Genomic DNA, 72,089 nt, shown 5'->3' with positions numbered 1-72,089 from the left:
TTCCCTACCGGTATGGGGTTGGGGTTGAACACTTTTTCAGAAATTAGGGGCGCAATTTTCGCGCTTTCCCCGGGCGCCGTTTTCCCTAGATACGCCACTGGCCACTCCATACGTTCGATGCCATTTCCCTCAACAAACTGATCAACAACTTGAGTGCATGATGCAAAAGGGCCATAGGCACATTCATGTGATCAACCCAGATTGGAAATACGAATCACATGGCTTCTACCAACATTTTCATATTGAAAAGGCTATTGTGTAAAAAGTATGCATAACATCTGTTTCATAGGGAAACACATTGTACCTTAAGAAATTCCTGAGAATTGCACAGTTTAAAAAGGACATTTGCTAACTTACTTAGGAAATGTATACAATATGCTTTATATATAAAGCCTGAAGTGCAACTTTTTTTCCATACTTTTTGACATAAAATGCGTTTTTTTTTTTACACCAATAATGATATCTGGTGGCGATGATATGCCATTCGTGTTATGAGTAATGAAATTCCCTATCCATTCTCGTTTGAATTATGAAAATCCGTAAAATACTTTTTGAGATATATGCAAAAATGTTAGGGGGAACTTACTTTTTTTTTTTTGCTGAGTGTACATATATATATATATATATATATATATATATATATACATATTATATATACATATTATGCACTTGTTGCAGCCACCTCCGCAACAAGTCACTTAGGAAAATCTTAAACTTGGAAAAGCGTATTCTATACAAACGTGAATGATGTCTATCCCTTTTTAAGGCATAGTTTACCATTGCAGATGAAGCAAAACCTAGCATTAACCAGTGCTTTAGAATAATTCTAAAATGTGAGTTTAGAATAGAGACAACCACTGTGTGAAAATAAACGAAATGTGAACAATAGGTATAATAACCTGTTTCCAAACTAAACCGTTTAGAGTTATGGTTTAATGGGAAAAATACTGGTATCTCCTTATATGTTAGGCGTTATTGAGAAAATTTTATATGGAGATGTTTTGTGATACAACAGACCTGCACATATACATGAAATGTAATATCTTGACTATTTTTAAAATCACTTTTCCCTAAAGGTAAGGACCTTTAACGCTCGATTTAAAGAGGCTATTTTCTGAAAGGAATACTTAGTACAATCACCGGGAATGACGGAGCATCGATATCAAAACCAGCTGTTGTCTCATTAAACGCATATTTCAGTAAGCACTCACTTTCATGAATACTCGACCTGGCAAAGATTGTATGCGTTTCTTTTCAGACGCTTGCTTATCCTAGGAGTATAACCGAGTTTGCTATGGGCCATTAATCCAGGGGTAGGTTAATTATTTCGTAATGGGCAAAGTGATTGACAGATGTATACAATGAAGACAATAGAATACAAGTACTTTGCTTCTTTTCTTTTTGCACAAGAGCAGCGTGGTATGCTACTTTCTCCTCCCTTGTCTGCAAAAAAGTCATTTACAAGTTACATCACTAAGCGAAGAAGTTCTGAGTTGAAGTGCAATTAAGACTGGCTGCGGTATCTTATGTGGCCCTGCATCTCAAAACAAACAAAAAGTCGCCAGACATGAATTTTTAGTTAAGACAATATTCTGAACGAGCAGACTTTAAGCTTTAAAATGATGTATAACTCAAATCAAATGGACTCTCCTAACCTATCCAAATATTGGAAAGAAAGCACAAAGTCAGGAAAAGTGTGAACTGAGAAAAGAGGCTCTGAAGTACAGTGTCTATTCAAACTATTATGTGTTCGATTTACGTCCAGTGATATGCGTGACAGGAGAAATTACATAAATTATATATACATGTATGATGTATACATATGTATATATATATATATATATATATATAGAGAGAGAGAGAGAGAGAGAGAGAGAGACAGACAGACAGGGAGAGACAGAGAGAGAGACAGAGAGACAGATAGACAGACAGACAGACAAAGGGGACTAGAGTAGGGATATTTTGTTTGATGTCGCTGCACTACACCATGAAGTATCTCTGCCATTTGAAATTAATAAATCATAACTGCTTGACGTGAAAATGAAACTTGTAGGCTGAAAATCAGAATTTCAAAGAAAATATATCATTACAATTGACGACGATTTGTACACAGCCTGTTTAGCTAGATTGTTTTGAATACTAACCTTTTGTGTGCTTTGAGTGCCAATTGGCTCAGAAAACCCAATAACACTGTATACACTGTCCAAAGTCCCTGGCATAGAAAGGGTTCAGAAATGATAGTGTGCAGGCTTTCGAGTAAGGTTCGTCCATGTCAGTTTGGTTTTGAGGTTGTGAGATTTGCATCCAACCTTTTAGACGATTAAAAACAAACAAAACTAGTTAAAAATGTAATGGGTCTCTCACTTTTTGCTTAGAATATATATATATATATATATATATATATATATATATATATATATATATATATATATATATATTGTAATCCTCCAGTATGGAAGCCTGATGTTGTCTGCAAAAGAATATCATATGAATCCATTTTCCACATTCGATTTAAAGAGGTTTCTTTCTGAAAAGAAAACTGAGTACAATCGCAAGTCCACCATCAGCATCAGCATTTCCAACCCTCACTCCATTTCCATCGACTCCTGACATCATCGAGGAAAGCCATTCATCTGGAGAGTGTTTTTGTGTGATTGCAATTACTGCGGTCGTAATCTCATCGCAGTCTAACCCATGCGATTTTTTGCTGGTGTATTGTGCAGGATCAAGAACCACGAACACTTTTGCAAGATCAGACAGCACAAAGCCTTGACATGGAAACTATTATGACAACAGAAAAACCAGAGGGTATCTACCAGCACTGGTACAACACAAAGATCGACAAATAACGTAAATTGATTAAGCGAATAGAAAAAGCAATACAACAAAACCTTATGTCACAAAGATCTACATGATCCTAGGATACAAATACCCAGACAGTACATGGAGATGGATTCGTTGCATGGTGCAGAGGAACTTAGGGTATCTATTTAGCGTCATTAGGTCCCTAGAATCGCAGACAATCAGCTGGAAGAGCAGTGACGGGTGACGGTGCAAAATCAGATTATAATTACCTACTTTTATAGGCCTTAATATAACACGTGGATGGTCAAATAACATCAATTCTTCAGCAATTGCAAAAAGAACATTTAAGCGAAAACTTATGTCACAAAAAGTAATGTGTTCCTAAAGTATTCAATATCCCAGACGGGGCTCAGGTGAAAGTCTATTGGATGTGGCCATGTCGAACTTGATTAGAGTTAAAGTCATTAGTTATAAATACTTGTAAGTATATCATATCATAGACAGCTGTAGGCCTTTTAGAAAAGCAGTAAGCAATTGAAGATGGACGAAAACAACAGATGATATCCACCATTGGAAACTTGCAAACGTGGATGATGTGTATCCCCTTTTAAAGGCATAGTTTTACCATTTGCAGATGAAGCAAAACCCAGCATTAGTGCTTTAGAATTAGTCTAAAATGTGAGTTTGGAATAGAAACATCCACTGTTAAAATCTAAATCTGTATAATCAATGTCAAGTATTGTTAAATACGCAAAATGTGAACACTAGGTATGATAAAACCGTTTCCAAACTAAACCGCATACAGTTATGGTTAAATGAGAAAAATTCTGGTACAGTACTCTGCGCGTAATCGGGTATCGCTTAAACGGGTACTCCGTTTATTTGGGTAGTAATGTCAAAATCAGTTCCAATGCACATTAAAATTACCTGATAATTGGGTTGCCTCTCCGCATAAATGGGTAAATAATTTTCTTCTAATCTAATTTCTGTCCACATTTTATCGCAGATAAAACACTTTAAGAAATCATGAATGTCAAAAATTTCCACGACTAATGTATTCTCTGCTTAATTTGCAAAGACGACCGATCATTTGGGGGTGCTTAAATATGAAAACACATGAACCAGTATACCGATTTACCACATGTAAACGAACATTACACATGTAGCTGGCACTCACAATTGCATAGACAGACAGGAGTTGAACACACAAGTTTTGCGCTCCTCCCTTTACTTGCTCCTCATTTTACTTGCTCCGCAACAACATTCATAATACGAGAAGTTTGCAACGAAAACCAGGCCATACACCAGCTCCCTAATTTTGCTTTTCCCAAGTCACCTCTCGAAAAGTACCCGCCTACCCGACGTTCTATGAGACTAATGCACGCAAAGAGACGTATTCATTTCGGAAAACGCCTGCGTGTTAACAAGGAGACCATAGTCAAACGACAATTTTTCTGAAGACATATTTGACCATAAAAATAGTGTAAATTATTGCTCGTGATCGAGCAAGTATAAGGTATGCAATGTGCCTTTCAAGTAAGCTACAGTGTAGGTGTTCGGTGCAGTGTACAATATACATGCATATTGTATTGTGTGTGTTAATTCTGAATGAGACATGTTCTTCTGTTAATCGGGTACTATCGGGTAAGAAACGCTCTGCTCGAGCCTACCCGATTATGCGGAGAGTACTGTATATCCTTATATGTTAGGCGTTATTGAGAACATTAATGGAGATGTTTTGTGATACAACAGACCTGCACATATGCATTAGATGTGATATCTTGAAGATTTTGAAATCACTTTTCCCCAAAGGTAAGAACCTTTAACGTTCAATTTAAAGAGGCTACTTTCTGAAAGGAATACTGAGTACAATCCCCGGGAATGACGGAGCCTCGATATCAAAACCTGCTGTTGTCTCCTTAAACGCATATTTCAGAAAGCACTCACGTTCATGAATACCCGACCTGGCAAAGATTTTATGCGTTTCTTTTCAGTCGCTTCTTTATCCTAGAAGTATAACCGAGTTTGCTATGGGGCATTAATTGAGGGGTAGGACATTTCGTAATGTGCAAAGTAATTGACAGATATATAGAATGAAGACAATAGAATAAAAGTACTTTGCTCCCTTTTTTCGCACAAGAGCAGCGTGGTTTGCTACTTTCTCTTCCCTTTCCTGCAAACAAATCATACACAAGTTACAGCATGGAGCGAAGAAGTTTTGAGTTGAAGCGCAATTAAGATTGGCTGCGGTATCTTATGACTTTCGAGCACAATTCATGTTAGCTAATGCGTTTCCCGTTACGTCTATTCGAAGTTACTCTACACGAGGAAACGAAAAGGAAGCGGTCTGTATCATATTCTCTTACTCAGAATTATAGCACAGCGATGACGTGTTTGCCTATTAAAATGTTCTGTACATTTATTTGATGAGACTGCTGATATGGAGTGAGGTAACGTCTCTGGAATACTACGCCATTTCATGTTGTATGGTCGCGAAGAAGCTGAACAGTGCTGATCTTGTTGTATCAATCGAAGAGAGATGAAACGGCACGATGAAGTTCGTTCATGTTATTTGCAAATTAAATTTGACTATTTTTCTTCTTGTATTGTTTTCTGTGGTGTTCGCCGAGGTCTGCACGTTGTGCAATGGAGAGGACGTTGTCAATATACCTGTCAACGCAGGCAGTAACTTGACGTTGGAATGCAATGGTCAAAACGGAACGGACAGTTTTCGCTTTTCAAAAAAGGGACAAGAAACTGACCTTGACTATTTTGCCTTTTACTCTAAATTAGAGGAAAATATGCCGAAATGGGAACACATAAATAACCATACCAACAGCTTATATGCCGAAGATGTGAACGGAACTGGTTCCTTGCACCTTTCTTTCACTACTATCTCCTATAGCGACTCCAGCAACTATACATGTTCAATAGCACGCCATGACAAAAGTTATAAAAAGACGTCAACGTTTCATGTTCGAGTGTTTGGATGCACTTGTTTCTTTAATGCACGCCCATCAGGCCACAAACACCTAAAAGTCAACATCTTAAGCTGTAACATCAATGGGCTACGTAGTGACGAGTATGCTTGGGAAGTTCAACGCATCCCAAAGTCAAAGTGAAAATGTCTCGTGGTTCATTTACGTACCAACTGAAACAACATTTGGCCATATTTCGATCATTGAACGTGGCACTTGGACCCTTTTCGAATGTCACGCCAATCTTGTGTGGTATACTTTCGTCACCATCAGTAAAGCCGTTTCCATCTACTTCGGCATTCCCACCTCATTCTACATTTACGGATGTTATGCCATCTACCCCTAATTCGTCACCAACTGTCATCATCATTGGCACCGTGGTATTCGTTCTCGTGATCGTTCTTTGTCTAATTAGCAGGGACAAGATCGTGACACACATTTGCAAAACGAAGCGTGAAAGGAATCAGCAGGATACCGCGGATTCATTGGGCGGTGGAGCGACAGGCGGATCTCTTCAGCAAGGTCACCTCTACGAAACGGTCGCCGGTCATTCACCGGGAGCAGCACTCCGGAATGACGCAGGGAAGGGGACATCTCTTCAGTATCCTCACGACGTCTATCAAACGATCCCTGCTCATTCATCCGGGGCAGCTGCACTCCAAGATTGCGCAGAGAAGGGTGCATCTCTGCAGCACCCTGAGGTCTACGAAACAATCCCAGATCGATCAAAGCAGACATCACTTGGAGATGAGGATAGAAATAAGGATGACATCGATTCTCAGCTATACGATTACGACTTCTTTGCCGAGGACGACATAGTGGTTGTCAACGCTCTTTACGAATTTAGCGATGTAAAAAACACACAACGTGATTCGAACAAGGATTATTAATCGAATAAGAAGCACCAGTCATTGGTAGCTTAGCTCAAACTAATGTAATCCGCTGAAATAGATATAGAAATGGCTAAATATGTTTTCACTCTAAATAATGCCAGGTTGTAGCTAAACACGAAAGTCTGCTTCTCATGAAAACCTTTACCTCACAACTCTCAAATTTCTATTTCACAGATGACAACGCTGGAATGACAACACATTGCTGAAATTACCTCATAATACTGATTTCCATTTTTGGATTACTGATTAAACAAATCGGATATGAAGCCTTTTGATATACATTGCCCCTTTTATTGAAATAAATTATCAAAAATTGATAGTGTAGCTCGGCCACAAGTATGACATCTTCCTTTTATGCCAACACACACATCAAAACTATCCACGCAAGGACTATGACGCCTTTCTAGTGATCAAGAGGTCGTGGGTTCGAATTCCATCTGGGTATATGTGCAGATGAGAGGAGAAATATTCATAGCCTAAAAATGGGTAGTAATTATTTGTTGATAATCAAACGATGTACTGATGACACTTTAGTATGATTTTTTAAAGTACCAACTGCATTTAGTTAGCATCTACCAATTAAGGTAAATTAAAGTTTAACTTCACTTGCATAACAAAATACTCTAGTAAACGTGGAGATATCACTCTTTCTGGCCATTCTTAATCATTTGATTTGCATTATTTTCATTATTTTTATGAAAAATTATGTCTGGGAACATTGTAAAGTGTATTGCATTGAATGTTGTTTTATTAAAGCAAATAATGTCTGTTATCCTTGAAAGGACAGTTGGTTCATATCCTCACATATATCTTTGTTATGTAATGAAATGAACCCAAAGAAAATGATTTTTAGTATGACAATGTAAGGTATCAAACCAATGCCTTTATAGTGACATCACAAATCTATCATTCTATGAGCATTGGCATGAAAATGAAAACAAAAATAAGGGGTAGGCTTTATACTCATAATATTGCAGACATCTGTATGCCACATAATTTCTAGCGTCCCTGTTACCACATGGTTACTATAAAATTGATAAACACGGAATAATCGATGTTTACTTCCGTCGATAAAGAGAAATGTCTCAACCAATTGCAATAAAAACAAATCAATGCAAGATTTATTACTCTGAAAATTTTTGAACTGTTTAAATGCATCCTGAATGTGTCATCCTCCATAAACAATTACTGTTTTATGGAAATGAAGAGATCAGATAGTTAAGCGAAATGATAGTACGGCACAATCTTCTCCTCCATTTTACGCTCTTCATTAATATTTAATATTAATATTTGATTGTCTGATTTTGCAGGGTTTAGCTTTTCAATGATCTATAACATGTCTTATTCTTGATACTTGAGGTGGAAGACCTACTTTTAATAAGTGACGGTTAGAACCACGACATCCAATAGAGGGCAAAGAAGTTTGATGTATACCAACATAAAAAAGGGTCCCGTAAGCATGTAAAGTAGCAACAGTATTTCGTGAACTAAAGCACGCCTATGAAAGTGTCATAAAAATGAATTAAGCGCACCTTTTCTCCAATCCTGTGCTTTCGAATATCATTAAACGATTGCGGTGAATATGCTCAATTTATACTATAGTGATTAAATAAAAGGAATCAGATTGCAAAGGTGTATGAACGATTTGCACAATAAGGTAAACTGTCGTGAAGCATACACTAATGCAAACAATACTAAAACAAACGTACACACTTGCACAATGCTACAAGCACATGCTCACAGATATACGTAATGTACATATTTCTAATTTAATCATCATGAATTCACTATGAGTTGATATCGCCCTCTGCGTCCTAGTAAGAAATATGGGGGAATGGAGGGAACTTGCAAAAGGAGAGGCGACGTTTGAAGGAAAATGATACCTGATAAGTGCCACGGAGTTGATTAGTACACTACCTCTATTTAGTTTGGTGTTGTGAGTAAAAGATAATCAATAGTGTAAACTTTCGGGCCAAGTTTATACAATGATTTAAAGTTCCTGTTTGCCTTTGGGAATAGTAATTTTAAAAAAAATGTCAAGATATGACATTTAATGCATATGTGTAGGTCTGTTGTATCACAAAACATCCTACCATATAAAATTTTCGCAATATAGCCTAAAATATTAGGAGATATCAGTGTTTTTCTCAATAAACCATAACTGTAGATGGTTTAGTCTGAACACATTCTTATTATAAATATTATTCACATTAATTGCATTTAACAACACCTAACATGGATTATACGGATTAGAATGTTTACAGTGGTTGTTTCTATCCCTCACTCACATTTTAAAACTAGTTTCAAGCACGACTGCTGGGTTTTTGTTTCATCTGGAAATGGTAAATTATGCCTTTAATTTGATATTGAAAGTAGGCCTACTTGAGGCTGGCATCCAGGGCAAATTATCCCTTTTGAAACCGTCGTCATCTCGGATGGCAAGTAGAAGAGGTGTCCAGGGGCGGATCCAGGATTCTGTAAAGGGGCTCATGCTCTTCCTCCATTTTTCTATTTTTATTCTCTTGTTTAAACAAAATAATTTATTATAAAGTGGCTCGCACCCGGTGCTTCCCCTCTGGATTGACCACTGGTATCTCACTTGTTTGTAGTAAAAACTGTTTATTTTGGCATCCTTCTAACATCATAAGTGGAGTTGTTTAGAAATAAAACTGACATGTAGAATTAGACTGGATTGACACTATGTTATCATTAGCGTTTTTCTTTATTGAAATGTGGATATGACAATTTGTCCACACTACTAATGTGCTACATCATCATAATAATTATATACTATTTTTGAAGAATCATAATTCATATGCCTTTTTTTTCTGTGGAATTTATTTTATTTAATTGACAACAAAATGCACTTATTGATGCAATAACCCCGGAAACGAATTACTGAAACAAACTCTGATGGGGAAAACCTTGCTGTGTATTGTATCTCTATCTAATAGTAATAATAATCTTGTATTCAATTTTTACGTTCGAGTCAAGAGTTTAATTCTGAAAAGAATGCATAGTACGAACAGTGACCAGTACGGAAGGAGCATAATAATCAAAACGAACCATCATCTCCGCTAAAGTAAACTCTGGTAAGGACTCATGTTTATGAATGCTCTACATGGGGAAGTTTTTCCTTTCCTTTCCCTTTCAGCCTCCTTTCGATCAATGAAATATACAACTGATATTTCTATTGGACATGAAACTGGGACTTTGATTGACATCTGCAATTGCTTTTTGCTTCGCGCATGTTGAAAGTGACCGATAGTCGTACAGAATGCATGGAGATTTGAAATATACAATAATTGCAGCCTTCGTCGCACAACAGAAGCGTGGAATGCCACTTCCCTTTCCTTCTCTGGAGACAACTATTTCACAAGTTGCAGCAGTGCGCAAAGGACATGCCAGCTGATATATATATATATATATTTTTTCAAATACGTTTCTTCGAACCTGTGCTTACATTGGAACGGAGAGAAAATGCTTTCATTTCCTTTCTCGTGCTCTGAATAGTGACATTGTGATGAATATTGTTCATCCTACAACTCTCTTCATTCATTTGACGAGGCTGATATAGAGTGAGCTAACGTCTCCTAAATATACGTCAGAAACATCGCGACCTAACTGAACACTGTTGATCCGGACTGGATCTGGTTTAATTGAAATGAGCAGGACGTCATGATGGAATCCCGTAATGTTATTTGCAATTTGCATTGGATCATTTGTCTACTTATATTTTCGCTGGTGTTCTCTGAGTTCTGCATGATATGCAAAGGAGAGGACTTTGTCAATTTACCTGTTAACGCAGGCGACAACTTGACGCTGGAGTGCGATGGCAATAAAGAAACAGACAGTTTTTGGTTTTCCAAGAAAGGAGACCAAACTAGAGATTCAAAGAAAGACGACAACATCTTCGCATTTTATTCCAAATTACAGAGAAACGTGCCAAAACGTACAATCATTAATGACCACACCATCAGCACATATGTAGAAGATGTGAACGGAACTGGTTCCCTGCACCTGTCTTTCACTAACATCTCCTACAGTGACTCCAGTAATTACACGTGTTTAATAGCAGCGAATAGCAAGGGATATACAAAGACGAAAACGTTTCATGTTCGCGTGTTTGGATGCACTTGTTTCTTTGATGCACGCCCATCAGGCCACCAACACCTGGAAATCAACACCATAAATTGTAGCATTACTGGGCTACGAAGTGAAGAGTATGACTGGACAGTTAATCTGCATCAGGCAGTAAACATGAATTTGTCTGCTGGATCATTTACGGTTTTAATGAAACAAGAGTTTTCGACATATAGTCCATTAGAAATTACACTTCATCCCTTTTCGAATGTCACTCCAATCTGCTGTGATATACTTCAATTACCACTACCACCATCGCCGTTTCCATCTACTTCCCCAATTTCAGGTACTTCGCAATTTCCCGCTACTTCAATAGGAATCATCATCGGCAGCGTGATATTCTTCCCAGTGGTCCTTGTTTTCCTGATTACCAGACACAAGATCGTGAAACACGCGTGCCCAGTCAAAGGTGGTAGGAATCAGCGGGATCCAGAGGGCGATGGAGGCGCGGCGAGTGGATCACTTCAGCAAGGTGGCGTCTACGAAACGATCCCTGAGCATTTGCCACGAGCAGCACTCTGGGATGACGTAGGAAAGGGTTCATCTCTTCAATATCCTCACGGCGTCTACGAAACAATTCCAGATCGATCAACGGGAAGAGCAGTTTGGGATGAGGCCAGAAAACCAGGTGACATCGCTATTCACCTTTACGATCACGACTTTTTCGTCGAGGACGACAAAGTGGTCGTCAACGCCCTCTATGAATTCAGCGATGTAACAAACCATAAATGTGATCCCAACAAGGAATAGTAATCTATAGAGTAGCGTTAAAATTAAGTATAACACAAAATAAGGTAACCCGCGATACATAGATATTGAACGACGGAATAATTGTCTGTAGTCTATATTGTTCGGTTGTAGCAAAGCATGGTTGTAGATTTCCACGAAAATGTTTCACCCTCACAACTCTCTCTCTCCCAAAGTAAAAAGAAACGACGGAATTATGACACTCTGCTTAAATATCCTCTTGTTACTGACTCTAATGATAATAATAATAATAATAGTATTGTTATTAATAATAATAAAGGTAATGATAATAGTATAAATAATAACAATAACAATTATAATAATATTGTTGCAGTAATAATGATAATGATGATATAAATAGGTTATTTTCATTTTACACATTTCAGACTTGTTAAAGAGATGGATGATATTGGTTGAGCAGGAGATTCAGATTGTAACTTTTAGCGAGATAATTAGAAACTACTTCTTAAATGTTTAAAAGCATACAATTCTCTAATGATTCAAAGTTCGGTTTCGGTTTTGAAATGAATGAGCTTTCCATAAATTGTCATCTTTGTGGTCGAGATTGAAAGCCATGAACACGTTCATCGTACTAATGAACAGTTATTGCTGTTAAAATTTCGCAGTCTTAATGTTGATATAGTTTTCTTCGAATCAAAGGACAAACATCTTTAATGCCCCCGCCCCCGATGCTACGATTGATTCATTATAATATCTCAAAAGATATGTTCAAGATAAGATTTTATCCAAGCAGCTTTAGGCCCATATCATATCACAAAAAACGTGTCGATCTTTTCTGCGAATTCTCTGATTTTTAATAAGTTTATGTAATAGTTTTTGATTTCTTTGTCTCCGTGAATTAAATGAAAGTGTATAAAATTTACAACTAACTTATTAATTGCATACAATGTAGTTATATGTTTCAGAATAATTATGTATGTACGTGTGTATGTGAATCTATTATGATCCACATTGTCCATCTCTCTCTCTCTCTCTCTCTCTCATGTATTCATATCTTAAGGAAGTTTCCAATCACATCCAACACGTTGTAAATGATATCAAATTCCATGCCTGTACTTTCTTAACTGATCCTTTTTGCAATATCATCGCATTTACAATCCATAACCTGTTATGTATCAATTGAGGGTGTGCTCATTTTCCATCACGTGATATAATTATGTGACAAGAGGGATTGTGTAAAAAAAAAAAAAAAAAAAAAAAATATATATATATATATATATATATACATATCAAAGGGACATTTTTCATTTGACATTGCTGTACAACATTAGTAGATATGACATTGTGCTGTCATGGTCATATTAAGTAATGCAGAACTAATATTAGTCACTATATACCTGTTGACATGAAAGTGAAAGATATTTGGCTGTAATAGAGGAGAAATGTGAAGGAAAAGTGCCAATGATGTCGATTGGTACACAACCTGTTTGGTTTCATAAGATGTGATGAATTAAAAAGAATAGAAATGTAAGCCTTAGGAATCACCTTACAAAATGTTAATTTGACAGTGATGGCACTTGAGACTTGAATCTATAGAAGATCATTTATATCCTCTAGAGACCACTGACATGTCAAAATCGGATCGAAGTTTAATAGAAAAGATGTATCACTTCTTTGTTTTAAAATGTTTAATTTCGGCATCCTTCGATTTCCTCGTCAAACAATCAAGGAGTAATGTATAGAAATGAATGTAACATTATTTAAGAATATTTAATAGAAGTCATTCGTATTATTCCACTGTTGAAAGATATTTAAAAGAATGGGCCTCACTACCAATATGCTACACCTGAAACGTGTAAAGAATATCATTACTGAATTTTCCCACTGGTATGTGTTCTGTTTAAGTGAAGATAAATGCCCTTTTTTACAGCAAACCCGGAGATAAGTCACAATATTTACTGTGGTGGATTATGTGAATGTGACACACTGTGACATTTTCAGATATGTGGTGATAACACCCGTTAACACAGTATCAATGCACCATGTGATTTTCCACTTTGAAATAATAACACAGCATTACCACATGCCCCAATTTCACAGGTAACCATAGTATGACACTTTGTGAATAACAGGGTGTTTTACTATATGTGGCAACACTATGAATGTTCCATAAGGGATGTCCTTGGAGAGAGGCTTATGTGAAAGTTAATTGGACTAGCGAGGTCACATGCTTGGTAATTAAAGTCAGAGGGTAGTTATATTCCCGTAAGCATATCAGATATACAGCAGTAGGCCTGTCAAAGAAGCAATGAACAACTCAAGATTTAAAAAAAAAAATGACCCCCAAAAAAAATTGTAAGACGAGAACATTGTTAAGTACATGGACCTTGTTTAATGTATCCAATCAATCAGGAAGAGGAACAAAACAAAAGCATACATCAAAATGAATCTCCAATTCTCCAATCTCCAATGAAAAGTACTGAATTGTCCCCGAAGACGGTCACGTGAATTTTTATTCGAGTGACTATTAAAGTCAGTGGCGGATCCAGAGGGGGATGCAACCGGCGCATCCCCCCTTTATTTTTCGTAAAAAACAAATGAAATAAAAAGAAAAAAAAATAATGAAATGAAACCCGGAAGTGACACCAGAAATTATATTAGTCACGCCCCCCCCCCCCCTTTAAAGAATTCCTGGATCCGCCCCTGTAAGTACTGAAGTCAAGTTTGATTAGTCATAGTATACACACTCGGAAAATAAAAATATCATCCTAACAGTAGGCCTGCCAGAAAAGAAATTAACTTCTTCTATATGAAGACCAGAATATAAAAACGACCCAAGTCCAATTTTTGGCCAAATTCAGTTTGACATGGGAAATTGTAGCTTGTGCATGGACTCATCTTGTGTATAACAATGATAAATCCTAATTACCCCCGGAAGTGCCTGAAATGAATGAGTGAAATCTTATATGAATGTAAGAATGAAGGACTTGGGTCATTCTTACATTCATATTATAGCGCCCTCTCTCATCTTTCTCTCATCTCTATAGCAGAATATCATGTATATGATTCAAAGAACGACCCAAGTCCATATGATTCAAATAACGACCCAAGTCCATCACACAAAATGGCCTCTCCACAATTAATGTAAATGTTAATTGTCATAATAATATATGTTGTAATTTGTATATAAAATGCTGCCTTCCCATCACAGTAGAATAGAATATTATTGGACAAATACAAAAGATATCAAGTTTTTTAAAGTTTACTCGAAATGGTCTTCCATGGACTTGGGTCGTTCTTATATTCAGATACTCATATGAAAATATAGGATTTATGGAGTTGGTATGTTAGGTTCGCATCTTTTACTCTTCCTTCATAAGCAATAAGATCGAAATGTACTTTAGTATATTGATATATGCTTGTTTGTGCGTTTAATATTGCCTTTTGTGAGCATGTTTGTTATTTAAATCTATGTTCCAGTTTCTCCACGGTTAATCTCTTGGTGTCCTTCTACAGCATATAAAGGAACCTTTCAGTTTGCATAGATTTTGTTTATGTATTTGACTTTACTATCACGTGTGGCTTTTTCTGAATGGTTCATAATGTACTATATCGTGCTTAGAATCTCTTTGAAATAGGTGATTTGATAATTCTTCATACTGTTATCATACCGTCATTATTATTTCCTTCGTTATTCACAAGACTTTAATGATCAATACAGCAGCATTCTGTTTTCTCAATTCGTATGATAAATTTCGTCAGAAAAGAAGCCTGGCCTTCTTCTTCTTCTTCTTCTTCTTCTTCTCTCTCTCTCTCTCTCTCTCTCTCTGTGTCTTGTGATGAGACAGGGACGGTTAAACAAAACCAATCAAACAAACAAAAACAAACACTCAAACACAAAATGATTACAAAACGATATTAAGAAAATATTGGAGGTATAATTACATTAGGTTCTCGATGTACTCAACATTGTCTTTCTGATAAACATGCCTTGCCTGGCCTAGAGGTGTAGGTCCTGCACGTTAGGGCAAACTAATTATCTGTTATGCATTGTCACAATTCGTGAGTCGTTCGAGGAAAAAAAATGTGTTGTTTATTTTGTTTGTTCCTGTTTATTTGTTTGTTTCGTGATAAAAGAATAGCGACAATAGAAAAGAAAAAATCGTCGTATTTCTTTTTGCTATATACGTACGTAATCAAAGCAAATCGTCGTAATGCTAGCTTTATGTAAATATGTTTATAAATCAGACAAAAGGCTGAATTTGTGTTTAATTTGATAACTCTTGCGTCTGTATGTTTGTGTGTGTGTGTTTGGTGTCTAAATGTCAAAAACGAATTACTGGATAGAGAGAAGTAAAGATAAATGCTTTTTCCCTTTTAAGGATAATGTTGTGCATTTCTAATCAAATTGTTTATCTTGTATTTGTTTGTTTGATTCATTTGCCACCTGTACATGGTGGCAGGATAGCCCATTCACCTGCATTGATTATGATATGTTCTCTTATACAGTCTGGTTGAGTACATAGGGTGGATCACTTCACTGGTGTATGCTCCCTGCTCTTTGCAATGTATCTAACATGTTGAAGCTGGATCTTTTACGTGCGTGCATGACGTGTGAATCTCTCAAATACGAGACTTCCATTTTATATCTTATCAAAAGGATAGAGATTTATTCTTACTAAGAAGGACATGATAACACACGTCATTACTCAGAAAGACTCAAGGGGAGTTAAGCACGCGCTCCATGTTCTTCGATTGGAAGCTGTAGAAACTATGACTATACTATACTGAGCCGCGTAATGATTGGTTAGAGGGATTTGAATACGACCAACAAGAACAAAGGTTCTGAGCTCGGGGCATTGGGCATGATATAGATAATGATTATGTTAAGTGATTGACATCTTGTGCCGTTTTTTTTTTTTTTTTACTTTTTCTATGGTAAGATGATTCATCCATTCTGATTGGCCATGTGTGGTCACTAGTTTTCCCATTTCCTTCAGTAAGAATGATACAACTTCCGCCGACTGAATTCTGCTCAGGCTTCACGAGACTCGCATTGATTCGCCGTAGATGGAGTATTACCAGTCTTGGCATGATTATGGTATTGGAATGGTCTTTGCATATAACGTTGAAAAATCACCGAAGTGTATTCTTTTTTTTTAACCATACTCATTGTTATTTCAACCATACTGCCTGGAAGCAGCCAATATTGATTTCTTTACAAACAAAAGCGGTGAGTTGACTCGGTCACGCGATCACGCGGCCAGCGTTCGAACCCGAGTCTGGACTGAGCAATGTTGTGTGTAAGCATACCGTCCCCTCTAGCAAGAGGAAACACACTCTGTCCCTCGGATAGGATATAAAATGGAGGTCACGTGTGTGAGAGAGTAGCAACTCATGCTAGTAAAAGATCCCGCTTCATTCATTCATCGCAAAGAGCAGGGTGTTAACCGGGTGAAGTGGTCCCAACTCACATCCAACTGGACCCCATGGAAGACCAGCTAAACGTAGCTGAATATGGGCTGTCCAACCGTCTTCTCAGATGTAAATGAACAAACAAACAAACACAAATTAGCATGATTAGGTTGTGAGCTTTACTGATTTGTAGACATGCATAATTAAGTGGGAAATTTATTCACAGGGTTTTTTTTGGACAAAACATTAAATATACATTTCATATTACAAGCGGCAAATTAATAAAGGAACTGTATAAAACAATAGTGAGAAACTTTGATACATTATTGACATGACAAAACATTGTAATAAATCACATAGGATAACAAATACGTACTGTATGAAAAAAGGATCGACCTAACTGAATAGACAGCTCTTGTCATAATGCTGGCCATTCTAATAAAATAAAAAAAAAATCAGTACAACATATTTTGATTTCGGAAGCTCCATTCAGAGAGAAAACAAAATGATATTTAAATAGGACTATAAGAGACAACACTGACATACAAAGACAACAGAGAGAGAGAGAGAGAGAGAGAGAGGTAAATACATGGAGACAGTGACCTGCAAATGTTTATCAGACAATCCAGCTGTAGCTTTGCAGTGTGTTTTGGGGTGTGCAGAAGAAAAGAATATGATGAAATTTCGGAATACATTGAAGAGAGACAACACCACATTAAGGAATACGATTGTTTCCAAAAAAATAAAAAAATAAGAAATAAATAAATGAATAAATAACAGACACTGTAAATTTGGCTTGTGATAAAAGTCCTATACAGGCTATCTCGATTACACGGAGTTGTAATATCACAAACATAAACACGAAAAAAAAAACATCTACATTAATATTCATTTCCTATACACTTTTTACAAACAACGCACTATTAATAGCAACGCTAAATTCCAGAACTATCGACGTCCCAATCATTAGAAACAGGTTATCCAAAAGCTTAATTCAACAACGCATAATGACTCAGAATGTGTTACAGCATTTTCATCGGAATGGTGTATTGTAACCGCGATACTGCAAAAATAAAAGATTGTGTGTTCTATTTTTCATGATTGAATGGGTATCAAAATTGATTTTGACAAGAAGAATAGTATTATCCCGATATTCGATGATGCAAGTTGGCGACCCTAGTCGGATATGACTCGAATTGTAATGAAATATAGATTCGCTGATTCGAATCATTATTATACCCAAGTTCACTTTTCAGCCACATTGCAAATCCAATCTTACTTCCCGGCAGAAATGCAAACAAGTCCACTGCTCGAGCAGGATCCAAGTCTAATTTCACTTGTCAAGCAAGGCTCAAACCAAACTCCATTTCTCGAGCAGGGTGAAAACCTAATTTCATTAATCGAGAGAAGGCCAAACTCTATTCATTGAGCGAAAAAAATTACTAATCTAATATCATTTTTCGATTACGATGTAATTCCTATCCCACTGCTCAAGCAGACTGCACGATACATGATATTACTCTCCTATACCTGAGTGTACAGTTCCCGGAATCATGAAGATTTGATTTGGTTCATTCGATTTGAGTCAAATTCACTGTCTCATTATAGGAATGTTTATCCAGTCACAAAATAACAAGTCTAATCCCGAAGCAGGACAAGAAACTCGTCCTAAAGAAAGCAATATAGATGACATTTCAAAACGCAATGAGGCTCCATCAAAATAATACATAGCGAGGAAGAAGAAAAAAGGTGATAACATCTTATGAGCTATACAATGACAATTAAGAGTCCCCTTGCAAGACATCTTGTATGCAATTTCAAAGAACTACGAGGGAATATACTTAAAAGAACATTCTTAAATACATACTGTACACACAGTATTCGTGGTCTTTAAACAACACCTTTCTCTCTATTGGCCTACATGCATTATAGGCAGCTCAATTACAAAGACATCAGCGTGTCAAACCGTCTAGACATGAAATATATATCGTAAATGAATTACTAATTATAATTACCATAATTCACATGTCAATGGGATCATTTATGAGAGTGACAATTGTTTTATTTGTCCGGTTATAAAGAAATATCGATATGACGGGAGAAAACTGCCTGTCCCAAGGATTTCGTTATAACAGGGGTCGACTGCATTTCAGCTCAGCTCACTGAGGCTCTCTGAATTTTGGTTGTGGCGTCGTCCAACACGTGGATTCCTCACTAGAATGATTTTCCCCCGGTGTTTCAGTACACAGTGTTATACGTCCCGTCCTCCTTGGTACTGATTCTTGTTCCTTCTCGCTTTCTTTCTCGATTCGAATGTTGCTTCAATGCTTTATGTTACTTCCTTTCGTCCAGGTCCATGTTCTCATCCTCTTCCTTCCTTCACTTCCTTTTTTCACTTCTTCCCCACCCCCATCGGCTCTTGGGTATCAATGTCTAAGAACATTGTGACTCTTCTTTATGACGTTTTAATAGCATTTTACTTTATAGTTTTCCTCTCCAGCATTGAAATCGCTCTCTAGGTTGGCTCTTTTCTTCCTCGTGCATTTGTCCTTCGTTTTTTCTGGTCCTCCCAAGAAATCAACTCCGCGACTAGTAAACTGCTTCCTTAGCTGTTTGTTTCAGATTCATCGGGAGAGTGCATGTTTTCTTCCCAAGAACTCTGGCCAGTTTCGCGGCTGCTGCCGCCTTCTGAGCCGTTTCCGTCACTGAGTGTCTATTGGAAAGTGAGAGGAGATTGAATAGAATGACCAAGTTTTGTCAGATAGTTATAGGTGACTTGTAAATTTACGTCTGATCCAAATGAGGTATGTATACCTCGTTTACGTGAACTTTCATCGTCAGCATTGCTTGTATTAATTCGCAACTTGCGTGATATCATCTTTAAAGAGATCGTACAGATCTGGCTGAAACCTAATTACAGGTTTGAAATGATTGACATATCCAAAAAAAGAGCGATTTTAATAAACGTGGGACCCACACTTTATTACGATCGCTTTGTTTTACTTTGTTTTACGATGTTTCAGTCATTTCAAACCCGATTTTCATCAAATAAACTTTGAATTCCTCTTAAAATGGTATGCTCTGTATCATATTATAAGTGTTTTCTTGGGGGCATCCCACGAGACTGACACCCACGAGTCATACGCTTCACGAGACCGACATCAATAATAGGTCCATGAGTCATACAGCCCACGAGTTATACGGCTCAGGAGTCATACAGCCCATGAGTTCGACACTACGCACAAAAGGCTCATGAGACCGACACTAAGCAAACATAGCCCACGAGACCGACACTAAGCAATACAGGCTCATGAGACCGACACTAAGCAAAGAAAGCCCACGAGACCGACAGTAGGCAAACAAGGCCCACGAGACCGACAATAAGCTAAAAAGGCTCACGAGACCGACACTAAGCAAAGAAAGCCCACGAGACCGACAGTAGGCAAAGAAGGCCCACGAGACCGGCAGGATAAACAGCGCCATCTACATGTCAATCACCTGTACAGGGTGTTCCATGAACGGAAAAATAACATACTGGCCGGTGTAATTTCGTAACGCTATCAATTGAAAGATGGTGACCATCTACATAATTATGAACGTCATCAAATATGTATTCTACATACTTCTTGGGGGGGGGGGGGGGGGCAAGTGTGTCAGGGAGCGACATTGTTATCAAGTAAAAAAATTGAATTGTATTCTTCATGCCCCCGCTGCCCCCCCCCCCCAAAAAAAAACAACAACAAACAAACAAGAATTAGTATTCTTCATCCCCCCCCCAAAAAAAGAGACAAAGGCACAAATGAATTTAACAGAGGGCAATAACGATGTATGAATTAATTTTAGAGCATTGATAATGCTATCGTGCTATTCTTAATAGGCTTTCCCAGTTTTTAGCTAGAAAATGGACAAGATATAAATTTTACCTTTGCTCTTTCCCTATTCACTAGTTACTTATTCTATTTTAGATGTTCTACCCTCCTGCTTTGACGTTTTTTCTCTGTAACTATGATGGAATTCTACTGATTAAAACGTTTTATGTCGCAGGGATTCACCTCAATTTTTTGGCTTGTGTTATTCTCCTCCGAACAGTACATTTTATCGTGAAATACAATAGCTGTTTTCATGGACGCATCTGGTTTTTTCCGAATCCCTAACGCTACATTAATAGACGATTGCGTTATTTTTTTATTTTTTATTGATAATAAATCAACACCCTCGCAGGTTTATTGTAGAAAGATCTGTTACACACTTTTACTGTACTTTGTTCATTTTTTTTTCACACACACCCATGCAAACACAATTAAAGTTCCTGATCATTTCGGGGGGGGGGGGGGGGGGGGGGGCAATTAATGGGGTAACACCCTGCCGGAGATGGCAACTCTTCTTTTCCATCTCTCATATCTTCCTATGCCATTATCAGGACACCCTTTACAATTTATTGGTCTATAGGTGGCGCTGTTCATCCTGTCGGTCTCGTGGGCCTTCTTTGCTTAGTGTCGGTCTCGTGAGCCTTGTATGCGTAGCGTCGGTCTCGTGGACCTTTTAAGTGTAGTGTCGGTCTCGTGGGCTTTGTTTGCTTACTGTCGGTCTCATGAGCCTTTTGTGCGTAGTGTCGGTCTCGTGAGCCGTATAACTTCTGGGCTTATTTTACTTGATGTCGAACTCGTGGGCTTTATTTACTCAGTGTCGAACTCGTGGGCTGTATAACTGGTGGGCTGTATGACTTGTGAGCTGTATGACTCGTGGGCTATATGACTTGTGAGCTGTATAACTTGTGGGCTGTATGACTCGTGGGTGTCGGTCTCGTGACGTGCACCCGTTTTCTTGGTATCTCGCAAAAATTTAAAAGCCCAATTCTCATCTCCGCCAATACTGTATCATCCCTTTAAAACTTCAGCCAATTTTTTTGCCCATGGAACTTCGCACTGCACATTTCACGCAAATATGCGGTGTTGCATGTCGCTGCTCAAAATAACTTACCTTTTACTGTTTACACTGTCTATAATATCTGAAACTGAAGTTAGCACCTACTTTTTGGCAAATATTAAAGCAGCAAAATAAGAAGGCTAATTCCATTTACATTTTGCGCAAGCAGCAGCGCACGTCGCGAAGATCTCGAAAACTGAATGTTTTCAGCAACAACATTCGAGTTGACGACATCGCCTTTGGGTAGGTAACCCACGTCATTTCCGAAATTAGACATTGCTAGAGATAAATGTTTCTAAACCATCATGATACACTACTGATTGAAATATTTTATGCACACCCCGTTCTATATTGTTTAATACATCACTTCCAATTCATACCAAGAATTTAGGCATACAAGTACTCTGTACTGTTAGAATGGAACAAATTTCTTTAACTGAAGTGTATTATGTCCTCATGTCATCTGTTTTTTTTTTTTCTTCTGAAGTTACTGACATTACGTCGTTAAAAGAAAATGTAGGCCTATGTATCATAGTAGACTTTAATATTGTAATGAGACGGATATATCTAATGTGTAAGTATAAAACGCAACGTTAATGTATTTCTACCTTTTACTCAATATTTTCTCACATTTACTTTCTCTAGGAGTTTCACTTCACTGTTACCATTACGCTATTAATAATTATAATATATGAAATAGAAATAATCAATTGTGCAGCGCTAAGGCTGTAAATCGAAATGGGATTTCTGAAATTATCCTGAACAAAATAAAAATGGAAAGTACGCTCCTGAATATTATTATACTGTCTGAGTCGATTGCCAAACATACTATACTAGTATGCAGTTGAATATAATTATCTTCTTTGGCCAACTATCGCTTCATTACGTGTTTGGTAACGATTTGCAGTAATTCACTTTTTAAGTCGCCCGTATTTCCTAATGTCATGTTCGTACCCATTGTTACTTAAGGACGAAACATTTTCAAAGTTGGCTCTACAGTATAAGCAAGGTGTGCCCTGACATGAAAATCTCAAAGGTGCGTAACAAGCCAGGGGCCAAATCTTGATGCTGTCTTCGTGCAATCTGGCATACAAACAATGTCAAAAAATTAGGTTGTGAATAAAAATGGGATTTATGATCGACAACAATGCAATAATAGATCTATTTATTAGACGGGATCTTCAAGACATATACTAGTGCCAAACATGATGTCGTCATCACAGCATGACACAGCAAAAAGTCTTTACTGAGAAAAAAAAAAGAGAAAAAAGTTCTAGATAATAATTAACAAGTTATAATAATTGATGATATAAAGACACAATATGTATACCTCTGTGTCTGCTTGATAGTCATTCAGCAACTCGCTTAACGGCTTGCCATCGATGAAGATGCATCCCATCTATAGCATGATGACCAGTATGAAAAAGGTACATATTCTATATCAATATATAACTTATTTTATGATACATAATTATATATCAAATGGGTTAGTCAAATACCGGTTAGTGATTGGCTAAACAGAGTCACGTGATGGAGATACATGTTCTCCCGTGGGAAAATTTTTTCACGTAACAAATGACAGAAGGCCTAGGACCGCGCGCGCACAGTGAATTTGGCTCTGCGCGAGTGAGCGATCGAGTGCGTTGTGCTAGCTACGCTGCATGCTGGTGGTTGCAAAGATCGTCCACTGAATCTTTTCGATCTTTGGTGGTTGACGTTTTCGTATTTGACTAACCCGTATAATAAAACATGTGACACATATAACACATGTACCAAACGTTCCACCCTCAGGGTTTGAAATGCTATTTTGGGACGCTATAAGTCCCTCGACTTTGTCTCGGGACTTATAACCTCCCTATATTTACATATATATACACACATGTAGAGAGAGACAGAGAGAGAAACAAAGAGAGGGGAGAGGGGAGAGGGAGTGTGTGTGAGAGAGAGAGAGAGAGAGAGAGAGAGCTTGAGCTTCCAAAAGGAACTAAACCCATCATTTTTCAATGGATTTAGGGCTTCATATGCCAGATTTTGATATTTTCTAAAGGATGGCAGCATTCTGAATATTTGAATAACGTGTACTTACCAATACGGAATGACACATTCTTCTTCGTTGCAGAAAGAAGTGTTTATTTTGATAAATTTATTTTTATAGATACAAAAATTTCATTTATCGAGCGTCGGTACGGATCGAGATTACACTTGAATAAAATGACAATGCTTGAGACGTTTCTTAAAAAAAAAAACAAACAAACAAACAAAAAACCAAAAAAAAAAAAAAACCTTTACAGCATCTTACATTGGAAAAAGGGAAGTATAAGATCTGTTTTTATCTATGGGATTGGCAGATTTCGCAAATCAATTCCAACTGACAGACATAACTGCATGGTGCAATGAATCGGAATATCGCGCTCAATGTAATTGATGCCCCCCCCCCCCCATTTTGAACACGAAAGTGTTGGACAGATTACAATGACTAATTCTTACAGCACAGTGTGAAGCTTGAGAGGCAATCGTCTTGAAGAATGTCCCTGGCAGGTCGAACCGTCTGATACTGGCACATGTAAGATTAGGCAGACGACACAGAAATTCAGCCAAGTTTGCTGCTGCTGATTCTGACACGAACACTGCCATGGTATGCAGATTAGATATGGAAAATTTGCTGATCTGTAACAGAAAGAGGAAAAAAGTCAGTAATAATTTTTAAAACTCTACCGACAAATTTTCCTCCGTCCGTTTCTGATTCTCTCTCACTCACTCTCTCTCTCTCTCTCTCTCTCTCTCTTTCGGAATTTTCCGAGAATTTGTAACGTATACAGTAATACAAGTTATTTGTTACAAATTAGTTAACTCTTTATGTGCTATGGTGGAAACCCCCTGTGTGCCACGTTATTCTGAGACACGAAGGTTGTCATGCTTTGAGAAAGATTCTGTTTTTCCAATTTGTATAACTTATACAAATTTCCGTTTAATAAGCTGGACATACTAGTGAGCAAAGTTAAAGAGGAATGCCAAACTTTGCTTCCATATACAATGTATGACAATTCTATTTTCAATTTTTCTTTTGAATCACCAGTGGCTACATTACTGTAAATGCATGACTTTTGCACATAAAATAATTACAGAAACTTAGAATATACACGCAAATTCAGTTTGGAACACCGCTTGATAGTCAATCACCACATAGAATGCAAGCCGTATGTGAGAGGAACAAAAACGCGAGAAACGCTTTGATTGTACCGCGGGATTAGCGATTTATCGATCGGTTTTGGCGGCTTTGTTTGTTGAGCAGAATATGCGAAGTTGGCACGCCGTCGACTGAGTCGGACGTGCGAACGTGGCACATAAAGAGTTAAGTTATAATTATTCTGTGAAGCAGATAACGAAATTGAATCCACTAAATAGTGTATTTGTTACGATCTTCACGATGGAACACATCGCAATAGTAGTAATCAGTCTCTCGCGTTAATGAAAAGGATTCATCACTCAAAAAAAAAAACGAACAAAAGAACAAACAAACAAAAATCACAACGTCTAGTATAGACTTACATTATTGAGCAATGCTATGCGACATGGGATACCAAAGGTAACATTCTCTATGAATAATGGTCAATGACAGCAGCATGATACTATGTAAAGCCTGGAGAGAATAAACCGTTTGACAGATGATAGGAAGGCGTATATCATTGTTACTGAATGACTCGACGTCCTCGTAGAGTCATATACACATGAGTATACCTTAGCGTTATAACACTGTGTATTTTTCCGTCTAGATTCAAATAATGAGTTGTAACTTACGAATGCAAATTACTGCTCCATAGCTTGCTTTAGGGGGTCTTTGTGAGCAAGGAAGTGATCACAAATACCTATCACATTTTCGCACATAGAGTCGTCCAGTGTCATTCCCCGTCAGAATATCTTTTAGTATCTTCACTCTATTCCATTTTATCGTAAAAGAATGATTCATTATGCCGCATTAGTATTGTGAAGTCGCACAAGTAGTGTGCAGTGTTTTCGGATTCCAAGATTTCAATATAAACTCTACTGTATGAGAGAAAAAAACCCCTCATGATCCCGAGCATCTTATCAAAAATAGTTCTATAAAAATAGGTCTATTATCTATTATGATTTAAGTATTTCGGCCTTATATGCTCCTTTAAGACGTAAAATAGCTACAGCCAGTGACGTCGTTAGTTGTTTTCAAAACTAATTTGCTGTAAAGATCAAAGCTCCTGACATAAGCTATGTATTCGCATCATATTGGCACAGTGAACGTATATATATATATATATATATATATATACACACACACACACACACACACATATATATATATATATATATATATACACAAACACACACACACTCACACATTTTGTGAACGAATGGTACATTGAAAAAAAAAACCGAGGTCCGTGCACTCTCGTACGTCAACTGCATGCAAACATTTCAATCACTCAAAACATATCTACCTGTTTATCTATTTAATCATAACGTCATTTATTTATACTTAACAAAACGATTACTTTTCTATTCGAGTTAAAGAAAAATACATTTGCTTATCTGAGGCCAAAATTAACATAAATCATTAGTTTTGTTTTCATAGTTCTTTCATTTATTATAAATGAAATGAAATAAATTGAATTGTATTTGCTAAAGTCTTTGTTTGTTAACCCGACACATGTATGTTTGTCTGTGTGTCTGTGTTTTAGTAACGATATTATCATTTTTCTTCTCCCTTCCTGTTAAAAGAAAAAAAACTTCCTGGGAATAGCACAGCGCCACCTGCACAACGTTACCGCATTAAGGGAGCCCTCACTGACCTCACTTTCAATCTCCCTCTCCCTCCCTCCCTTTCTCTCTCCCTCCCCCCCCCCCCCCCTTCCTTCCCCCTCCCTCTGCTTATGCAATGCTTGTTTCATGGCAAAAATTCCACAGTGAAACTTGTCTGAGAGAAACATTGTATCATTAGTGAAGAAAAGAATGTGTAAAGCACAACCGGATAACGAAAAAAAAAAAAAAAAAAACGCATTGCACTTGATGCCAAGGTGGAGACTGTTGAGAGGAAACTATCGGGCAAGTAGGCGCATTCCAGTCTGAACTTGAACGATATCATTTGCCTTATCTCTTCCTATTAAAAGAAAAAAAAAATATTGTGTACAATGTTTACTTCCTGTGAATAGTACAGCGCCATCCACCTGCACAAGTTACCGCATTTAGGGATCTCCCACTGACCTCTCTTTCAACCTCTCTCTCCTCTCTCTCTCTCTCTCTCTCTCTCTCTCTCTATATATATATATATATATATCCCTCCCCTTCTCTCCCTTTTTATCTTTCTCTCTCTCTCTCTCCCTTTCTCTCCAACCTCTCTCACCCCTCTCTGCCTGTTTGTGCAATGTTTGTTTCATGGTAAAAATTCAATAATCACACTTATCAGAGAGAAAGATTGTATCGTCAGTAAAGAAAAGACTGTGTAAAGCTCAACCGAATAACGGAAGAAACGCATTGCACTCGATTTCCATACATTTGAGTATATGAATATAAGAACGACCCAAGTCCATGGAAGACCATTTCGAGTAAACTAAAAAAAAACTTCATATCTTTTTTGTTTGTCCAATAATATTCTATTTAACTGTGATGGGAAGGCAACATTGTATATACAAATTAGAACATATATTATTATGACAATTAACATTAACCCGTTCCATACGGGAACCTGGTGGCCTGTGTATTAAGTCTATGGAGATATCAGGATTTAGAATGGAACAGGTTAACATTAATTGTGGAGAGGCCATTTTGTGTGATGGACTTGGGTCGTTCTTTGATTCATATGGACTTGGGTCGTTCTTTGATTCATATACATGATATTCTGCTATACAGATGAGAGAAGGACGAGAGAGGGCGTTATAATATGAATGTAAGAATGACCCAAGTCCTTCATTCTTACATTCATATAAGATTTAACTCATTTATTTCAGGCACTTCCGGAGTAATTAGGATTTGTCATTTATACACAAGATGAGTCCATGCATAAGCTACAATTTCCCATGTCAAACTGAATTTGGCCAAAAATTGGACTTGGGTCGTTCTCATATTCATATACTCATTTGTCAGTGCATGAAAAGTGTTCATACCTATGCTTTCGTTCATGCATTGAATGTCATAATGCTGAGGAGGATTGAAGTTACATATCATGTTATGTCAATATCATCAAGTAAAATAGGATTGATTTGCTAAGGAGTCTCTTTACTACCCTACTATACAGGTTCTTTTTTTTTTATTTCTCGAAAAAAAAAATGCAGTCCTCTCCCAACATTACATGACTCATATCAATTATAGTCAAATACTACATACCTGGCATGATGATGCTAAGATGGCTGCTGTTGAGAAGAAACTACCGGGCAAGTAGGGGTACACCAGGGTGAACTTGGAAAGACGTGGCATAGCACACACCCATTGGGCCAAGTCTTCTCCCACCGAGGACTGATTTAGGATATCATCACTGCTGCTAAGATCGAATTCCAGATCTTCAATCTGAAAAGAATAACGGATTCGAAATGTGAAACTAAAAAAGAGAGATTAATGGAGTGGTGTGAAAATGGGAAGAAGGAATAATTGAACGCGAAGAAAAGAGACCATTGCAGAGGTGGATCGAAGACCATCATTATGATGTAATGTGCGGACATTTTCAAGCTATGGACGTAAGATCAAGCCATATTATTTTTTTTTTTACTTAATCAACACGCCATATGATTATGTTTCGATAAGAATAAATAAAAAATTTATTGGAAGCAGTATAATGTACTCTCCTTTTACACATAGGAGTGTACAAACCCTACCAGCTGAGTCATTGGATGAAAGATGGCTTCGTCATTGCCTACAGTCCGTGATCCTCATACTTAATGGCAGTTAACATCACTTGCTTTTCTACCGTTCCTGGTCAGGTTCGGATAAATGCATGTATTGCCAGTCATAACGATCCACATGTACACCGAGTGAATCAAAGTAAAAATGATATCATAAAACATAATGAATAATGGGTGAAATTGTTAAAAAGATATGAATCAATCTGATGACCCGTGTGCACAAAAAAGGCGGGACGAAATAGTCTCAAAGTCTTCTTGAACAGTAACAAGACATGTAAGAGGAGTAAAGTCGCCCCATATTTTATGAAGGCAATCTCCAAAGGAAAGAACATTTGTTGAACATTATTATTGAACATTATTGTTGCCTAATCAAGAGGAATATATCGTTAGTGGACAATTTAACATTGTAATGTACAGTCCTGTAGCTATAAATTGCAAGCAGGATACAACGTACTGTCTGATTTATTACATGTCGTTATTCAAAGCATCATATTATACCGAATTAACCAGGCTCCCCGACTTTAACTGAAAAAAGGTGTGATGTATACAATAGAATGAGAACATCAAAATTGTTTTTCAAGAAAAATAAAACTTTCGAGCAAATAGCCAGTGAATTAAAAATGAAGAGAACAATGAAGCAACATTTCTAATTTCCTTCCTTCTACTACATCTACATTGTTTGTCTCCACATGAAGTAACTCCCACATAATAGCGCCCTCACGCTGTATATTGATCCCTTCTGTCTGTCTGTGAATGCAGTCAAACTCGTACAGTGCGCTGCTCCCTGGCAAGCTTCGATATGGGTGCCTGCTTTATAAATCTAATAAACTATCATTGTTATTCAAGCAGTTCATCATGCCAGGTCAAATTCTTTAAAAAAAAGTATATTATGTCGATATGGCTGCCTTGCGTATCTTCCTAAAAGTGACTTCCGAAAACTCATGCTGTTGTGATGACATACAAATCAACTTCCAAGTCTGCTTCCTGAAAAAGAATAATTGTCATGGTGACATAAAATTTATCTTGCTATACAAAAATCGTTTCCAAATGCATGCACAGGTGTATACCTGCAGATGCACTTACACTCTTTCAACATGTACCCTTCACAAAAATGTGAATGTCGTCTGTACATGAATCCTACAGTCAAGTCGACCTCACGAAATAGTATATGTCGTTATGGCGAGATGAATTATCTTGCTGAGTATGATATGTAGTTACAGATGCAGTCAAACCCGTATTCAGGGGCCATCCAAGGGAAACAAAAGTGGCCGCTATAGACAGGTCTGTGGCCATTTTTAATGTCAACACTTGCATTGTATTATAGCATAAGATACCGCGGGTTATTCAAACAAAAACCACAAGCAAATTAGTTTGCATGTGCAGCTATTATATGGATTGTGTGTGTGTGTGTGTGTGTGTGTGTGTGTGTCTGTGTGTGTGTGTATGTGTGTGTGTGTGTGTGTACAATTTGATTCATTTTATTGTTTTCTGGTTGTTGTTGTTGTTGTTGGTTTTTTTTTTTTTTTTTGGCCTATTTCTGTTCTTTTGATTTCTAAAACAACATTTCGGGCCTGAGAAACCGCATTGGTTCGAGCCGGTTTACATAAATGGGGTTCATGAATGAATGTGAGGGATTGATGATGTGCGAAACTGACATAAGCAACACGCAATACCCAGACAAGTGACCTATTTATTCAAAGGTATTTTAATCTTGTTCAAATTCTACGATGTTATTAGGAGCTGTCTTTGTCCTTGTAGCCTTTGTTTAGAGCGACATTACTAGAGCCTAGTTCTAGTCAAACGTGTCAAATTAGCGGTATTCAAAAGACGGCTTTTCACGGCAAAGAGCTGTATTAATTTTGTCAATCATGTCTGTGTGGTTAAGTGACTGAGATAGGACTCGGTAGAATTCACGCAATGAAAAAGAAAGCCAACGTATATTCATGGCTGACTCAACGGTTTAGCTAGTTTTTCAGTGGCAACTGGCCGCGTTAGGCAGGTGACCGCTATATAAAGGCTCTGATAAAGATATTTCGTGCGGGGGATTTTTCAGTGGCCGCTATAAAGCAGGTGGTCGCCATAAATAGTTGACCGCTAAGACAGGTTTGAATGTAGTTAATTATAACTTAAAATACCATTGTACTTGATGGCGAGATACTTGACCTGCAAATGACTATCAAAACAAGAGATTAGAAATACTACGAATAAAAGATATCACACTTTTATCGACCTTTGCATAAAGACGCTTACTTACTTGTAACTTGCTCTTCTTTTGCATAATTGAAAAACGTGTGGAACATCGACGATGTATTTTACGATGAGATAAAAAGAAAAATGTTTTTCCCCGCTCTCATCTTTCTGTTGTGCTATGGTATCGAGTTGCTGCTGACAGTGTTTGTTGTTCTCTAAAAATGAGGTTTTTCACATTGATATCCCAAGAGCATCAATTTTTTCCAAATTTGATTTTGCAGTCAGAGAATCCGCTTAACATGTTATGTTTTTATTTCTTTTTTCCTGATATTACACGTTCTTATAATGATAATGCTACCATGTAAACGCACAAGCTATCGTTCCTAAAGCATCAGAAAAGAATGCATATAATGTTTTATTTTTTCAAACACTTCACATCTTGCACAATGCATCACTGCAATTTGTCCCCTCATTTTTCTCTTTCTTTCTCTTTATCGCCACTCAGTAAGTTGTAATGTATATGTTATATTCTTAATGTTGTATTCTACATAGACAATAATTTCTGAGGCTATTGTCCTCGTCAAGCGTTTGCTTATGATAATGGTATCCTGAATTCTGTGCATCAAGATTGCATAATTTGCTTTTGAGCAATAAATATACTGTAACGTATGTTTGCATAAATGTATGCACAAAAGAGTTTGTTTAGTTCTATTTTGCATCGTGTAAGGGGAAAAAGTAACATATTTGAATTAGTCATTTGTTTTAAATGTAAGATTCAAATTACACTGTATTCAATTAATTTGTTCAATTGACTTTGTATTTCATTTATATATGACAAAGAAATTTAGAAATAAAATCAATCAATCAACCCCATTCAGTAGAAAATGACCAAACTCATTCCTGTATTCAAGTCAGGTGATAAATCTTGTCCTACAAATTATCGCCCCATTGCAATTTTACCCTGTGTTTCAAAAGATCTTGAACATATAGTACAAAAGCAGCTTACAAGTTATTTAAAAACAAACGATCTGCTATCTACAGCACAGTCAGGCTTTCGAGAGAAACATTCTACCACCACTGCTTTGCTAAAAGTCACGGATGACTTTTTGGTCGCCATCGACAGAGGTCTTTACTCAGGGTCAATCTTCATTGATTTGAAGAAAGCGTTCGATACGGTGGATCCTTTCATTATGATGCAAAAGCTAAAGCGAATGGGGTTTTTCTGACGCTTGTCTTGCTTGGTTTAGAAGCTATTTAACAAATCGAAAAGTCGGAACACTTCTTCTAAATTCTTCTATGTAAAATTGTTCAGATATATTCCATGGTGTCCCACAGTGCTCTATCCTGGGGCCAGTTCTTTTTGTGATTTATATTAATGACATTGTCAGTCAAGTAAAGAATTGTCGCATTCACTTGTCACATAATGACCCTATCCATATTGAAAACGTTCTAAACAACGATCTTGAAAGAATATCATGATTGGATGTGCGTTAACAAACTTAGTCTAAATCTCCAAAAGACTGAGGGTTTTTTATTGGTTCTCGCTCTTTATTATCACGCCGCAATGCCCTTCGCATAAAGTTATGCGGGTAGGCGATCAAACACAAAGAAACAGTTAAGTACCTTGGAGTTACACTTGACCAGCAATTAAAGTGGGATGTTCACATCAATACATCACTTGGTGAAGCTGGTAAACTTCGTCATATTGTTAATGAAACATGCTTAAAACTATCATATAATTCTCTTATACTCCCTCTGTTTGATTATGCCGATTTAATTTATGACTTGGCCTCGCTGAAATTATACTTCGCAAACAGAAAAGTTACAAAGTAGGGCGGGTAGGATAATTCTTGGGATAAATCCATATAAGCACGTATCAAACCATGAAATTTTGGTTTCCAAATGACTCCATGACTACAGTGCCCCATATCTTAAAGAATCATTTAACCTTATGTCCCGAAATTACTCTCTCCGCTCAAATGGTACCCACTCACTGCCAAAACCCAGGACCGAATATTGTCGGAGAATGTCTTCATACAGAGGTGCTTTCAGTTATAATGAATTACCTTCAGAGCCCAAGGGCTGTTTGAGTGTAACCGGTTTTAATAAAATGATTAATGTTATTCTGAAATACCTTTGATTTAAATGTGGCATAAAATACACTGTACCTGTAATTTGTATTCCCTTTTCATAATGTTCATATTAAGATAAATATCAAGCTTACAAAATAGGGTGGGAGGTTGGGGAGGTACTTAGGCCTAATTCTTGCTCCCTTCTTTTTAGAAATTGTTGTAAAGTTATACTAATGTTTGTTTTTTGATTTGGGGTTTTTGTTTTTCGCATTCAATGTTTTCTATTGCATTTATAATTTTAACTCTGTTCCTGGACCCCTCGGTAGAACAGCTGTATCGTGTAGGCACAGCTGAGTAGGGCAATCCAGCCGTATTTAAAAAAAAAAAAAATCATTCTGTTGACTGTACGATTATTGTTTTGATGTTGTTTTTATACGGAAAATAAATAAAACAAAAAAAAACAAATGATAAAATGTGATTGCTTTTACATTTCTTTTTTTTTTGTTTTGATCAAAGTCCCCCATACGAAAGTCATTTCTATTTCTATTTGCCAAATGACTTAGTTCCAAAACGGACACTTTGTGCATATCATTGTCTTATCACTGGATTGCCTTATAAACGCCCATTGGTTTAATATTTACTTTATCGTTCGCCATTAACGTCAGGCTTTGAACTCTGCCTTTCATTTGGGGTAAGTGGGGGTGGGGGAATTATTTTTCACTCATTCACTTCTACACGGACACAGTGGCGAGGCTAGGATTTAGTTTCCATTTCGACAAGAGGTATTTACCCATGCATGCTTGCCGCAAGAAATACTCACTGCACGTCATAATCCATTCGGTTTCTGATATGACTTCCCATTGTAGTAGAACATCCATTGTCCTAATCATGATAGTAAACAAACGCCTATATAATTATGTGCACAATCATCATGGGGTTCATTCGTCGCTATGTAGTGTTATACCTGAAGTATATATGCTTTAAGGCGGAATATATGTCAGGCGTTTCGAATGTAATTGTCAACTTTTTGTGGTACTCTTAGATGGAGAGGTACCTTCGCCTACATGTCACCGGACGCCGATCTCGCAGAAGCCTCCCTTTCTCCCCATCTTTGTAGCAGCTTTATACTGAGTGAAGACCCCTGTAAAGGCTCCTCTACAACCCTGCATATAATTACCTGGTTTGCATTGACTTTGCGGGGTGATTGTCATTCGTTACGCAAATGAATAAAGGAGATTTAATCTTATAGTATCCACTTCGTGTATGTCTTGGCAAAGATATTCAGCAGAATAGCGAGGACAAACATATGTTGAGGGCTTATTGCTGTTGGTCACAAAGAAGATGGGAAAACAACATATCACTCAATTAATGCTAATAACAAGCTTAGTTGACGATAAAGACGATGGCATTGAAAACATGACGCAAATCTCTCGTTTGAAGAGGCTACACCCCCGTAAATAATGCCAGTGTATATCTTTGCAATCAATGACTTAAAAACCAAAGATATAAAACACCTGTTTCTTGGCCCTTGCCTAATCTAAGCATCAGTCATCGCCACAGCGCCACGGGGGGGGGGGGGGGGGGGCACCGCGAGAGGAGGAGATTGTTTTGGTTTTGGCATGGACTATGTAGCTCCTTCTTATTCCTGTATTTTCGTTATTTACGGGTCAATTTTTTTTTCGTTCGAAATGTAAAATGGATGATCATAGAATTTCTCAATAGAATATAAAATTGAAAACTTTAGAAAGGATAGAGAAAATTGAGTTCACTTTGAATGGTCTGCCACAGGCAGATATCCTTATCATGCTCTTACGTAATACGACAGCTGCTGTAGTCATTAAACCCTGGCTTGGCCTCCAGGTTTGTCACGCCTGAGCAGAAAGTTAATTTGCAATGGACAAATACTTCGACTACCAACGATCAAACGAAGAATCGTTAGGGGGGTATAGCACCCCATCAGCTTCGTTAAAGTGGGGTCTCGCCTCAAACGAGGGATTGACGGCATGGGATGCCAGGTGCGCCTTTCTATTGACCATAATATCATTGCAGACTTGTTTCTGTGTTGCCTTTTGCGTCTACAGGAAGTGACTACATAGTCATAGTTTACCGCGATGCTTCGAGCGCATTTTTTTTTGGGGGGGGGGGGGGGGAGGGGAGGGGGGGGGGGGGAGAGTTGAAGAGCTGCAGCCAAAAATAGGGATAATCATTTACCTTGCCCCTGAAATCTAAATGCATGTCGATTTGTGTTGATTTATGATACCTTCAACATCATTTTTGCGGTGAAATGCATATCTAGAAACATTCCATATATTTTTAACGATGTTTTTATTCTATACAAGTTGAACTTGATTTCACTCAAACTTACATACTAAAATTTAGATCGCATTATGTTCTTCGTGACTGGTTAAGGATTTTCCCTCTTAATCAGTGATGATGGTCACAAAAAAAAAGTTATATATATATTTTTTTTGAAACACTTACTTTAACATGATCAGTATATGTTTTCAGATGTAACTTGGATTTTTCGTTCGAGAAGATTTTTTTTTTCTGCAAGGAAACATTGTTTGCACCTAAGATTGTTTTCTTTACATTTCTTGTTATCATCCATTTAATGTATTTCCTCTTTGAAATATCTTAGTAACACTTCATCTGTAGTCTGTACATAAAGACATGTGTTGTAGATTATCATAACACATGAAAGTTCTTACCAGACAGTTTGAAGCCTCTGCCCCGAGGATCTTGTAGAATTCCACGTGAAATTGTAAGTTCCATAGTTGTACCTTACGGAGTAAACTGCTGGAGCACATGCCCTCCGCCAATTCACGTGACACAGTTCTTCCGCACTTCACTTCTTCCATAGCCATTGCTGATAGAACGAACATGAATGTTGATAAAGTACTCGCAGTTGACTGGAGGTTTGAAACTCACAGAGGAAAAAAAAGATCATTCTATACAGGTTCTATTCATATCGTCATTTCACTAATCACAACTCAGGAAGGAAAGAATGCATTTTCAGTTTGATGAGAAAGGTAGAGGGGCGATGAATATGATTGCATTACATCAATACTCGTGTTAGGTGCCCTAAGTAGCTGTATGTTCAAAACACTATAGACGATACTCAGTTTGACATGTCCCTTTAATATACACGGCGTCTTTATTATAGCCAAGGTTGGGTGATTACTACAAAGGGCAGTTTGACAACTGCAACTCTCGCAAAGGGTCTCATTTTAGAAGACGTTGAAACTCCGTGGGGTCCAATCATTTTGCAATAAGAACATTTTGCTTGACTCCTCATAACATTTTTTTTTTTCTAAAAGCCACGACGTAAAACGTTTCATACAATTTACGACCAAACGTTCAGAATAACAACAAGACATGAAATAAGTGGCATGGCAATTTAGATTAAACTTACACATTAAGTCATCATAATGTATCATGCGAGGAGGGCAACTATTTTACATAACAATAATCCTTAGAACGTTAATACAATTGCACAGAATGTTATATTTAAAAACGATTTCCCTAAATAATAGGGCCTGTTCCAGGTCTAAAAAAATGTTAATAAAGCTGCTGAGGTTGTAGATTATCCACTCAAATTCACAAAGGGGAAACACACAGACAAACACACACCCCCACATACAAGGAATGTTATTTTCGTTCGCCATTATATTTTCTGACATATTTCATATCAATATTCAAGTTGTGTCACTCACCACTTGGTTATAGCGCACCATGAACACTACTCCTGACACTAAGTGTTCTGGTGGATAGGACTCTAGTGTGTATTCATTCCATTGTTCTCCCACTGCCCTTGCTGCCTCCTCAGTGTGACATTCAAACGCAACGTCAACGCAGAGCTGCCAGTAATGATAAGACTTCACTAGGCCCTTAATGATATCCAGGCCGATTTCATTCCCTGAAGCTGAGGTGAAGTAGACTACGTAGCGGAACTCCTCGGGTCGACTAAGAAGTTTGTTTTTCACCTTATCGTACTTAATACGGTCATTGTCTAATAAATACTCAACATATACCCCTGCAATGTATTCTTGAAACAATTTGTGGGGAAAAGAAACAGTTGATGTAACCAAGGATGAAATGTTGACATCGCGCCGACGTTCCCTTGTGATGACATCTTTTTCTATAGTCAAAACTCCCACTCTGCAGCATGTGACCATGGCATCATGACACTCTCTGAATTGTTCTTCAGGAAATGAGAGATTCCTGTGAAATAGACCCTCTAACGCTATCTCACTTATTTCTTGAATTGCCTTTCCAGCTTCCTTTAAATGTTCAACAATGTTCTGATTCTGTAGATTTACACAAATCTTTGATGCGTAGTGTTGTTTTAGGAAAGAGATCATTTCTCCAAAAATCTGGGAGAAAGTGTGCAATTTTTGCAGTTCTCTTCGTCTTTCTTCACTGAAGTCGTTCCACATGAGGCAAAGCATGGCACAGTAAATAGGAAACGGGGCCATGTTTGACTGGATGACATCATTTTCCTGCATAAAACTGATTAAGCTTTCTGCAAGATTGTCCTTCTCTCTAATCCGAAAGTACCTCCTAATATAAGTTGATAAATTCTCCTTGTTAAATCCTTCGACGTCTAGAAAAGTGTAAGTTTCGGCAAGACTTTTATCCATCATGAATTCATTTGTCCTCCAAGGACGTGTTGTCACAATTACTTTGCATGAATTATTTGGCTCTTTTACTATAATGTCAATGACCTCACTGCTGCTCGTTCGACTTAATTTTTTGTCAAACTCGTCGAAACCGTCAAATATAATGAGAATCTTACTCAGATTTGTTGAAACATAGTCATCTATATTTTTCTTTGTTGCCGTATTTGAATGAGAGAGGTACGTTTTGACAATACCACCAATACTTGTTGCGTTCTTGATATCTCGAAGAGGTATTAGGAGCACCATGTCCAGATCCTGGAGAATCCTTCCTTGGCACCAGTCCCAGGCAATCTTAGCGCAAAGTGTTGTTTTGCCAACACCTCCCTCACCCTGGATCAGAAGGCGCTTTGAAAGATTTCCTTTGTCATTGTTTAACAGAAGATCGTCGTATGTTATTAGTGTCTTACGCTTGCTATTTCGATCTATTATACTTAAATTCGTATAAATATCATCCAATTCAACACGTTCCATAAAGTTGAGTGGATCCACCGTGACCTTGCGTCGTGACACACGGTAATACTCCTTCAGATCTTCCTTGCATTGCTGTACCTCTTCCTTTGTAAGCGATGGTGGTTCTTAGAAGAGAAACCAAAATGACAGAAAAAAAAAGACATAAAATCAATATTACAAATATATGAGGGTACGTATACCCGCAGACACGTAGGAATAGCCTGTATACAGAGAGGGAGAGAAAGAGAGAGAGAGAGAGAGAGAGAGAGAGAGGGAGAGAGATGGATAGAGGGTGAATAGAGAGAGGGGGGGGGGGGGGGAGAGTGCTTGAAATATGACTAATCATTCTTTCTACTAGGGCCTAACTGTGTAACATAATACAGCTGTATCATCGTACAAATAATGTAGTTCAAAGTCATGAGATTTCATAATGTTGAAGGTCTAAAAGTCACTGTTCATAATCAAATAGTGCACTTTTTTAAGACAAGAAATAAGACTGTGGTTATCTACATATTTATCTTACCCAGCATCAATTCTTCTTCCTCATGAACTCTCTCTGGTATGTTTAGTCCTCTCAAGCATTCACTTTCCTCGTGACATTGGTCTGGTGTGTTTGGTCTTCTCAAGCATTCACTTTCCTCATGACATTGCTCTGGTATGTTTGGTCCTCTCAAGCATTCACTTTCCTCATGACATTGCTGTGGTTTGTTTGGTCTTCGCCAGCAGGGGTTCCAGCCACATCCTGAAATATTATCATAAATAACAAGAGGGTCACTATAAATGAACATATTTTTATACAGTATATCAGGGGTACAATTCATTTTCAACACCTTTCTTGTTTCCTCTCTTTTCACTACCACATTCTGATGCCAACATCATTTCAAGCATGTATGCTTTCGATGTGTGGTCTGATGCATTTGCTTCATATATATATATATATATATATATATATATATATATATTATATGTATATATATATATATATATATATATATACATTTTTGACATAGAGTAATCATCGTTGATCATGGATTTGTAAGTTCTGCTTACATGGGACAATTTGTCGGTCTCCATAAGGTTAACAAAAACTAGTTATAATTTTATTTTTTGTATCAAAATTATTAGAAATTTATATATAGAATCAAAGAAGTAAACACCTATACGTACACACACACACATGCGCGCGCACACACACAGACCCACACGCGCATGTGGGTTAATGATTATTAACGCAATGAATGCAAATATCTAACCATAAAGAAAATAAACCAATACCTTTTCGCGGTAGGTAATCCGGATGTTTGCTTTGCAGATATTTCCCAACAGAGAGAAATAAGACGACTATGACAACAGGCACACCAATGATGAGTCCAATAATGAGAGCCGAATTAACACGTTTACCTGAAACTTGATAGAGACACATATATTATGAAACTCGTTTTCATTCATTTCTCCATTTAGAAGACAGTAACATAAAACATATAAATGTTTATATATACAATACAATGCTAACATTTCAGCATATGTGTTTGAGAGTGTGTGAGAGAGAAAAAATGAAATTATGTTTGGTAGTGAAATGAAGTGGTTAATTGCATGAATGGGGCCTACATGTTATCTGACCCTGCATCACAAAACCAACAAAAAGTCGCCTGACATGGACTTTTAGTTAAGGGCACATTCGGAAAGATCAGACTCTAAGATTCAACATGTTGTATAACTCAATTTAAATGAACTCCCCTAACTAATCTAAATATCGGAAAGAAAATACACATTCTGGAAAAGTGTGAAATAAGAAAAGAGGCTTTGAAGTACCGGGTCTATTCAAGCCCTTAATCCTTACCAAGCCATGCTAGTTGTGCGATGAAAAGGACAAAACACAGGATGTAAACCACCGTAGCAACAACAATAAAGAGAATATCAGATTGCACTGATATTGAGTATGTTATATTAACACATTCTGCGCATGATTAATGCCAACTTTCAAAGCAGTACCATTATCTTTTCAAAAGTTATTCGAGTTGAAAGACCAGTGAAGAGTGTGCAAAGGATTTTCAAAAAATGAAAAGGGACCTAAAAGACGTACCTGATAATACTACTCTACAAGAAATGGTTGCAGAAAAACTGAAGGAAAACCCTTTCCCATTCATAAATTATGATCCCAAACTTAAGAATAAGAAGAAGATGGAAACTAGCTCTTACAGTAAGTATAAACGCTTAAAGTCGACTTGGTTGACCTGTGTCACATTTTTTTTTTCTTGAATCCCTGACTTCTAAAATCAAGGGGTGCAACTTTTTGTTGGCTTTGTGATGCACAGTCACATTATCATCAATGTAATGGCAAAGCAAATCATTCAAAGGACATATTTCTAATTTAGTCATCCTACGAGACGACTCATATACGGTCAACGAGCTCTATAGATAAAAGGTCCAGTTCATGAGTCACATCGCTGGCTAGTCATAGAGCCTGTCAGTTTGACATAAGGTAAAAAAAAAAAGTTACGAGTCCGACACTAGGCAAACAAGGCCTGCGAGTTCGACCCTCCATAGGCAAAAAAAAAACAAAAAACAAAACAAAAGCAAAAAAAAAATGGGTTCATGAGACCAACACTTCACACCTCCCTGATAATTATGATAGCACTAGGTGTCGGACTCGTGGACCTTTTATTTTAATACCTAAACTCATTGGCCTTTATATACTTGCGTAGTATAAGTGTCGACATCACGGACTGTGCGCCTCGTGTGCTGTTTATAGCTCGTTGGTGTCGAACTTGTGACGCTTACCTCTGCCAATTGTGGTACGTTTCTTATTCTTCTTCTCCTACTTTTATTCATTAAAATTTGTTAACATTTTTCTGAATGCATCTTTTCTTTTTCTTTTTTTTAATGGTAAATTAGAGACCAGTAAGGTGGACATTTTTTGTGCGGAAAGGTTACTTTGCTCAATTTAATATGAATGAGCGAATTATACTTCCCGGTGACAAATCTCAATTAGAACATTGGTTTAAGTAATAGCAATTGTAGACAAGCTATTATTCAGAAACATAGAATTGGCAACATTTCACGAAACCTGATAAAGGCAGAACGGTGATTTCTCTGGTCGACTCTCCATTCAGCGAGTCACCGGTAGCCACGCACATGAAGGTTTGCTCTGTCCCATGTTCAGTTAACACAATGATTGTCTCGAACCTCTCGTATGTGCCGTCAGAAAGTGTTCTCTGCCGTGAAACCACAGAATCTATTCTCTTTCCCGACTCCTCAGTCCATAGCATGGAAATGTTAGGTTTGAATCCACTCACAACACACGTAAGATTTAAAGGGTGGGTGTTGGAGGGAGATTGATATGTACACCGGCTTTGACGAGATTGAATTCTAGCAGCACATTCCTCAATCGTATGTCCCGATGCCATCGCTAGGAAAATAAGAAAATTATTTTGAAATGATGTATAATTATAAACGTATCATAATCTTTACTCGGCAAATAACTGACATGATGATGACATGATACTTCGAGTAAATGTAACGAAGAGTTGTTTTCGCTTTTGTTATGTTTTTTTTTTTCTTTGGACTACAACCTGATCAATGCTCAGATGAAGAAACATAATTATGAAGATTGGATGATAACACAAAATAAACACAACTCACCTGTTTACATTTGGATTGGAAATGTAGGATGATTACAATCTACATGTATATAGCTTGATGACTAAATACCAAAATCATTGTTATCTTATCTAAGAATTCATAAGCAATATGATAAACGCAAAAAAAGGAACAGGATAACAAAATGAAACGGAAAGAAAGGCACCATTCATAATGTAGTTATAAAGCTTGTAAAACCATTAAACATGTTTCCAATTATGCGAAATGCAAATGTGAGACAAGTGACTGCACCTTTCTGAGTATGTCTTCTACAAGAGATAATTTTGTTTGTCATTGAAAACTCGGTCATCAAAAGTTTTACTTTGTTTTGAACTTGGTGGTTGCTATGGTAACGCCTTTATAAAGATTGTTGTTTTAGAAAAAAAAAACCTAAATATAATTTGTATCAAAACATTACTCATGACTGATTTATACTGAAATTTTACACACTAACTGTCCGCAGTCTACATGTGGTTTGTTTTAACCCTAAAAGCCCAGGGGGGGGGGGGGGCACATTGTGCCCCCTACCATGTTTTCGTTTGCCACTCCTACTCCCTTTACCCGATTTCATCCAAATTTGGTGACTTTTCCTAAAATCTTATTGCAAACATTTTGATATATAATTTAGATATGTCCTTTATTCCTGGTTGCCATGGCAACTGTAAACTGACAACCATGTTAGTCAGATTTTGATGATTTTCTGTTTCAATTTCAGTTATACTTTCAGTTATACAGCTATACTTATGGATGTAATGGGGGTTTTCTTGGCTGTTATTTGCTGAAGGACCGAAATGTGAAGTACCGTGGTACTTATAGTTGAGAATTACCCTGAAATGGTCTTCTTATCATTTCCTTTGTTTTTTATATGACATAGGTATCAAACAATAGATTTAATAGAAATAATCGAAAATACAGCATTTTTCAAAGATTACCTTTTCATTTTGTGTTATCTTCACACAAGCTTTGCTTGTAATATCATTTGTTTATCATAATATCAATCTGCAAACTCAAAATTTCAATATTTTGGAAATATGAAATGTGATAACAATATATGTATCCATTCCAAGCAGTACATTATAGGTTTCATATATTACTTTACATTGTAATGAATTGCGCCCCCACATGTTGACCTTGAGAAATTTCAACCATTACAAATAGTGAAGGTTGACTTGCTCTTCCTTTGTAGTAAACATGAAAATGATTGATATACAATAAAAACATATATACTGGGGATAAAGAAATAGAGAGAAAAAACATGATTTTAGCGTATTTCCTACGTATTTCTGTATATTTTGGGAAAAGCGCCCTCAGTGGGTGACCTTGAGAAATTTCAAATGTTGGGTCATGTAGAGCATGAATTGCTCTGCCCATGTGCCAAATATGACGGTCATACATCGTTTATAATAAAGAAGTTATGTAGGGGGCCACAATGTGCCCCCCCCCCCCCCCCCCCCCCCCGGGCCTGGAAGGGTCAACATAGCTTGGGCTTTATAGGGTTAAGGCATAAGCGGTAATGCTGGGCAGGACAGTTGCTATGACACCACAATATTATGTACCCCCTCCCCCCCCCCCCCCCCCCCCCAAAAAAAAAAAAAAAAATGAAATTAAATAAAGTAGAAGAAAAGGTCCATTTGCAAAAAAAATAAATAAATAAAAAATAGTTCTACATGTAAATCCTCCTCGGAGACACAAAATCCGCTATATATATATACATATATATATATATATATTGTTGTTGTTGTTGTCTCTACTGTCTTGATTTATCTGTTTGCTGTGAAACTTGTGTTATGAAAACAGTGTCAGATATAATTATCATTGTAGCAAGTTTAATAAATAATTTAATGCTTTATCAACAAGAAACTAAATTGAAAGTTAAATGTGACCCTGCACCTCAAAACAAACACAAAGTCGCCAGACATCAATTTTTAGTTAAGACCATTATTCTAAAAGAGCAGACTTTAAGCTTTAAAATGATGTATAACTCAAATCAAATGGACTCTCCTAACCTATCTAAATATTGGAAAGAAAGCACAAACTCAGGAAAATTGTGAACTGAGAAAGAGGCTCTGAAGTACAGGGTCTATTCAAGCGCTTAATCTTTACCAAACCGTGCTGGCTGTGCGATGAATGGGACAAAAAACAGGAAGTAAACCACCAGAGTAACAACAATGAAGGGATTATCAGATTAAATGGAAATTGAGCATGCTTCGTTAACACATTCTGTCCATAATTAATGCCAACTTTCAAAGCAGTAGCACTATCCTTTCAAAAGTTATCAGAGTTGAAAATGAAGAGTGTGGACAAGGTTTTTCAGAAATGAAAAAGGGATTCTAAAGACACACCTAATCACACTATACTACCAAAAATGTTTGAGATAAACTGCTATGAAAGAAACACATTTTCCTGCCCGTTTTATGATACCAAATTTTAGCATAATGTAAAGGAAGACCCGCTCTTTCAGAATATATGAAAAAGTCAAGTTCAGCTAGGTTGACCCATTTCACTTATTTTCAGTCCTCACGCAAAATCAGTGTGTGCGACTTTATGTTCGTTTTGAGGTGCACGGTCACAAATGTGCTTGTTAGAAAATGAAAAATATGTAAGCATGCTCTGACTAACAACATTAATTTAATGTACCTTATGTGTCATGTTGTACTTCTTTCAATCAAAAGGTTTGATTGCAATTAGACTCAGTTATCCATCACCACGATTACTCTTGATACTGGCTGACTTGCAAGCATTATACATAAGTCAATGTGACACTATAATATTATTGTGACGGACTACTGACATGTCGTTCTTTTGTCTTTTTTTTTCAGTGAGTTTGAGTGTCTAAAGCTTCTTATTTTTTTTTTTTTTGTATTTACGGTAACCTAACTCACAACAATATTTTCCCTCTTACTAATTATGACATGGATAGAGACAGATGTTACCTACAGCTAATTGTCATGATGGTGGAATTTCCAAAACTTTGGGAATTCTTCAGCAGCACCTCACAATAGTAACGACCCTCATCTGCCACCTCCAAGCTGCTGATGACAAGGCTGAAGTTCTTGTCGATGTCAAACCGTTTCTCCCTGCTAAAAAATTCTCCATCGATGAATCCAGCTTTCACCGTCCTCTGCTGCTGATCTGAGATTTTCTCCTTGACCCACTGTACAACAACAGGCTCCTTCTTGATGTCACACCGCAACAGCACGTCTTCTCCTTTCCATCCTTTAACGTTGGGGGCAGTACCTACCACTGACGCTAGACGGTAGAAATTTGAGTTCGCGTGATTGTATATATGCTTTAAACTTAATACATATGACTTTCAGCTTTAAACTTATTGTAAGCATAATGCCTGTCTTCATGCCCCCTCCCCCAGAAAGTGGGGAAGGTGCAGCAAAAAGATCAGAAATTGTTTTTTTTTTTTTTTTTTTTTTTTTTTTTGCTTTTGCTTATTTTGATACCCCAGCTTCTCTGGTATAACTAGCAAAAAGTTGCTCACTCAATGTCCTTCTTATGCTTTCAATTATTCAAATGTAAAGGCTATACAGATGAAAAATTCCTTACCCATACGTAACTTAACTTTTAAACTGAGGATGAGTTGAGTCATATTTTAAAGGTGAAGTTGAAATAATTTGTCCGAGAGAATGGAAAAAAAATCTTAGCTTCAATCAAAAAATCGATGTTGTTAAATTTTAAAATATTAAATTGTTTTCTTCTCAGCCATTTGCTTAAGGTGATCATAAAGATAGGATGTATCGATTTGAAAGTAACCAACAGTGTCCTGAACAGAAAGTCAAAATATTGTCCGGAAAAAAAAAATCGTAAAGTTATCGAAATGTTAACAGATTAATCCTAATTACAGTCAATGGTTTTATAATTCTCCGTTGAAGCACCATGAATATTCACTTGAAAATCATTAAATAACAAACAAACAGACACACATAGTACACACGCGAATAAACGTTAACGAGACTGGGACGACGACAATAATAGAAAAAAAAAGACTAACAGACAAGACAGAATGAGAACATAACAAGAAGAAAAAAAAAAAACGGACAGAAAGGCAAAAAAAGAGCCAGCGAACCTGGACAGAACAATTTCGAGAAAAAAATGGGATGCGTGAAAAGGATACGGAAATATAGAGAAACAGAGAGCAGTAGAGAAGTAGCATAATTAAAATCAAATCTACTCTGTAAGCGAAGAGTGTAAGTGTATCAGGACAACAGGGACGAGAAAATACATGACAGTTATTTGTTACCAAATTTTTCGATAAGAACGAGTTGTTATTATTGCAGTGAAGTTTATATTATGTGGTGACTATATCACTAGACTAATGTTTCAAACTTTTGCACAGCTTGCATGCATTTTCTGAATGTGATAATGTATACGAATGGATCAGTGAGACTTTTTTTTCGGACACACTTCGAGTCTGCGGAATGAAAATAGAGGCACCGACTGAAAAAGATGGTGCTGGGAGAGGGAAGGAGAAATGAGGGGCACGTGACGGGCTTACAACTAAAAAGAGCGCAGAAAGATGAGGCAAGAGGGTATCAAATATTATAAAGAAAAGGGATTCGCCCCCCCCCCCCCAAAAAAAAAAAAGAAAAAGAAAAAGAAAAAGAAAAAAGAAACAGAAAATATTGAAGAAAGAGACCAGAGTTCAAAATAGCCTAGATTGATGCATAAACAAGTCGTCAAAGCCCACAAGACGATTAGCCATACCAGGACAGTGAATCGCATAAAGCACTTGCAAAGATGGCATACTGAACTGCTGGCAGCGGAGTTGACTACAATGTATCTATCTGTGAAAGCAGGTATATAGCAGGGGCGTCACCAGCTTTTTTTTCAAGGGGGGTGCGTTTTGACACTAAATGTTTACGAGATTTTTTGGACAGACATTTGGAATATAGGAAGCTCTCAATCCCCAGACTTTTACTGTTTTTTTGTTTTTTTGTTTGTTTGTTTGTTTGTTTGTTTTTTTTTTTTGGGGGGGGGGAACCAAGCGGGGAAAGGGCACCGGCGTAGCTAGGATTTCGTCTTGGGAGGGGGGAGGGGGTAGTATGCGAGGGAGCGAGCAAGGGTTGGGGGGGGGGAGGGTGTGGAAGTGCCGGAGGGGGTTGTACCCCCTATAAATGGATTATGTGGAATGACGGTGAGAAACGACAAATTACTGGCAGCGAAATCAGGGGAATGGCATAACGACTACATGCGAGCGAGGGGAGCAAGCGAGCTTGAAAATTTTATCATTTTACAGTCCGAAAACTGCCGTTTGTAGCCATATTTTGTTTTTGCTTTGTAAATCAAGGGGGGGGGGGACGCACCGGGCGCAACTCCTGGCAATTACTGGCAGCAACATCAGGTGAATTGCATAATAATTAAATGCCAGCGAGCAAAGAGAGCGAGTTTTGAAATTTTGACATTTTACGGTCCCAAAACTGCCCTTTGGAGCCATATTTTTTCGCTTTAAAAATAAAGGAGGGGTGGGAGGCGCAACGGGCGCAACTGTCGGTAATTACTGGTAGCAACATCAAGAGAATTGCATAACAATTAGATGCGAGCGAGCGAGCGAGCGAACTTGAAAATTTTGACATTTTACAGTCAAAAAATTGCCGTTTGTAGCCATTTATTTGCTTTGGAAATTAAGGGGGGGGGGGCGCACCGGGCGCAACTGCTGGCAATTACTGGCAGCAACATCTGGTGAATGGCATAGCAATGAAATGCGAGCGAGCGAAGAGAGCGAGCTTGAAATTTTTGACATTTTACAGTCCAAAATCTGCCATGTGGAGCCATATTTTTTCGCTTTGGAAATAAAGGAGGGGGGGGGGGCGCAACGGGTGCAACTGCCGGAAATTACTGGCAGCAACATCAGGAGAATTGCATGACAATAAAATTCGAGCGAGCGAGCGAGCGAGCTTGAAAATTTTGACATTTTACAGTCCGAAAACTGCCATTTGTAGCCATATTTGTTTTGCTTTGGAAATGAAGGAGGGGGGGGGGGGGGCGCACCGGGCGCAACTGCTGGCAGATACTGGAAGCAATATCAGGAGAGCATAATGATTACATTCGAGCGAGGGGAACGAGCGAGCTTGAAAATTTTACATTTTACAGTCCAAAAACTGCCGTTCTTAGCCATATTTTTTCGCTTTGGAAAAGGGGGAGGGGCACCGGGCGGAACTGCTGGCAATTACTTGCAGCAACATCAGGTGAATTGCATAACAATTAGATGCGAGCGAGCGAAGAGAGCGAGCTTGAAAATTTTACATTTTACAGTAAAAAAACTGCCGTTCTTAGCCATATTTTTTTTCGCTTTGGAAATCAAGGGGGGGGGGCGCACCGGGCGCAACTGCAGGCAATTACTGACAGCAACATCAGAATAATGGCATAAAGATTAAATGCGAGCGAACGGAGCGAGCGAGCTTGAAAATTTTGACATTTTACAGTCCGAAAACTGCCATTTGTAGCCATATTTGTTTTGCTTTGGAAATGAAGGAGTGGGGGGGGGGGGGCGCACCGGGCGCAACTGCTGGCAGATACTGGAAGCAATATCAGGAGAGCATAATGATTACATTCGAGCGAGGGGAACGAGCGAGCTTGAAAATTTTACATTTTACAGTCCAAAAACTGCCGTTCTTAGCCATATTTTTTCGCTTTCGAAAAGGGGGAGGGGCACCGGGCGGAACTGCTGGCAATTACTTGCAGCAACATCAGAATAATGGCATAAAGATTAAATGCGAGCGAACGGAGCGAGCGAGCTTGAAAATTTTGACATTTTACAGTCCCCAAACTGCCGTTTGTAGCTATATTTTTTCGCTTTGGAAATTAAGGGGGGGGGGGGGGGCGCACCAGGCGCAACTGCCGGCAATTACTGGCAGCAACTTCAGGAGAATGGCATTACGACTAAATGCAAGCAAGAGGAGTGAGCGAGCTTGACAATTTTGACATTTTACTGTCCAAAAACTGCCGTTTGCAGCTATTTTGTTTTTCGCTTTGGAAATTAAAGGGGGACGCCCGATGCGCCCCTCCCCCTGGATCCGCCACTGGTAGTCAAGGGTGTGGGTTTATGTTCATGACTGGGGGAGGTATGACCAGCGAGGTGGCGTCGAAGTGACCAAGCGGATAAAGGATGTCCAAAATCTGCACTTTGGAGCATCCCCTAAACCTGTAAACTAATTGTGCGTGTTTGTTTGTGTGTGTGTATTATATACATGGAAAAGTTAGGAATTAGCCCAGGTCAAGTCTTTTTATTGGCAATGCAAGACATTTTTATATAGACTAGTATGTAAAGCAACACTTCAAAATCAATGATCTAGCTTTGATATAACGAAGCGTAAGGTACAAAGGTGTATATTCTACATCACATTGCGCAACATTGTAGCGACTCTTCGTTCGGATGTACTGAGTACACTGCGCACATCCTGCTTATATGCAAAATGCCAACCAGGAATCACAATCTTTTGTCGGGTCCGCGCTTTTTGAACAATGTTTCACACTATATACCTATTCAATTATGGTTAAAAGAAGTCATAGAAAAATATCTTATTTCTGGATCACCCTTTCATTCAAAAGCAACTTACTAACACTTGAACTACTATTTGGGTAATTTTCTTTTTTTTTCAGCGGCGTAGTTGCGCCACTGCTTTTGGATGAAATAATTGGACAGATTTCTTGAATTCTAACAAAAAAGAAAGAAAATCTTTTCATCGCGTGAATTACGATTATGTGGGGTGGGGCAAATGGTGCGCTTGCCTACCAATATTTTTATGGGGGCAACATTTTTGTTTTCTTTCAAAAGCAAGAAAATCTTCTCATTTCGGGAATTATAAATTAATTATGGGGGGGGGGGCAAAACTAAAATATGCTTGCCCCTCCATTTTTTTCTTTTTTTTAATGAGGCTAAGGCTCGCTCTTGGGCTGGCAATATGGATTGGTCAGAAGTAATGTACATAGACCCTACATACTTGTAAGTAGCACACGTACATGCAAACGTGTATAAGTGCTCCGTATCGTACGGATGTACAGTACGGTCGATAAATAGTAAACACTGTAGAATACTAATAGATATGTATAAAATCAGTGCTGTCAAAACCAGGGGTGCGAATTGTTTTTGCTGACGATTTTTTTTTGTGTGTGTGTGTGTGTGTGTGTGTGTGTGTGTGTGTGTGTCCCTGGTGCAAAGTATTAAAAAAAAATAGAAAATAATAATTATTTAGCGTCCGGCGTTGAGGTCGCTCGCAGACTGATTTTTGTTTTGTTTTGTTTTGTTTTGTTTTGTTTTTTTTTAGGATCTGAAGGGGGGTGCGTTCGCACCCAACGCACCCCCCCCCCCCCCCCCCCCTGGTGACGCCCATGATAGAGTAGAAAGTGAAATGAAGATGAAATGCGATTATGGGATGTCTTATAAAAGCGGAGCCAGCCTGGGAAGAAAAAAAAAATGACGTGATTACAAAACACATGATAAAAAAGAAATAACAATCTTTTCTTCTTTTTTTCTATAGCATCATTTTATCCAAAGAAACAGTTTCCTTCTTGTTTTAAATGAATCCAATGAAGGCGCATATTTGATGTCCATAAAAAGGAAGTTCCAGAAACTTGGACCTGTATGGATAGATGTCTGCTAAATTAGCACGATTCTTAGCAAATGTTATTGGGGTTCCTTACTGTCTAGTAGTTGGATGTTTATGATATGTCAGATTATGATGACACATGGAGTATAAAGACATCAGGCAGTTTTTGATTATAACTGTACAAAAAGGATTGTATCCCCATTTTAGCCTTATCTAAAGGCACGGGGCTTTTGAAACAATGAACGAAAAGTGATAACAAAATAGATTACTTGTCGCAATCTTTGACCTGCTCAATTATATGTATTCTCTTTTTGTTGGGTGCCTCCATTTTAATTCCGCAAAATGGAAGTGTGCCAGAAAAAAAAAAAAAAAAAGGTCTTACAGAAAAATTCGTATACGTTATCACATTCAGAAAATACACGCAAGCTGTGCAAACGTTTGGAATTATTAGTCAAGTAACATAATCACCACGTGATGTTTACGTCACTGCAATAAAGCAACTTATGGTTATCGATTATACGGTCTAGTTGGATGTTTATGATTTGTCAGATTCTGATGACAAATGGAGTAAAAAGACATCAGGCAGTTTTTTTTTTTTATGGTAACTGTACAAAGAGTATCGTATTCCCATTTTAGCCTTATTTAAAGGCACGGGGCTTTTGAAACAATGAACGAAAAGTGATAAAAAAATATATTACCTCTCACAATCTTTGACCTCCTTAATTATATGTATGCTTTTGTAAAACACCTGCATTTCGCAAATGAAATTGCCTGAAAGATTATTTCTCATTACAAAAATTGTAGCTGTAGACTTGTTTTTATCAAGACTGGACGTCGGTGGACATAGCAAGATTTAAGTAGGAAAATTATACATTTTACTACTGCAGAAATAGGACATGGTGCATGAGTTACTTAACGAGCGATTAGTGTCTATATGCAGTGCAGTATCATTGTAATAGCAGGTCCAAGCGCTTACCTTCGCCATAGTGGCCAGAGAACACAGTAGTAGACAATGTTAACAGGAGAACGAGGTAGTATCTTCTATCCATCACAGGTAGTCATAGATTGAGATAATTAACCGAGAATTATATGAATGCACGTTAAGATCATACTGTCTCAGCAGACTGTCAAGTAATCACACTTACACCAATAAATATGGCGCCGATTGCACACACACCCAAATTAATGCATCGATCCGAGACGGACCGAACTCTTTTGTTGGGTGCGTGGGAGTTAGTGCAGTGCTCCTACCCTCGACGCAGCCGTTTGCTCACTGACATGTTCGTGAATTCTTTTTGTGTCTCGCATATCATGTCCTTTACAGCTGATACTTTTGACACATTTCAGTTCGTAGGAGACATGACTGTTTCCTCATATCATGCATGAATGACATCGTACAATACACACATTCTTTTCCCAATTCCAAAGGCAGGCCTCCAATCTGAATATACAGAAGTGCTATCTGTACAATTGGGTTTTATGGTGTCTTCAATTTAGCGCAGGGCACCTCAGCATCCATATTATTATAGTTATGATGAATAAAGTGGTAGAAGTTCAGTGGCTTACAACTGAAATATCATGCATACACAGTAATACTGATCCTTTTCTGAACCAGATATACCCCAACAGAACACTAGCATAACCGTGGCTCATCTGATAACAAATCATATTCACATGTTATGTGTACGACGGTAACTCTACCACACACTTCATCATTCATACAAATGATTGAAGCTAAACTTTTCAAGGAAGTAGAAATAATGTTTAGGCCAACATGATGTTCTTGAAACAAATCAAATGGCTTCAATTTGTCAATTGATATGATATTATTAGGGGCAATAGAAACACACTTCACAAATGTTACCTTCTAAATATAAAACCTGTTTTAGGATTACCGGTAATACTAATCCTCGGAGAAGACCTTAACGAAATCGAAAAATATGTCATGTCATGAAATAAGGAGCCTGGTACACTTGTATGTCATTTGGTTTATTGTTGTTGTTGTTATTGCTGTTGCTGCTGCTGTTGTTGTTGTTGTTGTTGTTGTTGTTGGTGGTGGTGGTGTTGTTGTTTTGTCCACAAGTAATATGAATACTCTTGAATCTCCACAGGTATAATAACTAATCGCTCGTGCCATTTCCAGTGTCATTATCATTAATATGCAGATTTTTCGATAGCGTCTGTCGGGGAAAACTTTCACTCGTCTCCTTTGTTCTTTTCCTTACAAACGAGAAGGGAATGATGAGTGAGGGAATTAGGAAATCTTAAAAACGAGAAAATGGATATGAACGCAATGGTTACTTCAAGCTTGCTCCTAGTGATGGCATTGACATTATTATGAAAAGTTAAAGGCAACACCAACTGCCTTTATGTATAAGTGTCCCGTACTATGTATGCAACGTAGAAGCGTCCAAGTAGTAACCTATGTGTGACATGGTAATAAGTAAAAAAAAAAGCCTTTGAATTTTCGTTTGTATTTAATGGCACGATCATAAAGAATACAAAGGTGTATCATACCCTGCACGGACTTTGTACCCAGGGGTTGTCACAGTTTTGAATAAAATTTTTGAATCGAATTAACCAACAGGTTTCTAACAGTGTGCACATCATAACCTCTTATCCGTTAGGAGCTCCGAGAGTCGTCTCAGTGGTCACGTGATCACATGGCATAATAAGGAACTATAAAGGATTATCTACTTCAATCCATGTCAGATTTGACTTAGGGCCAACATGAAATCAAATGCCCAAACCGATAGAACAGTAAAAGGGGATGGCTAGTAACTGATCAGTGCGAATCAGTGGGGGGGGGGGGGGGGGGGGGGGGGGAGTGCTGGGGGATTATTGTTCCAATCTATTGTTGTGTGAAAAATATTTGCTTCAGAACGGTCTCATATTCAAGAAATGTGCAGTTTAATGCCCCATCACTGAACAGGCATGCTAATCTGGAAACATCAAACTGCACATTACTTGAATATAGATATATAATGTATACTCTTAAATGAATCTCTCAAGGATTGGAACAATCATCCCCCAGCATTCCCACTGATTCTCACTTATCAATTACTAGCCATCCCCTTTAATAATCTAACATGATCGAAAGCATATCGTGAGAAAGATGTAGAACTCCAAGAGTTTGGTTGTTGTTGTTGTTGTTGTTGTTATTGTTGTTGTTGTTGTTGTTTTGTCATGAAAACATAATGTCGTCCCCAGAAACGTTTTAAAGTATTGGAGCACGTGAAAAAAAAAGTTGGTATATGTATTATAATATATTTATATAATATCACACAATCTATCTGATGGGGCCATTTCAGGGGGAAAAAAATATCTGTTGGAGCATACACTGTTTCGATTAATTGCCATGCCATACCAGGTAGTGGCAGTATGGATGAGACAAATTTTTGCCCCGGCACAAATTGTTGCCACCTGAAACAGGCGTCAAACTATGCATGGGGCTGACGGCACAGCCCGCCCTTGAAGCACATTTTTGGTGGTAACATTATTCCTGACATAATCATTGACATAATAACACATTACCAGCATGGCTACATCCATGCAAACAAGCCATGTAAAAAGTCACGGTGAGGTTTCAAGAAAGTGTGTATATGGCATGTCCGGTCGTGCGTGTGTGTTTGTGTGTGTGTGTGTGGGGGGGGGGGGGTGGGTGTGTGTGCGCGCGTACGTGTTCTCTGTTTTCATGTCAACCGAAAGATCATTATTCAATTAAGTGTTTATCATTGGCCTGTAAACGTATGCTTGAAAATGTATCCAGAACTATCTGTTACTCACTTTTGAAATAGCACTAACTGATCTAAAATCAAAACAATCGTCATGAAAACATGTTTGCAGCTAAACATGCCTAGGTAGGCAATACGCTCTGACTTTATCTATAAAAATATGTCTTGTAATTACAGTGTCGAGGTGTCCAAGCAGACACAGTTACTGTGTGCATTGATACAAAAGTAACGTTTAAAATTCAGCGTTTGCATTTGGTAGCATGATGTTAAAATACATAATAGTATGTATTATGCGCAGCATGGACTTTGTACTCGGCTCAGGGTTTGAATAGAATCACATATTATGAATAGAATCAAGCAACACGTTCGAATAGTGTGCACATCATAAACATTGTTCTGTAAAGAGATGCGAGAGTCGTGCCAGCATTGACGTGATCACAAAGCATGCGCAAAGGGCTAAAAGGGTTAACTATCTATTCATGTGAAATGTGACTTTTTTATATGAAATAATAATGTCCACCCAACAGAACAGAGGATGATCTATAAAAGACACAAAAAGAGAAAGACGTATAGAATTCCAATTTTTCTTCATGTTTTCATAAAGCAATAATGTCAGTCCTAACTGCCTTAGGAAATATAGGAACAGGTAAAGAAATTATGTGAACAAGCACATAAAATGATACCAAGTCAGGGGAAAAAAAATTCGGTGTATTTACTACACTTCTATTTTGATTTCTTGCCATGCCATATTAGGTAGACCTAGTGGCTGTTATGATTATCGAAGCCTTTGTATGATACTATATGTGTGCTTTCGTTTTTATTTTGTGTGAGTGAGTGTGTGTGTGTAAACGTCCAGCTCAGTCAAATTTTAATTCACTTTATTCTATGTCTACATCCTGCCAAGAGACGAGGGGATTCCTCCTACAACTTAAATGGGTTTGTTTTCAGTATTATTTCTGGACTTGAATGATCATTATTACATCATTCTCTTTTTCTCAATTCGTATGGTATAATAAATTTCGCCACTACAAATCCAACCATTCTTAACACTATACAAATAAAAAGAAGCCGGTCTTTCTTTTCTGTCTCTTTCTCTCTCTCTTTCTCTCTCTCTCTATGACTCTTTGGAATTTTTAGATTTTTTTCTTGTTTATTTGTTTGTTCCGTGATGGAAAATAGAGACAATGGAGAATAGAAAATTAATCTTAGTTTTCAATGTATCTCTTGTTGTTATATACGTACCGTAATCCAAACAAACCGTGGTAATGCTAGCTTTAAGTGAATACAAATGTATGATAATAAATCAGACAAAAAGCTTAATTCGTGTTTAATTTGATAACTCTTTCGTTTGTATGTTTATGTGTGTGTGTGTGTCTGTCTGTGTGTGTGTTGGATGTATGTGTGTGTGTATGTGTTTGATGTGTGAATGTCAAAGACAAATTACATTATAATTTGATTGTGTTATATTCTTTTATACAATCTGGTTGAGTACTTGGGGTGGATCACTTCACCAGTGTATGCACTCTGCTCTTTGCAATGTATTGAAGCTGGATCTTTTACGTGCATGTATGACGTGTGACTGTCTCAAAAACAAGACCTCCATTTTATTTCCTATCAGAGGGATGGAGATTTCTTCTTACTAAGAGGGACATGATAACACACGTCATTACTCAGAAAGACTCCGAGGGGAGTTAAGCGAAAGACTCAAAGGGAGTTAAGCGCGCGGTCCACGAGTTCTTCGATTGGAAGCTGTAGAGAGAAACACAGTATGATTATACCTACTGAGCCACCTTGCCTTGTTACCGATTCATCACGTAATGATTGGTTAGGATTTGAAAACAACCAACAAGAACAATAATTGTTCTTAGCGTGGGGCATAGGGCATGATAATAATTTTGTCAACTGACATGCTGTGCCGTTTCTCTACTTTTTTTCTATTCTAATTATATGATATAATTAATACGTCATACAATGAATCATCCATTCTGATCGATCATGTGTGGCCACTAGTTTTCCCCACTTCCTTCAGTAAGAATGATGCAGCTTCCGCCGACTGAATTCTGCTCAGACTTCACCAGACTGGCATTGATTCGCCGTAGATGGGGTGTTACCAGTCTTGGCATATATTATAGTATTGGCATAGTCTTTGCATAAGTTGATAAATCACCTATGTGCCAATTTTTAACCATAGACATTGTTATTTTAACCATACTGCCTCGAAGCAGCCGATGTCAATTTCTTTACAACATTATGAGATTAGTTTTACTAATTTTGTAGACATGCATATGATACGAGTTCTTTAAGATTCAATTCAATTCAGCAGTAATTTATTCTATTTTTTTCGACAAAACATATGGATTCATAATTATCATTATTATCATAAGCCGCAAATTAATAAAGAAACTTTGTAAAACAATAGTGAGAAATTGTGATACGTCATTGACATAACAAAACACTGTAATAAATCACCTAGGACAGCAGACAGCCCTTGTCATAATGTTGGCCCTTCTGAATAAGTAAGTCAATACAACATACTTTAATTTCCGAAGCCCAATACCATGAATACAGAGAACAAATTGATATGTAAATAGGACTATAAGAGACAACACTGGCATACAAAGACAACAGAGAGAGAGAAAAGGAGAGAGAGAGAGAGAGAGAGAGAAAGAAAGAGGTAAATACATGGAGACAGTGACCTGCAAATGTTTATCGGAAAGTGCAGCTGTAGCTTTGAAGTGTGTTTTGAATGTGAAGAATAAAAGGAAAATGAAGGAATTTCGTAAATACACTGAAGAGAGACAACGCTACATTCGGTAATACGATTGTACCAACAAAATAACACACATTGTAAATTCCGCATGTGATCAAAGTCCTATACAGGCTATCTCGATTACATGGAATTATGAAATAACAAACATACACACTCGTATAAAGACATCAACACCTATGTTCATTTCCTGTACATTTTTTAACAAACAGCGCACTATTAACAGCAACGCTAAATTCCAGAAACATCGACTTCCAAGTCATTAGAAAAGGGTCATCCGAAGCTTAATTTAACAACGCATAATGACTCAGAATTTATTAAAGTATTTTCATCGGAATGGTGTACCGTAACTGGAATACTGAAATATTATCACTAAGATTGAGTATTCTATTTTTCATGAATGAACGGGTACCAACACTGATTTTGACGAAAAGAATGTTATCCAGATATTTGATTAGGCAAGTAGGCAATCTGAGTCGGATATGACTCAAATTGAAAAGAAATATACGTTCGCTGATTAAAATGAGTGTATACGCAAGTTAACTTCTCAGCCACACTGCAAACCCAATCTGACTTCCTAACAAGGTGCAATTCAATTCAATTCAATTCAATCATAGTTTATTTCCAATCATCGAAAATCAAAAAAAAAAATAGTACAAAGTATACATGTGATGAAATAATATTGTTCAAACGTTTGCAAAAGGTTCATGTAATATATATACGAGACAAATTATAGAACAACATATAACATGTACAATATTTAGGAAAAACACTGTATAAATACTTCGTGGGCGAGCGGAAAATAAATTCGATTATGGAAAATAGTGATCCACTAAAAAGCAAAGCTTGTCGGACGTGGATCGCTAGATAAATAATGAGTAAATGATATACTATTCTATAACAATATACATGTAATCATTTTGAGATACACCGGTTGGGAAAAAAAATAAAGAATACAAATGCTAGTACCCGGACACTGCTCACTGAACCACGTGTACCGGGAAAATATGACAAGGACAACACGTTCGTACACACATTCGATTACCCACACGTATATAAACTGTAAGACGCGAGACAGTACCGAGAGGAGAGAAGACGGTAACAATACAAGTCTACGAAGAACAAAAGACGGTAACAATACAAGTCTACGATAAACAAAAGACAGGAAAGGAAGAGGAGAGAAGTAAGAAGAGAAGTCTGCACACAGAACACGCCAAGTGCTGCGACATCAGGACAGGTGAAAGCTCAAGCATGAGTTAAAACAATTTAAATTATCTAATACTATAAGTAGAAAGTAAATGTTTTCTGAGTTTGTATTTAAATGTAACAAATTTGGGGGAGTCTTGTAAACTATTATCTGAATTATTCCAAAGTCCGGGTCCGGTATAAAGAAATGTATTTTGGGCATGTGCGGTTCTCATTAATGGAAGATGAAATTCGTCGGATTCAAATGCACTGCTCAAGGAAGCTCCAAATACAATTTCACTTGTCGGGCAAGGCTCAAACCCAATTCCATTTCTCCAGGAGGGTGCAAACATAATTTTATTAATCGAGCGAGGCCCAAACTCAGTTTCTTTAAGCGAGAAAGGTACCAACCCAATATCATTTTTCGATCAGGATGTAACCCCAATTCTGCTGCTCAAGCAGACTGCACGATGCATGATATTACTCTCTTGCCTGAGTGTACAGTTCCGTGAATCATGTAGATTTGATTGGGTTCATTCGATTTGAGTCAAATTCACAGTCTCATCATAGGAGATAGCGTTCATCCATTCACAAAATAGCAAAGCAGGACTGGAAGCTCGTCCTAAAGAAAGCAATATCTATGACATTTCAAAACGCAATGAATCTCCATCAAAGTAATACATAACGAGGAAGAATAACATCCTATAAGCTATAGAATGATAACGAAGAGTCCCATTACAAGACACCTTGTATGCAATTTCCAAGAACAACGAGGGAAAATCCTTACACTAAACATTCTTTAATATAAACTGTACACACGGTATTTGTCGTCTATAAACAAGAACACCTTGTTTTTTCTATGTACATGTATTATAGGCAGCTCAATTACAAATTCCTGAGCATGTTAAATCGTCTAGACACTAAATGTATCATCATTGAATTGCTGATAGCTACATATCAATCACTTAACTATGACTGTGACAATTAAATTTCAAAATCTACCAGTACGATTGGATACATGTTACTAGTATTCTGAATTGCATGGTCCGCCGGAGTGGGATATGACAGGAGTAGTATAATGATTTTATGTTCCTATTTTTATGTGTGTAACGAATGTTGTGCGAAAGCTCCTGTGTGCAATGTAATATAATCATGTGTGTGTGTGTGTGTGTGTGTGTGTGTGTGTGTGTGTGTGTGTGTATCACGCCCTCGTTTTTCATCCCCTTCTGACTTATAGTATTTTTTGGGTAATTGTTTTTTTTTTTCAGTACAATATTCGTCTCATCAGAAGTAATTCGAAGATCGCTTTAAAGTTTTAATTTCTAAAAAAAAGTACATAATGTAGAATGCAAATTCATGAGTCAATGCTTGCAATTTTACAAACATTCTTACAACTTTGTGGGAGTGTTGACATTGCTTCTTGATGTCAATGTAAAAAGTTGTACAATATATCGATCTTGTGTTCACAGGTGGACACGAGCAAACAGTGAATTGAACATAGTGAGACACCATCCATACACATTGCTCTTCTTATAAACAATGAATTTCTTAAGTACGCTGCATGGTGTGTATGTGTTCGTGTGTGTGTATGTTGTTGTTACTACTGTTTTTTTTCAGTATACTTATAGCCACGGAACTACTAGCTCCAACTCTTGCTTGCTGTTAGCATTCCTGCTCCTCGAAAACCGATTTTATTATATTGATCATTGTGTGTGGCACAAATACAAAGTTCATGAAAACAGAATCATTGTACTTAACACGAAAACTAATAAAAATAACACCAAGTAAAGGAAAAACATAAAGCACAAATGTATGTACAAGAACACGAAAACTAATAAAAACAACACCAAGTAAAGGAAAAACATAAAACACAAATGTTTGTACAAGAACACGAAAACTAATAAAAACAACACCAAGTAAAGGAAAAACATAAAACACAAATGTTTGTACAAGACCGGTCAATAAGGTAAATCATTCAGCCATAAAAGAGCATCTTCCCAAGTTACTGTCACAATGTTGGAGCAATGACTCAAGATGATATTCTGTCGTATTTAATTTCGTGAGCGTTTTCTATTTTTTTTTTCAACTTTCGTCAGTTTACATGCACATGCCTCTGGTAAATCGATAAGAGCTATCAATTGTTACTACAATGCACTCCCGTTACATCAAACATGGTCATAACGAAATTCCAGTTACAACGTAGTACAAAATTCAGGCTCCGACTTAACGGCACTATTTTATTCTGTATTATTTGTTCGGTTATAAAGCAATTTCGAAATTTCGAGAGAACTGCTGGTCCGAAGGACTTCGTTATAACGGGGGTTGACTGTATTTCAGCTCAGCTCACTGAGGCTCTCTGAATCTTGGTTGTGGCGTCGTCCAGCACGTGGATTCCTCACTAGAATGATTTCTTTTTCCATATTTTAACTATACAGTGCTATACGTCCCGTGCTCCCTTTGTCCATTTCTTGTCCCTTCTTGCTTATCTTTTCTGATTCGAACATTGCTTCTATGTCTTTCTGCTGGCGTCCTTTCGTTCTGGTCCATGTTCTCATCCTCTCCCTTCTCTTAGTTCCTTTCTTCACTTCTTTGCGCCCCCCCCCCCCTTCGATTCATGTCTATCAATGTCTAAGAGCGTTGTGATTCTACTTTATGACGTTTAGCCTTGGTTAGTACATCTCTCCAACAATGACTTTGTTATCTGGGCTTGTTCTCTTCTTCCTCTTGCATGTCAATCGTTTTTTTTTTTTTTTTTCTGGTCCTCTCAAGAAACCAACTCCGTGAATAATATGCTTCCTTAGCTGTTTGTTTCATCCGGAGAGTGTACGTTTTCTTGCCAAGAACCCTGGTCACTTTCGCGGCTGCTGTCGCCTTCTGAGGCATTCCCGTCACTTAGTGTCTATTGGAGAGTGAGAGGAGATTGAATAGAATGACCAAGTTTTGTTAGTTAGTTATAGATGACTTGTACATTTTTGTCTGATCCAAATAAGGTACCTCGTTGACATGAACTCTTATCGTCAGCATCGTCAGTGTTAATTCGCAACTTGTGTGATATCATCTTTAAAGTTCAGCCAATTTTTCGCCTATGGAACTTCGCTCTGCACGTTTTAGGCAAATATGCGGTGTTTCATGTCGTCACTTAAAAAAACTTCGCCTTCACTAATTACACGGCCTATTATATCTGACACTGAAGTTAGCAACTTACATTTTGCGCAAATCTGAAAGCACCATAAAAAGAAGGCTACTCCCATTTACATTTTGCGCAGGCATATATTTCAATCAGTTGTGTATCGTGGTGATTTAGAAACATTCATCTCTAGCAATGTCTAGTTTAGGAAATGATATCGACGTCAACTCGCATGCCGCTGCTGAAAGTACTTTTCGAGATCTTCGTGACGTGCGAGCTGACGTCGATGTCATCGCTTTAAGGTAACTCACGTCATTTCCTAAACTAGACATTGCTAGAGATGAATGTTTCTAAATCACCACGATACACAACTGATTGAAATGTTTTATCGCCCTCCCTCGTTCTATATTGTTTTATACATCTTTTCCAATTCATACTAAGAATTTATTCCCTAGTACTCGGTATTTTTGGAATGGAACAAATTTCTTGAACTGAAGTGTATTGTGTACTTACGTTAACTTTTTTTTCTTCTGAAGTTACTGACATTACGTCATTATAATATACCTTGTTTAATGAGACGGATATATGTAATGTAATGCCATAAAACGCAACGTTGATGTATTTTTCTTTTTCATTTTTTCTCACCTTTACTTCCTCTTGTTTCACTTCACTGATCACCATTACGGTATTATATATAATAAAAAAAAAACTAATTGTACTGGGTTAAGACTGCAAATCGAAATGGGATTTCTTAAATTATGCCGAAGCAAATGGAAAGTATGCTACTGAGAATAAACGGTCTAAATTGATTGGGAAATGTATACAACTCGTATGCAATTAAATATAAACTATTCTTCTTTGGCCGACTATGGCTTCAGCACGTGTTTGGTAGCGATTTGCAATAATTCACTTTTGAAGTCGCCCGTATTTCCTTATGTCACGTTCGTACCCATTTTGACTTAAGGTTGAAACATTTTCGAAGTTGCCTCTAAACGTCTGCCCTGACATGAAAATCTCAAAGGTGCATAACAAGCCACTGGCCAAATCTTGATACTGTCTTCGTGCAGTCTGGGGGACAAATTATGTCAAAAATGAAGTTGTGAATAAAAATGGGCGGACCACATTTATGATCGACAGCAACGCAATATAGATCAATATATTGGACGGAATCTTCAAGACGTATACTAGTACCAACATGATGTCGTCATCACAGCATGACATAGCATAAAATCTTTACTGAAAAAAAAAATGGCTATCAAAAGTAAAATGCACGAAACTGTCTCATAAAGGGGTTGCAAGATGAAATGGTTTTAATGAATGTGTGCACTATTTAACAGAGCCTTCGATTTGATATCTTTTTGTTCTGTTTCTCCGGCTAGGCAATGCTAGTTCATCACTAATTGATGAAATGAAAAAAAAAAAAACATTTATGTATACCTCTGTGCCTCCTTGATAGTCACTCAGCAACTCGCTTAACGGCGCGTAATTGACGCTGATGCATTCCACCTATAGCATGATGACCAATATGAAAAAAGCACATAATAATGAATGATATATATTATATGATATATATATATATAACAGGGTGGCCCAGAAAGAACGGAACACCTAAGATCTTTATTTTCACCAATATTGTTGCAAATATGTCATTATTTCACAGATATTATCATACAGATTTTGATATTCTCTGAAGGAAATCGTTTCATGGCAGCATACTGAATATTTGAATCTCGTGTTTTTACCAATATGGAATGACACATCCACCTTCAATGCAATTGATTGACAAAATGATTGCCATACATCCACGTAAATAAGCACTGAATTGATCAGTGTTTTAGTAGTAGTCATGATTAAAAGTCATGGGCAGGTGATTCGAACCTACGACCTCCTGATCTCCGGACAGGCGTCATCTCCACTATAGACAACCGAGCTTTCACCCGACACCAAGTGTTGTTTCTTATCCTTATTGTATGAAGCGGGTACTGCGTAATATTATTCAAGATTCGCAGGTTCGAATAATACTCGAGTACATACACCAATGAGTTTTTTTTTTTATTATTATTATGGCTACTACTAGAACAATGTTCAATTCACTGCTTATTTACGGCGATGAAGAACAATCAATTGCATTAAAAAGACCTTAATGGAAGAATATCACGAATTTGAACATCCACCTTCGTTGCAAAGAAGTATTCATTTTGATACATTTTCTTTTACAGACTTTCATTGATTGTCGAACGTCGGCACGGATTGAGTTTACACAAGACTAAAATGTCACGCTTGAGACGTTTCCTTTTTTGTCAACCTTTACAACATCTTATATTGGAATTGGGGAAGTATGCGATTATATTTTATGGGATTGGCAGATTTCATTAATTAATGCAACCGGAATGACATTAGTATACTGCATGGTGAAATACATTGAAATATCGCGCTCAAGGTAATTGATGACCCCCCCCCCCCCCCCCCCATTTTGAACGGTTCGGTGTAAAAATGGCAGAAGTAAAAATGGCAGGGGTAAAAATGGTAGAGGTAAAAATGGCAGAGGTAAAAATGGCAGAGGTAAAAATGGCAGAGGTAAAAATGGTAGGGGTAAAAATGGCAGAGGTAAAAATGGCAGAGGTAAAAATGACACAGGCAAATAATTATGTCAGTGGTAAAAATGTCAAAGGTAAAGTTGTCAGTGGTCAAAATGCTAGAGATAAAAATGCCATTGATAAAAAATTAGTCGTTGAAATGCAAGAGGACGAGGTAAAAGTGACAGATTTTTTTTCTTCATGTTTCTGACACTTTTCTCGCAATACGCCCTTTTCGTACCTTCTGAAATAAAGCACGGGGAAGACCGGGGAGAAATGGGACATGGGGAGAAATATGGGACAATCGTGTAACTTGAAAAATGCTTGGCCAGTCAACAATCCAATTATATCAGTAAAAAGATGAGCCTCTGTACACCTGAAAATGGACATATTAACCACTATATGTACAGCTCTACAGGTATCTTGTCAGTAAAATATCAAACTTAGTATAGATCTGGTAGGTCCTATACTATGTTAATAGGTATTTTAATAAGTGTGCAAACTTCTGAAAATAAAATTGCGTGATAAGAGACACGCAGGCATGAAAAATTGGCAGGGATCTTTTACTGTCTCTGTTACCTCTGGGAGAAATTTAATAGGGCAGTGTTACATTTCTCCCCGCGGCACATGTAATTCCTACTTTGGTCATGATGGTTATGCAATTTCTCTCCACGTTGTCTCATTTCTCCCCGCTTGATGTCCCATTCCCCCAAAATAAGGGGTTAAACAAATCATTAATTACACGAAAATGTTTTATATATAAAGGGGTATCACTAAATACTCTTGGTGGGGCAGCTTAGCAAACCTATCGTGCATTTTGTGATACTAGCACCAAATTTGGCACAAATGTACATTAACATATCGCAAACATTTTCAGATATTGGGCCACTTGGAATTCTCTCTTTATGTCCGCCATATTGGATTTCAAAATGGTCGCCATTTGAAATCTACAGTTGCGATTATCTCTGGGCCTAATGGTGCTATTGATCTGATTCTGGTTTGTTCAGGGATTTTCGCCCATGCTTTGGGGCAACAGCTAAGTTTGAAAGGCATCAAACATTTACGTTTTTTCGCCTGCGGATTCGTTCAATAATGATTGAAAGAAATCCCATGGCAAACTATCGGTTTCTTCTCTCACTAGAACAGTTTATTGCTAAAATTCATCTCCAGTTTTGATAGGCATAAGTTTGTAAAGTGACCACAAAGTGTTTATTAAACGTCGAGATATTTGTTTTTGCGCCATGTGATACTTGAACAATGTAATAAAATATTTTGCAAGAGCTTACTTATGTCTGCCGATACATCTGCTGTAGTTTGTTTTCTGCGTTTTGTATTTTTACTTCTACATTATGTCGCGATCAGGCCTTGTGAGATAAATAGGCTCCTACGAAACCTGAATGTGAGAAAATAACATAGAACAGGGGAAAAATTAGCGGTTTGCTTCGACTATGTCTCCTTCACTTCTTTACACTAAACAGTTCAAAAAATGAGAAATAATGACAAAATACTAGCCTGGACGTGAGCGGAATTCGTTTGTTGTGTAAGAGTGTGTATGTGAGAGTATGTATATCTGCATGCGTATAGAAGTGGTCATTATGTTTATACCAAAAGTGGGTTCGTGTGTGTGTGTGTGTGTGTGTGTGTGTGTGTGTGTGTGTGTGATAACTTCATTGGGCGAAGCAGCGTAGGATTATACTGTTTAAAGCCTTTGCAGCATAGTTGGACCCCCCCTTATAATGATAGATAACAGTAATAATAATAATAATAAAAATAACGAATAATAAAAATAATTTCCATAGGCCTACTAGGCTCTTAGCTGGTTTATCATTCCTCTGAACAGACAGATTACGCCACTGCACTTGAATCAAACTCAGAATAATGAGAGTGCTCCAATCTTTTTAAAAAACATAATTCAATAAACATTCTTCAAATCTGCAGTTTGGATTTGATAATTCGATAAATACAGTTTGCTCTGGCTAGGTTATCATTCAAAACCTCTTCATACATTTATCTCTGCCGAAATCGCTCTCATTACTTCTAACATTTCACCTCTGCCATTTTTACCTCTGCCATTTTTACCTCTGCCATTTTTACCCCTGCCATGTTTACCTCTGCCATTTTTACCTGGCACCTTTTGAACACGACAGTGTTTGACAAATGACAATGACTGATTCTTACTCTACAGCGTGAAGCCTGGGAGGCAATTGTCGTGAAGAATGTCCTTGGCAGGTTCACCCCATTGATACTGGCACATGTAAGATGTGGCAGACGACATAGAAATTCAGTCAAGTTTTCTGCTGCTGATTCTGAGACGAATTCCCCCTCTGACATGGTAGATATGCTAAATATGTAAAGTTCGCTGATCTGTATCAGAAAGAGGAAAAAAAAATATCAGCCACAAATCGTTTACTCTACCGACCCATTTTCCTTCGTCCGTTTCTGATTCTATCTCTCTCTCTCTTTCTTTCGAAATTTTCTGAGCATTCGTAACGTATCGAACACGTTACTGTGTTACAAAATTAATTAGTTATTGCTCTATGGAAGCAGACAACGAAATGGAATCCACTAAGTTGGGTCTTTGTTACGATCTTCGCGGTGGAACACGTCGCAATAATGTTTATCAGTTTATAACATTAACTTACAATAAAAACAAACAAACAAACAAACAAACAATAATCGCGATGTTTAGTATTGAGATACATTATTAAGCAATTTTTATGCGACATGGAATTCTTGTAGCAAGGTAACATTTCCTATGACTATTCGTCAATGACAGCAGCATGAAACAATGTAAAGCCTGGAGAGAATAAACCGTTTGACAGATGATAGGAAGGTGTATCATTGTTACTGTATGACTCGACGTCCTCGTAGAGTCATAGACACCTGAGTACCCTTCGCGTTACGATGTATTGTTTCCGTCTAGATTCAATAATAATGATTTGTGACTTACGAATTGCAAATTACTGCTCCACAGAAGCTGGCAATGAAATAGAATCCACTAAGTTGTGTATTTGTTACGATCTTCGCAGTGGAACACATCGAAATAATAATAACCAGTTTCCAGCGTAAATAAGAAGGATTCATCACTTCAAAGAAAAACAAACAAACGAACAAACAAAAATCACAACGTCTAGTATTGAGTTACATTATTGAGCGATGCTATGCGACATGGGATTCTTGTTGCAAAGGTAACAATGTCTATGACTAATGGTCAATGACAGCAGCATAAAACAATGTAAAGCCTGGAGGTAATAAACTAATTGACAGATGATAGGAAGGTGTATCATTGTTACTGTATGACTCGACGTCCTCTCAGAGTCATAGACACATTGAGTAGTTTTCACGTTACGGTATATTGTTTCCGTCTAGATTGAAATAATGAGTTGTGACTTACGAATGCATATTACTGCTCCACCGCCCTGCTTTTTGCGGTATTTGCCAGCGAGGAAGTGATCACAAACACCTCACATTTTCGCACACAGAGTCGTCCAGTGTCATTCTCGGTTGGAATATCTTTTAGTATCTTTACTCTATTCCATTTTATTGTATAAATGAAGGATTCATTGTGCCGCATTAGCATTGTGAAGTCGCACACGTAGCGTGCAGTGTTTGGGATTCCCAGATTTCAATAAACAGTGTACAGTACGAGAAACAAAACTCATGATCACGAGCATCTTAATAAAAAGAGTTTTACCGGTCTATAATATATTATGATTATTATTTAGGCCTTATACGCTCCTTTAAGACGTGAAATAGCTACAGCCAGTGACGTCGTTGGTTATTTTTAAAACTAATTTGCTGTAAAGATCAAAGCTCCTGACATAAGCTATGTATTTGCATCATATGGGCACAATGAACGTATACACACACACACACACAAACACACACACACACACACATTTTTTGAACGAATGGTACATTGAAACCGAGGTCCGTCGACTCTCGTACGTCTACTGCATGCAAACATTTTAATCACTCAAAAAATATCTACCTGTTTATCTATTATAATCATGTCATTTATTTATACTTAACAAAACGATTACTTTTCTATTTGAATAAAAAAATACATTTGCTTATTTCAAGCCAACATTAACATAAATCATTAGTTTTGTTTAGTTCTTTCATTTATTATAAATGAAATAAAATAAATTGAATTGAATTTACTAAAGTCTTTGTTTGTTAACCCGACACATGTATGTTTGTCTCTGTGTCTGTGTTTTAGTAACGATATCATTGTTCTTCTCCCTTCCTATTAAAAGGGAGAGAAAAAAATCCTGAGAATAGTACAGCGCCACCTGCACAATGTTACCTCATTAAGGGAGCCCTCACTCACCTCTCTTTCAATCTCCCTCTCCCTCCCTTTCTCTCTCTCTCTCTCTCTCTCTCTCTCTCTTTCTCTGTCCCCCCCCCCCCCATTGTGCACTGTTTGTTTTATGGCGAGAATTCCACAATGAAACCTGTCTGAGAGAAATATTGTATTATTAGTAAAGAAAAGAATGTCTAAAGCACAACCAGATAACGGAAGAAAAAAACTAATTGCACTTGATTTCCATACCTTTGTCACTGCATGAAAAGCCTTCATACCTATCGTTTCGTTTATACACTGAATTTCATAATGCTGACTTTGGAGGGCTGGAGTTACAAATAAAGTTATGTCAATATCAAGTAAAATAGGATTGACTCGAAAAAGGAGTCGCTACACTACCCTACAATACAGACTCTTTTTCATCTATATCGAAAAAAAAAAAAACAGTCCTGTCCCAACACTCAAAAAACACTTCAAAAACTACATGTACATACCTGACATGATGATGCTAAGGTGGCGGCTGTTGAGAAGAAACTATTGGTCAAGTAGGCGCATTCCAATCTGAAATTGGAAAGACGTGGCATAGTACACACCCATTTGGCAAAGTCTTCTCCCACCGAGGAGAGCTTTAGGATATCATCATGATCATCAAGACGTAAGTCCAGATCTTTAATCTGAAGAAAATCACGGAATCGAAATGATGAAATAAAAAAAAAAGAGATTAATGAATGGTGTGAAAGTCGCAAGAAGAAATATTTGAACACGCAAATAAAAGACCATTGTAGAGGTGTTATACACGTTACGATATGTTACAAATTAGTGAATTTATACTCTTTGGAAGCTGACAACGAAATAGAATTCAGTAGGTTGTGTATTTCTTACGATCTTCGCAGTGGAACACATCGAAATGATAATAATCAGTTTCCAGCGTAAATGAGAAGGATTCATCACTTAAAAGAAAAACAAACAAACGAACAAACAAAAATCACAACGTCTAGTATTGAGGTACATTATTGAGCGATGCTATGCGACATGGAATTCTTGTAGCAAAGATAACATTCTCTATGACTAATCGTCAATGACAGCAGCATGAAACAATGTGAAGCCTGGAGAGAATAAACCGTTTGACAGATGATAGGAAGGTGTATGATTATTATTGTATGACTCGACATCCTCGTATAGTCAAAGACACCTGGGTAGCCTTCGCGTTAAGGTATATTGCTTCCGTATAGATTCAAATAATGAGTTGGGACTCACAAATGCAAATTACTGCACCACAGCCTTACTTTTTGTGGTTTTTGTCAGCGAGGAAGTGATCACAAACACCTATCACATTTTCGCACACAGAGTCCACCAGTGTCATTCTATACAGGTCAGAATGTCTTTAAGTATCTTTACTTTATTCCGTTTTCTCCGAAAAGTTGGATTTATTACTTGAGGCACGAACACTGCGTAGACGCACACGTAGCGTGTAGTCTTTGGCATTGCAAGATTGCAATATACAACAGAAAAAAAAAAAAATCATGATCCCGAGCATCTTATCAAAACGATTTTCCCGGTCTATATGATAATTGTTTTAATAGGCCTAATACACTCCTTTTAGACGTGAGATAGCTACAGCCAGTGACGTCGCTGGTTGTTTTAAAAACTAATTTGCTCTAAGGATCTTTCTTTATTTGAGTAATAAAAAAGTACATTTGTTTATTTCAAGCCAAAATTAACATATTATTAGTTTTGTGTAGTTCTGTCTTTTATTATGAATGAAAAGAAACAAATTGAATTGAATCTGCTAAAGTCTTTGTTTGTTAACCCGACACATGTATGTGTGTCTCTGTGTCTGTGTTTTAGTAACAATATCATTTTTCTTCTCCCTTCCTATTAAAAGAAAAGAAAAGAAAAAAATACCTCCTGGGAATAGTACAGCGCCACCTGCACAATGATACCACATTAAGGGAGCCCTCACTGACCTCACTTTCAATCTCCCTCTCCCTCCCTCCCTTTCTCTCCCCCTCCCTGCTTGTGCAATGTTTGTCTCATGGCAAAAATTCCACAATGAAACTTGTCTGAGAGAAACATTGTATCATTAGTAAAGAAAAGAATGTGTAAAGCACAACCGGATAACGGAAAAAAAAACGCTTTGCACTTGATTTCCATACTTTTGTCACTTTATGAAAAGCGTTCACACCTATTCCTTCGTTTACACATTGAATTTCATAACGCTGACTTTGGAGGACTGGAGTTACAAATAAAGTTATGTCAATATCAAGTAAAATAGGATTTATTCGCTATTAAACGGAGTCACTACATACCCTACAATACGGACTTACTTTCATCTATATCGAAAAAAAATAAGAATCAGTCCTGTCCCAGCACTGCACCACTCATATTAATTATCTTCAAATACTACATAATCACATACCTGACATGATGATGATAAGGTGGCGGCTGTTGAGAAGAAACTATTGGTCAAGTAGGCGCATTCCAGTCTGATCTTGGAAAGACGTGGCATAGTACACACCCATTTGGCAAAGTCTTCTCCCACCGAGGAGAGCTTTAGGATTTCATCATTATGAAGATATAAGTCCAGATCTTCAATCTGAAGAAAATAACGGAATCGAAATGATGAAATAAAAAAGAGAGATTAATGAATGGTGTGAAAATCGCAAGAAGAAATATTTGAACACGCAAAAAAAAGAGACCATTGTAGAAGTGTTATACACGTTACGATATATTACAAATTAGTGAACTTATACTCTTTGGAAGCTGACAACGAAATAGAATCCACTAAGTTTTGTATTTGTTACGATCTTCGCAGTGGAACACATCGAAATAATAATAATCAGTTTCTAGCGTAAATAAGAAGGATTCATCACTTAAAAGAAAAACAAGCAAACGAACAAACAAAAATTACAACGTCTAGTATTGAGTTACATTATTGAGCGATGCTATGCGACATGGAATTCTTGTAGCAAAGATAACATTCTCTATGACTAATCGTCAATGGCAGCAGCATGAAACAATGTAAAGCCTGGAGAGAATAAACCGTTTGACAGATGATAGGAAGGTGTATGATTATTATTGTATGACTCGACATCCTCGTATAGTCAAAGACACTTGGGTAGCCTTCGCGTTAAGGTAGATTGCTTCCGTATAGATTCAAATAATGAGTTGGGACTCACAAATGCAAATTACTGCACCACAGCCTTACTTTTTGTGTTTTTTGTCAGCGAGGAAGTGATCACAAACACCTATCACATTTTCGCACACAGAGTCCCCCAGTGTCATTCTATACAGGTCAGAATGTCTTTAAGTATCTTTACTTTATTCCGTTTTCTCCTAAAAGTTGGATTTATTACTTGAGGCACGAACACTGCGTAGACGCACACGTAGCGTGCAGTCTTTGGCATTGCAAGATTGCAATATACGACGGAAAAAAAAAAATCATGATCCCGAGCATCTTATCAAAACGATTTTCCCGGTCTATTATGATAATTGTTTTAATAGGCCTAATACACTCCTTTTAGACGTGAGATAGCTACAGCCAGTGACGTCGCTGGTTGTTTTAAAAACTAATTTGCTCTAAGGATCTTTCTTTATTTGAGTAAAAAAAAAATACATTTGTTTATTTCAAGCCAAAATTAACATAGCATTATTAGTTTTGTGTAGTTCTGTCTTTTATTATGAATGAAAAGAAACAAATTGAATTGAATTTGCTAAAGTCTTTGTTTGTTAACCCGACACATGTATGTTTGTCTGTGTGTCTGTGTTTTAGTATCGATATCATTTTTCTTCTCCCTTCCTATTAAAAGAAAAGAAAACAAAAGAAAAAAAAATTCCTGGGAATAGTACAGCGCCACCTGCACAATGATACCGCATTAAAGGGAGCCCTCACTGACCTCACTTTCAATCTCCCTCTCCCTCCCTCCCTTTCTCTCCCCCTCCCTGCTTGTGCAATGTTTGTCTCATGGCAAAAATTCCACAATGAAACTAGTCTGAGAGAAACATTGTATCATTAAATAAGAAAAGAATGTGTAAAGCACAACCGGATAACGTAAACAAAAGACGCATTGCACTT

The 72,089-nt window shown here is 37.4% G+C and overlaps 2 protein-coding genes across 2 annotated transcripts; both read right to left on the bottom strand.

Annotated features, from left to right (window-relative positions):
• Window positions 1–36,658: 36,658 nt before the first annotated feature.
• Window positions 36,659–51,304, bottom strand: LOC139709108 (uncharacterized). The gene is made up of 6 exons (XM_071621070.1): window positions 51,296–51,304; window positions 44,702–45,053; window positions 41,193–41,534; window positions 39,401–39,526; window positions 38,649–38,867; window positions 36,659–38,250 (listed from the first exon to the last, which is right to left on the bottom strand). Exons 1-6 carry the CDS (start codon window positions 51,302–51,304, stop codon window positions 36,692–36,694), a joined length of 2,607 nt encoding a protein of 868 aa, XP_071477171.1. The 3' UTR covers window positions 36,659–36,691.
• A 9,492-nt stretch (window positions 51,305–60,796) lies between these two features.
• On the bottom strand, window positions 60,797–68,569 carry LOC139709109 (uncharacterized). Its single transcript, XM_071621071.1, has 4 exons — window positions 68,509–68,569; window positions 65,887–66,072; window positions 62,570–62,638; window positions 60,797–60,904 (listed from the first exon to the last, which is right to left on the bottom strand). Exons 2-4 carry the CDS (start codon window positions 66,037–66,039, stop codon window positions 60,803–60,805), a joined length of 324 nt encoding a protein of 107 aa, XP_071477172.1. The 5' UTR covers window positions 66,040–66,072; window positions 68,509–68,569; the 3' UTR covers window positions 60,797–60,802.
• Window positions 68,570–72,089: the final 3,520 nt, after the last annotated feature.

The sequence above is a fragment of the Diadema antillarum genome, unplaced genomic scaffold (genome assembly GCF_040938485.1).
Source record: "Diadema antillarum isolate AM-2024a unplaced genomic scaffold, OU_Dant_1.0 seq00001407_RagTag, whole genome shotgun sequence".
NCBI lineage: Eukaryota > Metazoa > Echinodermata > Echinoidea > Diadematoida > Diadematidae > Diadema > Diadema antillarum.
The sequence above is the reverse complement of the archived record's forward strand: the minus strand, read 5'-3'. Positions and strand labels throughout refer to the sequence as shown.

Bases quoted from the DNA above. Each gene is read 5' to 3' on its own strand.
- LOC139709109 (XM_071621071.1), bottom strand. From the start codon at position 66,039: ATGTCAGAGGGGGAATTCGTCTCAGAATCAGCAGCAGAAAACTTGACT. The intron at 62,639-65,886 runs GTAAGAATCAGT...ATCATGCTATAG, and splicing joins CCCAGGCTTCACGCTGTAGA to GTGGAATGCATCAGCGTCAA. The intron at 60,905-62,569 runs GTATACATAAAT...ACTCTCCAATAG, and splicing joins ACTATCAAGGAGGCACAGAG to ACACTAAGTGACGGGAATGC.
- LOC139709108 (XM_071621070.1), bottom strand. The intron at 39,527-41,192 runs GTTTCGTGAAAT...ATCAAGTTTCAG, and splicing joins CACCGTTCTGCCTTTATCAG to GTAAACGTGTTAATTCGGCT. The intron at 38,868-39,400 runs GTATTGGTTTAT...ATAATATTTCAG, and splicing joins GGATTACCTACCGCGAAAAG to GATGTGGCTGGAACCCCTGC.